The sequence below is a fragment of the Silurus meridionalis genome, chromosome 14 (assembly GCF_014805685.1).
Source record: "Silurus meridionalis isolate SWU-2019-XX chromosome 14, ASM1480568v1, whole genome shotgun sequence".
NCBI classification, from domain to species: domain Eukaryota; kingdom Metazoa; phylum Chordata; class Actinopteri; order Siluriformes; family Siluridae; genus Silurus; species Silurus meridionalis.
Window position 1 is genome coordinate 15,726,967 of NC_060897.1, and position 68,433 is coordinate 15,795,399.

A 68,433-nucleotide genomic window follows, 5' to 3' on the forward strand; every position below is an offset into this window, starting at 1 on the left:
TAGCCTGAAGCATATGGAACATTAAGATCATAGCATGTTAATTATTAAATAAATATCTACTGAATTTATTATTTTTGCTTTTCCCTTGTATGTATTAACAAAACTGCACTTGAAAACACACAATATACATATTTTTTTTTTTACATGCCTAATCAGATTTTCTAAATGTATGTAGAAATGTATGGAAATGTAATGTAGAAATGTAGAAATCTCAAAGAAGTATGTAGCAGTTTGCAGTGTGCATTTAAAGGGTGTAAACAAACTTGCTAGTCTTTAGACCTTAGTTGTAATATGAAAATAAAAGTACAGAAACAATCTCTTGCGGCATCTTTGTCATACTTTTGCAGTGAGCTAAGGCTCAACAGCTTGAAAGCACTGGATCCTATCCCACCTGAAAAATGAAAGAAGAACCCAGTGCCCTGTTCCCTTAGGTCTGAACAGCTGTGATACTGATCAACACATTTCCACCGGATTCCATTTATCAGATGTTTGTGGTGCCTCTTGCTTCCTATGAGTAAGATAAATGACTATGAATGCATGCTTCTTATTCCCAATCTTTCCTCATCAGAATGCTCCACGTCCAAACATTTGGTCATGAGTGATGTAATCGTGGGGTACAAATTGAGGCAGTAAACAACAGCATTACAGAGCATGATTATAAAGATTTGAGATAGATCACAATGAGAGAATGTTTTTTATTGGTGCTAAGCTGTCACTGAATTATATAATATTTAAAGGTAATGAGACACCAGAGAGAGCCAAATATATTCAGAACTACAACAAGAACCAAAGTAAATAATATAGTCTTCATCACCTGGCATTGATAAAACATATGAAGCAATCACACAAGATAAACTGGTCATTGAAAATGAGTTCATTCTTCTTGTTGCTTGTAATTGGTTAAGATCTGGAGGTGTGGATTTGAAAGTATGGAAACAAGTATGGCATGGCCAGAGAAGGTGGCAAATAAGGGGAGCTGTCAGAATGACTAATAGCTCAGGGCAACAGGTCTCGCTGTGGGGTGTTAACAATCGGCCTGGTGGAAAGGCAGCTATTTGACAGCAGGTTTAGAGGTTGTCACCTGCAACCACCACAGACTTGAACAGAAGCACTTTGTTGCTGGCAAAGGGTTATTTGTCAAGTAGGAATAGACCCTAATAATGATAATACTGAGGCTAACTACTGAATTTGGATTCCCGTTACATTGAAACGGCATAGATTTATATTTATTTAAAAGTTGAAATGCATTCAAATTCAAAGCCAATGCTTTGCTGTGTTTGTCAGTTTGCATTAGTTCTAAAAGTTTAATACACTGTCTTGCATTAGTACCAGCTTTATTTATTTATTTATTTCTTTTTTATTCATTCATTTTCATATTTGATTAGGGACTGGCTTTCACTGAAAAACTGACGTGGTGTGTAAAAATGTGCACTGTGTGTACTGTTGACGCAGAAATACCATTTCCCAAAAGCTTTAATGCAGGGTCTTGCAAAATATCACTGGACTCGCTGCCAACTTCCTGAAAAAAAATACTGAAATGTTTCTGTCATTGAGCTGCATTCTGTTTCCGGAAAACATGACTTGTCAACAACTATGGTGATGGAAAAGTACCTGTATACCTCTATTTCGCAGCACACACTCACACCACAATTTAAAGGTAGAAAAACACAAATATAAAGAGCTCTGTAAAACTATATATATATATAAAACACCACGTATTAGTAACCATTAAATAAGTGTCAAGTTGAAGAACAATGTGATGTTTTGTTGGAAAAATGGTAATAATCATTGCAAAGAATCTCTCATCTGCAATGGGCAGGCGGTTAAGATGTCACTGACAGAAAAGAAAAAGTTTTGTAAATGTGGAAATTTCCATTTCTATCAGTACATATCAGAAAGGTTGGTTGTCAAGCACACCCATACTCATACACGGGTTTATGCACATACCTATATGACCATTTGGTTGTAAAGGAAAACCGTTGACCATTAGTTAATTACAAGGACTATAGGTGATAAGTGTACAACATAACTATTTATATGCCATGTCCACTCAGTCAACACTGCTATAGAAGATAATGATCTATAGGTACAAGGCACTACTGACATCCAATAAAATATAAAAATTGCTTTATTCTGCTTTAAATGATTGGCAGAAATTAGAAAGCACACACACACACACACACACACACACACACACACACACACACACACACACACAGACACACACACGTATACACATTTGAAAAACATGAAAGCTAGGAAGTTAAATAACCTTGCTTAACTAAACTCTAACCTTAAGCCTTCATTAGTAAATATAGTATTGTCCATTATGCATAACTGATGATATTTCAAGAAATGATAGTATGTACATTATTTATCTAATGTAATGATATAGTATTTAATGATACAGTTCATTTGCTTTTACATTCTTGTGTTTATAATTTCTAACTTTTATTTTTCTGAACCAGAAAATGGTCATTGCATTTTGTCTAGACACTTCTTTGGTGTAAATATCCTAATAGTAAAAATGCTTTGTGTGTGGGTGTCTACCAATAAGGAAGTATGTGTGCTTGAAAGAATGTACACTGAGCTCTACTGTGTTAGTCATTTTCACACACCGATGCGAGTTTACACAGGACTGACAGTGTGACAAATGACATTGGTGATACTGTAGTTTCCATTGCTTTAGCCCATTTTACATCCGGATACTAATAGCAGTGACAGGACTAGTGGCGTTGCAAAAGAAAAAGCAAAAAGTGCAGGCAACTATTAGGGTTACTATGCTCAAGCAAGCTTAACACGTTTTGTTTAATTTTTCACAAATGCTAATTGCTAATATGCTAAAAATCATATTTATAGCACTTTTCTAAAAGCAGCATTCATGGCTTCAAAACAGCCAAGATGCAAGATATATAGGTGAATGCCCACTGGCTGCTCCAGTCTAAACTGGCTAGCTAAAATTTCTATTTTAAATGGGTTTACCTGTATGAAAATGCAATTCATCCAGATTTAATGACAGTAATGATGCTTTAATGAAGTTTAATTGCTGCTGTTAAAAGCGGGAAGCTTGGCTAGTTGTGTGTGTTTTTTTTAATTGCAGGAAAGAACAGTTTGAACAGCATATATATATATAGTACTGTGGAAAAGTCATAGGAGTATGCTAAAATCTAATAAAATTGTTTCTTTATTTTAAAAAATTATTTTAAAAAGTCTATTTTTTTGATAAACCTTTTGATTAACAGTCTCTATCAGATTTTAAATATATTAATAAGGATATTTTATGGTCAGAATAATTTCAAACATATTGTAAATGATTTTACTATAGTAACCTATTAATAAATGTAAAAATCAAATCAAATCAAATTTTATTCGTCACATACACATACATACAGATCCTATCGTAATATAGTAATATTTTAATAATATTTTAATAGTTTTCTAGCATAAGAGATGCACCAAATTCACCGTCTCTCATTGTAAATAGATAATTTTTTCATTTTGTTCATGTAAAATAATTTCTAAAGATGTATGTTTAAGTACAAGTACTGAGTACAGTTTATTTAGTGGTTATTTCATTTATTAAGTCTAAAACTACTACAAAAATCTGATTTTCATTTAGAATTTTTAATGCAATTCAAATTTTAAGCAATTAAAGTAAAGGTTTTAGCATTTAATATTCAAGACTCTGCACTATTTTGAGGTCTTTATTTAAATGTGAGCAAATGTGTGATATTAAGCAAGCTTTATGACTAATCTCTTCATTCCAAGAATATGTTCAGGCGGCACTCTCATTGGATTGATCTAAAATGAAATTCACGTCAGTATTTTAAATATTTTGGAGGATTTGGCTTTTCACTAAAATCTGTAAAGAGTATAATAATATTTTTCATTGGTGCTATCAGACTTCCAGTCCCAGCTGCTGTATATATGCAGTATTTTACATTTAATAACTATATTTATCTAGTACTAATGCTTTTTAAAAAAGTAGGTGCCTGGAGTGAAAAGTCATTTCTAACAATTTAAAAATCATTCAAATAATAATGATAATTGAAGGGTCAATGAAACAACATTCAAACAGGACAATCAAGTTTGTTCAGACTGGAATGTGTGTATACATACAAGGATTTACTGTAAGCACCAGGTCCTTAGGGAAGTGGTGTCACTCTTTTATACTGTAACTCACTGTATACTCTAAACATACAAGATAATGTGATTACCATATAGCCTACATACACACTATCAACAATTAAAGGCCTATAGAAAATAATAGACTGTTCCCAAAGTCTTCAGATTCTTCTACTGAGAATTTAAATTTAAGAAAATATATGATTCTCTTTTCCCAAAATAAAATAACCAGTGGCTAATTTGTTTGTTAAAACAGTACTGTGTAGTGTGTATTTTGCTGGTGTAATGCAGAGGCCATATGGTAAGCCTTCAGTCTCATTTAGTGAAATGATTAGCATGTTTTCTCTCTGTCACACCAGTCAGCCTTCACAGTCATTTGTGAAATCCAAAGTACAATAACACTGGGGATGTTTAACTGTTAAGAGATTCATAAATAACTGGAAGAAGCATTCTGACTGCAAAACCGATATCTATATTATCTTGTATCCAAAACATTGGAACTTGGTTTCTACTGTTGATTTGCCTCATGACATTTGGATTTGGTCCAAATATCATGTTGGTTAAAGCAGACAGGTCTGAATGTCTGAGCTGTCTAAGGTAGCTCTGGTATGTGTGCTGATGTCTGAGTGATTGCAGCAATATACTGTGTGTCTGTCACCCAACACCAACAATATTTTACCCCATGTGCTCTCTCCTTATATAAAAGTTTCCAGAATTTCACTTAGCTGGAGTAAACACACATGGACCTTGAGGAAAATTATATCAAGGCATGTTTATAAATCTTTTTTTTTTGTTTTGTTTTAGATTCAGCTCTTGCTATTCATTTCACTGACAATCTTTTTTTACATCATTATTTATGATTATTTATGTTTGTGTGTGTGTGTGTGTGTGTGTGTGTGTGTGCGTGTGCGTGTTTATTTCAAACATTGTGTGTGTATGTGTGTTTTTGAATACACACACACACACACACACACACACACACACACACACACACACACACGCGCAGACAAACACAAACTCTTTCCTTTATCTACAGCAGCTGTGACTTATTCTAGTTATAACGATAGTTTGAAATCGGATAAAAAGCTTTAAAAAATGTATACATTTTTAAGATGACATGGTTTGCTTGAAGCTTGATTGTGACTTTCAGCTACAGATTCTGCCTGCTAAGGTTTGCAAACTAAACTTAGCAACAGCCAGCAGCATTTTGCTGTTGTGATTGAAATGATGACAACATAGATCTCAGATTCAGATTCTAAAATGTCTTTTTATACAGTAAGATTCTGTTCAGTAAGTCAAATTAAATGCTACATCCTCCAAAAAAAAAACTAGATTTCAACAAATACATTTCTCTAATAAATGTGCTTTCTTGGCTTTTTGTGATTGTGTAGTAGGTCACAGCATGACCACAGAAGTTGGGTGTGTTTTTGAACACTATGAGGTCATGGGACTGTTTCCAATTTGCATGTTCTGTGGACATGCATGGTTTGCATCCTTTATTAGGCCAATGATGGAATAAAAATAGTTCTTGGTAGTGAACTTAATAACAAATTGAAACAACTGAAACAAACGTTGTCTTGTTTGTTTAAATAACGGAACTGGCCCAGATAAGTTACCTCACTCACAGGGTTTGTCTACACTAAGGGATCTGTGAAGTCCAGGCTTGCAATAAACTGACTTGACTGGATGCCCAGCAACTGTCACACTCTTTCACCACTGCTGCTGAGGATGGACAGATAAGTGGCGCCTGCATGGCACAGCCTGTTTTTCTTCCTGCGGCTTTCTCTCCACCCTGCAGGTTCTTGTGCATACCTGCAGCGCTGAAAGATTCCCACATTCTCCTCTTCACCCTTGTTGCTGCTCCTAATGAGCTCATGCATTTAAATACCCCCCGTAGCAAAATATCCTGTTTTTCACCTCTCTTTTATACTGTATATCAATACTGTGGTCAGTCTTCTGTTAAAATTGTTATGAAATTTTAAGGCTGTTTTCATTATTTTGCAAAGCCTGTGAGGGTAATATGCATTCTCTGCATTAAAACTATTTGGTCATTTGTTTTAGTCCATTAAATAAGTACATCATAACTCATAAAGACCTGGATTATCTGTGCCAGGTGTGTTACATTAGGTTTAATGTGATTAAGTATTGTCAGATTTAGTTAGTTTTAGATTAATTTAATAGAGTATATATGTGGCATATATCTGGGAAAAAACAGTCACATCTCATCATGTTTAAATTCTGTAAGAAATTTACTTTGAAATCTTGACCTAGCTTTTAAACATGCACATGTGCTAGCTAAAAATAAAAAATAAAAAAACGTAGCAAACTTTTTGATCAAGTTGAGGCATTTAAGCTTAAGTTTAATTTAGTTTGTAATCAGATACCAGCTGTCCAAATGTTTGTGGCATTTCTGCACCATCGCTTCTTCATTACAGAGAAAATTTCTTACACACAAGTTTGAAAAGCTCTTTTCAGAAAGGATGCCAGAACAAACCAACATGGCTTGTGTTCAAATGATGTGACTATGTGATAATCAAAATGATATCTCATTTAACAGTGCAAGCTTATTTCTTGTAAAATATATATGCATTTTTCATTGGAACTTCAATGAAATCTTTGTTTTCACTTTTGGGGATAAACAGACTTTTTAATGCTGTCTCAAACTCAACTGGTGATCAAGATTCAATTGAAATGCAAACGAATAAAATATACTGTATTTAAATTCAATGACATTATTTTTTAAAGACTATATATAATATAAAGAACGTCAAACTTTGACCACATGAAGGGTTTTTCCAGCCCAGCCCAACTACATATATTTAAGTCATTAGTCAACTAACATTTCATTTAACTGAAAAAAGGTAGATACAACATAAAGCCAATTTTTTAGACAATGTATAGTGTAGGTTGGTGACTCATAGTTATGGAAGCCCAGTAGCAGGAACTATAAGCTGTAAGGGTGTGTGAATGGCCAGACAGACTCAAAAAGATGTTCTATTTTTAGAGCCATTAAAGTCATGACATCATTCCCAGTACTTTCCCAAACACAGCACCTCACAGGAGTGTGTGAGGGCAGGGTTCAGGTACATCAGAGGTCTGAGAGTAAATATGCCGACGTCACATCAGCCGTTGCTGGTTATATACTAATAGATAAAATATTACATGGGTGAGGAGGAAAGCTGATACTAGACAGACATAGTTATTAAGACAAGCTTGACGTACATGGGTTAAGACTGCAAGACTTAGCACAGAGGTGTAAAATTACCAGCTCAGGAAGTACCACACCCTGTTTAATATTGGACTAATCATTGGCTCATGTAGAAGAAAAAAACCCCACAGCAAACGAATAAACAACAACAAAGTAAAACGTTTTGACATTATAAAAATAATGAAATAATTCGGTTTTGCTCCATTTTGATAATATTTAACTACACTTATTTCTACACTTTTAAGACACACAGACACCAAATAATTTCATTTTGTTGATTCGCTTCCGTAGGACCACAAAAATGACTCGTTCTTTTAGGCCCCGTGATAAAGCTGTCATCATTAATCTTCCTGGAGCTGACACGAATAATATTGTGCCTCTAAAACACCCTTGTTTTAAAGGCAACGCATGTAGGAGTGAGGCAGCAGGTAGCTCCTTCACACACTGGCTCACTTGAACTCCCTGGCGCCTAAGCTGATGACATTGGGCTGCGTCCTTAATCCTGGTGTGGTGGCCGTGGTTTTCTCCTACACCGTGGCCCCATTCATTCATCGGAGGGCCCGAATAACCAACGTTTATTTTCAGAGGCATTAGAACCAGCGGCTGCGGTCGGCTTATCAGATTCCAGAACAGGGGTGCTACGTTGTTATTTCACAAAGAAGCTCTCTCTCTGAGCACAACCTATATTTTCTTGAATTGTTTTTTCTTTCCTCGACATCGCATGAATTAACAGGCAGCAGCACTTTAGAGCTGACATGGTCAGAGTATCCTAAATATGATGACAGTGATAAAATATAATCCTGACTGTTATCAGAACATGTTTGTTTTTCAGCTAAGTTGTTTACACATGGCATTTAATATAACTTGTGTTTAAAGAAAATGTGAAGAAATCGATGAAACTAACGACAAGCAATGTACAGCAATTCCACTCATTCTGTCATATAATAAAAACCACACATGTCGCACATTTCACTGGTGTGTGTGTGTAAGTGTAAAATTTGCCCCAAGGCATCCGCTCTATGCCTGCTTTATGTTAAAGAATTCTTTATGATCTTGTCTACACTACTTGAGTCAGAAATAAGACAGTATAGGCTTATATCTTTGTGTCAAAACTAGTAAATGAGCAGAGCCTGGAAGAAGCAAGTCATTGTTCCCTTTTTATTTTCCTGATTGGTTCATCATAAGTGAATGCACAAATCCTCAAAGACAACATGTTTTTGCATGTTCTCTTTCCTACTGTGCTGCAAAATGGACAGTTTTTTTTTCTCGTCAGGCACACAGCACAAACAAGATGGCAGTATTGCGCTGCTCCAGACTCAATGGACTCAAAAGTAAAGGCTACAGCTGAGTATAAAAAAGTACATACTTACTATTTGCATTGCTTTTACTGGCATGAGAACTGGCATGATTTCTTTGGCCTGCCTATATAAATGATTGTTATGAGTTAGGAATTAGCATGAATTCATCAACAGGAAGCATTTATTTATGGGCCCCGATCTTGACAACAGCATCCCCGTGTGCCTGAGAGGCATTTTGAAGCGAATCCACTCTATCTGCATTTTAAAAATAAATAACATCAAACCCGCGGTGTGCTGCCAGTGGGATCTCTGGATGGATGGGGCAATGCCTGGCTGTCCTGCCAAGAACTCCAGAAAGCAAACATGCATTAAATCCTCTCTGATTAGGCTTCATCACATTCACGTCATGAGCTGTGCACAGCAGTCGAACGATGTAACTCACTCTGTCTGTGGATGCAAGCTGGAGGTGAAGACAGCAGACATGTGGGAAGAGAAAGACACACAGAGAGAGGGGTACAGTTTTAAAATAAGCTTTAAAAGCCTTTCAGTAAGTATAGCTTTAAATACAAAGGACATTTTGTGGGTTTTAGGTGTTAAAAACCAAAAAAAAAAGAAAAAAAAAGCCTTAAAAAAGCTGTCATTTAACAGCCTGTGTTTCCACTGTGCTGATGCCAGACTGAGTCTGCCTAACAGGTCTCCCAGGGCCTGTAACATTGTCTGAGATTGGATTTCATCTAAAATTAGCACGGGACTCGATTTATTGCCCCAATCGTGGACTCTGAAAATGCCCCCAATAACCAAAAAAAAAAAAAAAAGAAAACGGTAACACAGTTTTGCAATATAACACGTTGCTTTAATTCAGCCTTCATCATTTCAGGGCTAAATGTGCAAAATGGTCTGCTCTAATGGAGGTTTATGTTTCTCTCCAGCTTTGACACAATTTAAAGGCACTGGAAAAAGAATGACATCCCATAATTTATTTTTAATTGAAATGTCAAAGTAGAACGTTTGTCCGTCTGTGACTTTACTTTTCTAAACTTATTGAAATGACAGGCCAGATTTATGTTGTCTACCTGAGCTCCTTGGCACTAGCTCTACATTGTTAATGAAACCCTACAATAAACACCCTTTAACAACTGATTCGTTCATCGTTTTTGTGTTTTCAGTACGCTTCTGCAGCTCTCAGGGAAAAGAACATACAGCAACACGGCGTCACGCATTAACATGAATGAGCAGTGTACTGATATTTGTGATTACTGCTTATTCAATATCTGTATGCTTTGACAACTCAGGAGATATAAATGTTGGATTAATGTTATATTAATATCATAAATTATATCAGAATATTATTTACACTGTTTATATATGGTTTATTTAATCTCAGTTCCACTATAAAATATTATTATTTTTATATTTCGAAATATTAATTTTGGGTGAATGAAGCCAAAAATGAGGATTTTGCTAAAAGAGTCCTTTCTAGACCAGCCGCAGGCTGCAGACACAAATGACCTTTTGATTAGAAAGCAAAGAAATCTCTCAGTGGAAACCATGTTCTCGGCCCTATTTTCAAACATAGGTGTTGACTTAAAGAAAATGACTCGTTCCTCCCTCCTTCCCTCTCTCCCTCCCTCCCTCTCTCCATCCCTCCCTCTTTTTCCAACCGAATATGAAAACATCTCAACTGGCTCCATTGCACACCCGCACTTAGTAAAATCCAGTGGCCCTCCAGTAATTATCAGTGATTATTTGACTAGTTCGCTAGCCCTTTTCCTCTTTGGGCCTAGGTGTGAGCTTCTGGTTCTATTCCTGAACAACAGTGTCTGGTTGAAAAATAATAAAACTCCCACATCCCAGTTTTTAGTCAAAACATGCTAGGTGCCTCCCAAGTCTGGGAGAAACCTCATACCCATCAAATCTGGCAGCTTTCTCCCTCTGCATTAGACCATTGCCTCCTTTATAAGGGGCACAAAGAGCATACACAATACACACATTCAGTACAATATTAAATGAAACATCTAAAATAATGTTAAGCCTATTTACGCACCTTGTTCCTGATGCATGCTAAAAGTATTACATTTTTCTTGTGCAAACCCCTAATGTTTATCTTTAAATGATTCATATAAAATATTTAAACCTTATATCCTCTATATGATAAGTGTTTAGAAATAGCTAGGTAGTCTTGCTTAGGTCCAAAAGCTAGGATAAATTCACCCAGAATAATTTTTTGTTTAAACTATTTTGCATTAACAACATTTAAAGCCACTATTAAATTTTTAGTTGCATGTTATTGAACTGTTCTTTTATTTCAAATCCCAAAAAAAAACCCCACAGTTGTGTCAATTGACCAAATTTAACAGGCTTAAGCTCATTTAATAATGATAAAATGCTCAGACAAATATAAATGGATAGACAGATGGATGGAGGCATGTCATTTCTCATCATGGACTTTCCAATCTCATTGGGTTGAACCAACTGATTATGGATGGCATAACTGGCTTCCTTTGCAGACACATGGACGACACTGTCCAGCATCTCTGCTTCGAACTGCAACCCTCTGAGGAGGAAATTAGACTCGACGCTCCATTAATGGTATGGGAGAGGGCACAGTGATGATGGTGGACGTATTAAGCCACTTGATTGCATCCCAAAACCCTTCAAGCTTATGTAAGCACCATTCATCTGTGCTGCAATTTGGCTGGAAAGCTCCTGATGAGAGACAAATGCTCAAAGCGAGGCAAGGGCAAACCAGGGATGAAGTTAAAGGGGAAAAAAAACACTCTTTGCAACAAATCCTTTCCTTTTATGACAAAATGTCAGTGTGTAATATAGAGAAATGTTGTATACTAGAAGACCTTCAGCCCTCTGGACTATGCATTACATAGTCAATATAAAAATGTATTAAGTTGTTAGCGAACCTGTTGACAGATGCAGCATACATTTGGAAGGATAGAGAGAGGCAGCATCATGATTAAGTTGGCTTTCCAGCTCAAAGTAGAAATATGCAGTTGTGTGTATGTTTAAAAACCTGGCTGTACAGTAGTTAAAGTAGGCTATATGTCACAGAAAGTACCTGAAAAGGCCATTGAGGCATTTTGTTTAAATTTTCCTTAGTTTTTAAATGGTGCTTAATCTCTCAGGTAGTTAGTTTGCAGCCAGATGGCTTGTGGGGCTCTGAAATAATATTTAAATGTTGGAAAACATATGCTTCTTGCCTATAGTCATATCTGTGAACAGGATACTTCATTAATTACATTTGTCCCCTTTAACATAGTAGTACAGTATATTTTACCAGAATAAATAGTATTTACTACTTACTGAACTACTGCCATGACTGCCTATTTATGTAGTATTGTGTTCTTAATACTGAATTAGAACAAAGTGTTATATAATTAGATAAGATAAAAACATTTTTTATTAAATAAATTAATGGATTCATAAATGTTATTATGTGTACTCACTTATATATATTATATATACATATTATGTATTGTGACAGATCTACATTATCTATCAAGTTCTATATACAATTGCTATATACAATACAATTATATAGAATTACGTAATATTGTGTAGCTTTTTAGATATGTTATGCTTCACTCATTTTAGAAATGTAGCGGACATACAGTGCATGCTTTTGTTTTAGTTTTGCATGTTATTTTTTTTAGGTTCAAATCAGGTGGTCAGATTTGGCATCAACCTTAACACTGGGGACCTGCAGGGCTGTATTCTTAGCCCTCTCCTGTATTTATTATATACCTACAAGTGTGTAGCGTACCACAGGAGTTCAGGAGACAGGACAGGGAGCAGAGCATATCCTTATCACAATTGTCACAATGCCAGATACTGGTGGATTGGATCAAAAGCTTCAGGTTTCTTAAAGACCTCACATGGATCACTTAGACTTAGGTGGGAGATGAACAGTGCTCAAAAGCAACTTTACATCCTGAGTCGGCTGAGGAAATTTAATATGAGCCCCAACATCCTCAAACCGTATCCTGTTTGGCTGCATCCCCACCTAAATTGGAACAGCAATGATCTCAACTGAAATGTTCTGCAGAAAGTGATGTAGACAGCACAGTACACTGTTGGAAGTAAGTTTCCTTTTGTACAGGACATCTAGGAAAGCAGAAAGGATCATCAGAGACACTAATTATCCAGGCAATGGATGGATCTAGTGGCGGCAGCAGGCTAGATAGCCTTCTTCTTGCAGGCTATCTTACTGTTGAACTGTAATTAATAACACAAATACTTTTATGTCTACACTGATAGATAGACTGATACCAGACTCTGACTCTGACATCCATTCCTGCAACCTTGATTACATGATCATTATTATCCTATACTATTTGGCTTTCTATTTGCATTAATGCATACTGCACTGCTCACCTATAAACTGTGTACAACTACCATGTGTACAACTACCATATTTTTATTGTGTGTCTTGTTGGTACTCTGTTTTTATTCTGCTTTTACTTTAATTAAAACTCATTGTTTTTTGCATGAATGGTCTGTATATTGCAAGTTGATATTGTACATCTTATGTGTTCATTTGCTATATAGTGTACTTCTGTATACTTGTAATTTATTCTGCACAGATGCAGAGAACACACTTAACGTTTTCACTGAAACATGGTTATGGTGAAGTAATAAAGATATTTGATTTTCATGCTGTAAATTTTCACATGTAAAGCACATGGTTTTACTTTCATTTATTCAATATAAACACTGATCAAATCATCTTGCGTTTTTTTTTTTTCCACTTCATTTCAGGGCATAACCTAGTCATTACTCATATAATCCCCAAAACATATGTGATTAATTTGAAAGGTATAAAAACCCTGTGAAAGTTTAAGGCCTTAATTAGGCCTGAAAGCAGCTGCCGTTTATCACTGGAAGTGGTGTAAAATTTTCAGCAAAAAGAAAAAACATCTTAATCTGTTTCAGAGTGTAAGCTGTCAGTGTGATAATCCTCATCAACCCTTTAAAAACTCTTCATGATGGAGCACGGTTAAGAACACTTAAAAATTTCTCAGTCACTTAGAGAAGGTGTGATAGGTGAGTGTGGGCGTGGTAAGAGAGAACAAGCTCTTTTGCACTTGATTCTGGCATGACAGGGGATTGTAGGTTCTGTTTGAAAGACAGCAAGTGTCCTACACAACTGACAAAGCCCAAAAAACCCGTCCCACCACCTGGCACGACTGGTCTAAATTAGAACGTGTGTCTGCATCGCCTTCACTGGCAAGCTGTCGAGTGGGTGTCCACATCAAACACCCAGGAACAACTGCACAGTGTAAATACTGTATAAGATGTTAGAAGTGAAGATGAAAGTGACTTAGGGGATTTAAATCTTCAGAGATTTTTCCCACTGTGGTTTCATGCATGAAGATTAATGACGGATTTAAGGAGCAGCAACTGCTTCAGTGTAGGTGGGCACTCTCTAAATATTTCTAAGCACAAACATATATACAATTTATTCTTTATAATTTATAATTAAAACCATTTGATTTATTTAATGTTTTATTTAATTATTTTTTTTATATAATTGTAATAATTTTTAACTAATCTTTGATCAGTTTAGTGATAATCTTAGCCAGTAAATGATTATGGGTACTCTGTGGTACTGGTTTATCTAGGTATGGAGTTTGACCCCTAATGTACAATTCCTCAGTGCACAAGTAGGAATGCAGCTGCATGTAAAGTGTCTTTTATTTAAACTGTGTATTGCCCTTATCTTTGCTTTATAGCACTTGATTTCGGCACCTTCTCTTGATGCACTGATTTAGAGCCCACTTTATATTATAAATTAATATATTTCGAAATATACAGTTTAACAAGATTTTGGAAGGTGAGCAGATGCCTGAGGAATGGAGAAGGAGTGTGCTGGTACCGGTTTTTAAGAATAAGTGAGATGTGCAGACCTGCAGTAACTACAGGGGAATAACGTTGATCAGTCACACCATGAAGTTATGGGAAAGAGTATTGGAAGCCAGGCTGAGAGAAGAGGTGACCATCTGTGAGCAACAGTATGGTTTTATGCCAAGGAAGAACACCACAGAAGCAGTATTTGCTTTGAGAATGTTGATAGAGAAGTATAGAGAATGTCAGAAGGAGTTGCATTGAGTGTTTGTTTTTAAAGAAAGCATCGGCAGGGAGCCGAGAGAGGAGTTGTGGTATTGTATGAGGAAGTCAGGTGTGTCAGAGAAGTATGTGAGGGTGGTGCAGGACATGTATGAGGACAGTGTGACAGCAGTGAAGTGTGCAGTAGGAACGACAGACTGGTTTAAGGTGGAAGGTCGACTACATCAAGGATCGGCTCTGAGCCCTTTCCTGTTTGCAGTGGTGATGGACAGGTTAAAGGATGAGGTCAGACAGCAGTCTCCGTGGACTATGATGTTTGCGTGAAAGTAGGGAGCAGGTTTAGAAGAGCCTGGAGAGGTGGATGTATGTGCAGGACAGAAGGGGAACTATAGTCAGAAGAAGTAAGACAGAGAATGTGTGTGAATGAGAGGGAGGGCAATGGAGTGGTGTGGTTGCAGGGAGTAGAGGTGCCAAAGGTGGAGGAGATTAGGTACCTGGGCTCAACAGTGCAAAGTAATAAAGAGTGGGTTAGAGACGTGAAGAAAAGAGTGCAGGCAGGGTGGAGTGGGTGGAGAAGAGTGACAGGAGTGATTTGTGATAGAAGAGTATCTGCAAGAGTAAAAGGGAAAGTTTATAGGACTGTGGTGAGACCTGCATTGTTGTATGGTTTAGAGACAGTGGCATTGAATAAAAGACAGGAGGTGGAGCTGGAGGTAGCAGAGCTGAAGATGTTGAGATTTTCTTTAGAAGTGACGAGGATGGACATGATTAGAAATGAGTTTATTAGAGGGACCGCACATGTGGGATGTTTTGGAGACAAGGTGAGAGAGGCACGATTGAGATGGTTTGGATATGTGCAGAGGAGGGACATGGGTTATATCGGTAGAAGAATGCTAAAGATGGAGCCACCAGGAAGAAGGAGAAAAGGAATGCCAAGGAGGAGGTTTAGGGATGTGGTGAGGGAAGACATGCAGGTAGTTGCTTTGAAAGAGGCAGATTTAGAGGACAGGGGGTATGGAGATGAATGATCTGCTGTGGCCACCTCTAATCGGAGAAGCTGAAAGAAGATTTTAAAACACACAGAGCCTAAAATACAGTATGTTTGGAAACCCCAAGTTTATTTATCATTAATAACAGCTTTCCACTATCCTGACCAATATTCAGCTGAAATACTTTGCCATGGCAATTGTAAAACTTGGCAAATCTGTTCTTTGCTATTTCTATCTGACCTTTCAATCCAGTTTATCCCAGAGCAGTTCAATAGGATTTAGGTGTGATGACTGGGCAGGCCATTCCATTATAGATAACAATTCAGCTGACTGTTTGCTCTCTAAAATACACTTACAGAACATGGTATATGCTGCAGGGCATTCTCTTGCTGTATAGTGAAGTTCTTTCCAATTAGCAGCAGACCAGCAGAGTCATTCCCTGCTCCAAAACAACTCCAAATCATTGCCATTGTTTCCATTTCCTAATGAAAACTGCTAAAATACTGGTTAAATTATACTATTAAAACAGTATAATTTAACCAGTATTTTAGCAGTTTTCATTAGTATAACCCAATAAACCTTTGTAAAAATGTATAGTGTAATATATATTTAAAATGAAAATTGTGGAAACCGCTGGCAGAAATAAAAAAACAAAACAAACAAACAAACAAAAAACAAAAAAATCACAGTAAAAATACTTAAGCATTACATTTAAATAAAAGACAATGTCACAAATGTCACAAAATTGGAAATACTACAATATTCATATTTATTTACATTTAAAATTAAAATCAGGCTCCTTGCATTGCAAGCATCATGATCATCATCATAATCCATAATAGCTTTATAGTGATCAGAGATAGCTGTTTCCATCCCAGGAACTATGTGGAACACTTTCTACATTTCCACATACACACACACACACACACACACACACACACACACACACACACACACACACACACACACACACACACACACATATATACGTATACACACCTGTGTTTATACCTAGGAATAGTTTAAAGTAGCCAAACTACATTATTCTTTAAGCGCACAGAAAGAAAAAATGGCAACTCAGGATCAAGCTGTAAAATCTGGAGATGTGAGATGCAGTCAAATACATTTTATTTTGAAAACAGATGAAATACAAGCATCATGAACTCAGATATTTGAAATGTCACATACTGTATATAGGGATAAGTTTAATGTCAAGTGTTACATAAAAGAAAGTGTTTCTATAAATGACACAAGCGTGTGTGGCTATAGTTTACGCAAGTCCATTCTAAATTTGCATGCGTCACACGTTATTCAAATAAAATGCACTAAACCTCGGAGATATAAACACAGAGTTTGCATTATATGTCTAAGAGCTAACAGTGTACATAAAAAATAAGCAAATAACGTTATCTTTATGATGGGACATAGATAAGAATGCGTGAAATAATGTCTAATGTTAAAGAATGTTTTTGCAAAGCTGTTTAAGCCCTTCTACGCACACACACACACACACACACACACACACACACTTAGTATTTATATCATTTATACATATAACATCCGTAAATAATAAATCACATTGCTAATAAATTGTGACTCAGAAGAAAAAGTATATCTTGAAAACAAACAAAAAAAACACAGACAGATATGTGAGAAACAGCATAGTGGTCTGCATGCCAGCAATGACTGCACTGACTTTTGTCTCTTTATTTCTGGCATTGATGGGGTTTTCAAGGCAGAGTATAAAGAGCCTTCTGTAAAGGCGCATCCAGACACACACACACTCCTCCTGTCTACACTGATATCACAATCAGAGGGTCACAGCTGCAAGCCTTTCCTTCGTACTCTGCGAGCAACGCAGACACGCACGGGTGCATACACACATACAGCTGCACGTGTTGTTTTTGAACTGTGGTGAGTCTGGTCTGGAGTGTGTGGGGGGTTTGTTTCCTCCAACAGCTCCAAATGATGCCCCATCCAGGCTGCTGAAAAGACAAGGTTGTTGTTGAAAATCTTACCCACAAGAAATACAGCTACTTTATTTAAATGGATCTGAAAGCAGAGCACAGAAACACACTGTTTATTCTTGCAATGTTTGCTGGATGTCAGTCGATAAAAACGAAACAAAACTCAGATTATGTGATTTTCTCATAAAGAAATCTTGGGATACCCAAAACAAATTGGACAGATAAGCATTTGAGGTTTAAGGGCCTAACTCAAGGGCCATAAAGTGGCAGCTTGTTAGTGTTGGGATTTTATCTCACAAACTTTTGATCAGAAATCCAACGTTTTAACCACTGAGCTACTGCTCAGGCAAGCTGCATTCATTAAAATTGGTAAGAAAAACTTTGGACATAAGAGCCTATTGGTACATACAGTATATCAGGGGAAACAAAGCAAAATGCACTCATAATGTGTTAACATTAACGTGCTGTCGAGCACATAAACAATTCTCAAATTTTCACTTGAAATACTATCAATTGTTTTCAAAAACCTTACACAGTATAGACAGACAGACAGACAGACAGACAGACAGACAGACAGACAGACAGACAGACAGACAGACAGACAGATAGATAGATAGATAGATAGATAGATAGATAGATAGATAGATAGATAGATAGATAGATAGGCAAAATATAACTAATATTTCAGTTCATTTATAACTATTTAAATATTTCTTCCCCCAAATAATAGTTTTACCAGTTTCCTCAAATAATCCTATGTTTTATTGCGCATTTTGTTATGAATAAAGAATATCTATTAGAATGAATAAAAGCGTGCCTAAACTGACACCTGGAAACACTGACCATACGGCAACATGTGTTTCTAATTTTCACCTGATTTTTGGGAGGCAGACAAAATCATGTGCAAACCTGGCCACCTCTAATTGCCTAAAGTTTAGTACATTGAATGAAATATGCAATTAGCCCCACTTCCAAAATATACACACTTTTTTTTGCACTTCACACTTTTTGCGCATATAAGGCCCACTATAGGTAATGGTAATGTAATGGGTTTTATGATTCACTATATATAATGAATGGTTTTTCTATTAAGTGCAAAAAGTAATCACACATATACTTTGCAACTGTGACCCTGTTCTGCATTTACATTTTGAGTGACCTGAAGAAGTTTTTCTTTCTTTAGATATATTGCACCAAAGCACAAGCGCATGGTCACTGCATATATGCTTTCAAACACAATTTCCAATCCTTTTTACTAATGTCTTTTGTATAAAGTCAAATGCAAATGGAACTGTTTAGTCACTGTTCCTGTTGAAACACCACCGGCTGAGCAGTCTTTGTGTCTATAGCCCTGCCATCTGTGCCAGTCCCAAGTAATAAACCCTCTTTCAGAATTCCTCAGAAATGTTCCTTTTTTATTCTTGATTCAAAATTGTATTTAGCTGGGTACAATAAACATAGTACAGTACAGTTGGGTGTTAATTGTTTAACTGTTTTATGTAGTACACCTGTCTGCGACCATCTGCACTCATTATCCATTAATACTGTAATCAACCTGTCTAATATAAAGATTTGTTCCTTGAATGTACTGTATATGTGGCAGTGGAAGCTTAGCCAGGCATTAGCTGTGAGTAGACAGAAAGCAGGCAATCCAGCAGGTAAAGCATTATGAATTAAACCTGTGGCTTGTTACAGCCAGTTTTCTTTTTTGTGCTTTCAGGGTTTTTTGTTTGACAGTAACCAGAGAGATAGAAAGCAGAAGAGCTTAGCAGAGAACAATCACTGAAAAGTGTGTTTAGAGTTCACGAACGAAGCAAGCACTTGCTCATGTACAGTAGAGTTTTACCTGTCTCTATGATTCTTCCTCCACACCCTCACATGCCAGGGTTTTACAGTATTGTTGATAGGAATTTGTGCAAAGGTGGCAACCTGTAATAAGGAGTGATTAAGGGAACAAAAAAAATGTTGTCCTTTTTGCATGACAGCCTGTCATTTTAGTGATTGTATTAATGCATTTAAACTGCAAAAAAGTACATAAACTAATGCAAAAAACAAAATAGGCACTTTCAAATGACAAATTATCCTTCATTTTATTGAAATACACTGATTCCTTCTCTAGCTAAGTTTAAACTGAAATGTTGAAATACAATTTTTCAATTCTTTTCAGTTTTATTTTTAGATATTAAAAAGTAATGGTTGACCAGAAAATGAATAAACGTGTGGTATATCACAATAAGTGTGTCATGTGATAAAGCAAAAGCAGATGTAAGTGCATAAATCTTTTGATTGTAATTTTGCCAAATAAAATCTAAGGATGACAAAACATCAATTAATCAATCAATTGTCCAGTATTCTATATTTAGATACATAGAGAAGTCAACAAAGTTTCCATTGGCTGGGAATATACTACATTCTATCAAATAAAGTGTTAAATCTTAAACAATTAAATTTTATGACAAATAGTATTTACAGTTTTTAATGCATCACATCGTAAAAATTGCAAATCTTTATTTAGTGTTACCCTATAGTAACACCCAACAAAGATTATTTTTTTATCTTCTGCTTGATCTAAATATGAAAATGTGTTCAGGTGCTTTCATACTTTTAAACTAAAACTAGGATAACTATGACTTAAGCATCATTATTATGAGCTGACCCCGATGAACTGTAAAATCTTATATATTAATAAATGACAGGACAGTGTGGTTTACGAGCTGGGTAACATAGCAACTTGCATATATACAAACACCTGCTTTATTGTGATAAAGCAACTCCTGCTTTAATGTTGCCTGCACATTTGTGAAAAGATCGGGGCAATTAGCCTTATCAATGTAACAGAGTCTATAAACACATCTTTAGGTTATGTGGTTATCATATTACTTTGTAGAACTACTATGACTCAATATAACAAAATAAAAATAAATTATTAAAAAAGTTTTTTTAATTTAAAAATTTAAAAAACGCATTTAAAACAGACATCTACTTCCACAATCTGTGCCTCCATGTTACTCCAGCTGTCTGTCTTCTACTAGTAGGATTAATATTGGGACTGATGGAGCCTAGTGACATCAGGATGAGAAGATTGTGTCAGTGTTTCAGGATGGCTGGAATGCATGACTTTGATCAGCAGATTATGATTTCAGCATTCAAGCTAAACCTGGCACATGCATTCTCTTTTGATCCCACTTCATGTCACACACACACACACACACACACACACACACACACACACACACACACACTGGACAGCAAGACCCTACTATCCTCTTGCTGAGATTTTGGCTCAGATTTAAACAAGCCAAGCCATGTAATTCTAAACTTGCTCTGACAGAGCTAAATTATCATGCTTCCTGGGAGGCAGGAACATGGAAATCTTTCTAAATTAAAGGGAGATTGCAGCATGTAAAGATTTTTTTTTTCTTGAAGGTGCCACAATATGTTTGAATCAATAGGCAGGTATGAGCAGATAAAAAAAGAAAGTGAAATTAAAGAGGAAGAGAAGCCTTATAGAAACAGTATCCTGACCTGATATTTTGGCTTTGATTTGAGTATTCAAATTCAGCTAACAAAGAAGAACCAAAGATATAGTCGTGTTATTAAACTAAAGAAGGAAATGATCAACCAAGTTCATAGAGTTGTAAAAAGTCTGTGTGTGACTGTGTGGGGGTGTTTGTGTGTGTGTGTGTGTGTGTGTGTGTGTGCAGCAAACACTGTTATCCAACAGTACATTTTACCCAGTGTATGACATTTCATCTGTACTCTTGGCACAGTCTGCTTGAAGTGACCTCAAAAAGAGTTTAAGTTTAAGTTTAATGGTCCTGCTGGTTCTTTCTGATTGGCTCACTGCAAAGAGTTGCAATCCATTCACTTATTAACATACACACCTCCAATCTCATAGGCTGCTAAGGATGATCTTATGATTACAAGTCACACTGATAGTAAAAATGTTCCATGGGTGTAGTATACTGCAGAAATTTGATCCAATGTAGTAAACACCTGGGCCAGACTGATAACCAATAATAACCAGACAGGTAATGACCTGCTAATTACTTCAATAACAAACTGATAATTACAAAGATTACATTAGTATGCCATTTTTTTTCCTTATTCTTATGAAAACTGTCAATGGTCATAATGTGCTATCAGTTTTCTGTGAACTTTCATCCCCTAAAAAGCAGAGTAAGCATATAAACTTAATAATTAGACTGCATTGAGTTGCATCAAACAATTTAATAACAATTTGATATTAGGTTTAGGCCTATAATTTTAACACATAAATAAATATATTAACTTTTTAAACTAAGTTTATTAAGTACTTATCAAGCGAGAGAGAGAGAGAGAGAGAGAGAGAGAGAGAGAGAGAGAGAGACATTAACTTCTAACAAGCAAACTCATGTTAAACCACAAGTGCACTTATTTTGAGAAAACTCAGTGGCCATATCTATAAGCCTTTTTTCTTTTCTAAACCTGATGAAACTTCTCTTCTAATAGCTGCATACCAGACATACCGCAGCAGGGAGCGTCCCATACAAACACCTTTATCACACACTGTACATCATAAGCGGCTCATGATCATAGAAGTTGTTGAACCAGAATGACATTAACATCGAATCTTCAAACAAAATGAAGCTTTGATATCACATTTGACTTACACCACAGCCTATTATCTGGTTCTGCGGACAATATAGTTTTAGATATACCTTTATTTATCTGCTTTCAAGTCACACACAGAAGAGCAAATATAATTAACTGGGGTTGCCAGTTTTCAGCAAACTTTATCTAAAAAGTTATATAAGGTGGCAAACAAGGTCACCATGCTGATTGCCAGCTGCAGAGTCATTTTTAAGCTAGTTTAGTTTTGCATAAAAATGTGACCCTGGCAACCCTGTCATTGTCTATCCAGCACTTTGCTCATCTTGTACTGAAATTGCCTATAGCATTATTGTTTGGTCAATTAAGACAAATGGGACAGTGATCACACTTTAACATTTGCAAAACAGTAGAACGTATATACCTGTCATAAAGTGACGTGCCCCTGTAGATGATCCTCCAATGATATAATCTATTATACAGAAAAAAAAAAAAGATTGTGTTTAAGGTGAGAATTTTTTATTTAAAGGTAGGGAAAATAAAGTATTTAATCTGAGCACAGATTTTAGTGATATACTTGGAATAATATTTGGTTATATACATCATAAATTGTATTAGGTGTGGCTATGTGAGGAAGATTTTAAGTAAGGTTTCCATCTCTTTGTAGACTCATGGTAAAGTGCAGGCAATAAAAAATGTATGATATATATATATATATATATATATATATATATATATATATATATATATATATATATATATAAAGAAAAGGAACAAATCTAGGACTTAACTCTTCCTCCTGACCACAAGAAAACTTTCCTAAAATAAATGTTATTTAATCATATTTGGCATTCTTAGTCAACAGCTGCATTTGAAAAGAAGAACTTTCAAATGCTGGGTCATGGAGTGCAGGAAATAACTGAGTACTGATGTAAAGGTCATTATACAAATGATGTTTGGCAGCGGATCTGTTATGTTGAAGTGATAATGGACAATATTATATTTGCATACAGTTGGATAGTATAACTAAAATAAATGAAATTAATGCATGAATGAATGAATTAGTAAATAAATAAATAAACTGCCAGCATAAAATAAATGCTATATTATGTTTATACTACATGGTTATACTGCATATATAAGGAACATTTTTACAAATTTAACTCGTAGTATTAATGTGATCAGGCTAAATTCCTCTTCAATAACCTCTTTATACAGGTCAGAGTTGCAGTGGATTGTGAGATGGGGAAATACCATAAAATGCATTTAAGAATGTCCAGCATTACTTGAATGTAGTACAAACAGACACAAACACACACACACACACACACACACACACACACACACACACACACACACACACACACACACACACATCCATGCACTTACATTTACTTCAACCCATACAACTCTTTCCACCCACCCACACACAGCTACGAACACACAATACTAATTAGCATTTTCCCCTGCATTTAGTAATACTTCTCCGCTCTTTCTGCTGTCCAGCAAACACCAGCAGAGGATTTCTTCAATTTCCAGCCAGTAAGGCCTGTGTTTTCCTGTTTGCATATTTACTTGTCAGCAAAATGGCCATCCAATTAATCATAGACCTTAAGCAAACCACTCTGAGAAAGAATTTCCAAATCACTGTTTACACACTAATTTGTTCTTGTAATATTAATATCATGGGTTTAAAAAGTCAGCAGTTTTTGGAATGCTGACTTTCATGCACAAAATTCTGAGCGGGTGTAGAACATGAAGCTAGCCAGCCATGGTGGGTATAATGGGGGCAGTGTGTGAAATTGGATGGTGGATCACAGGTATGAAGCTTGCTCTGGGCACAAATGTAACATAGTATTTGAAATAGCAATAATAAGCAGAATGTTGGATTCTCCCTTTTTGTAAATATAGATTTTAGCATTAATAATTTTAATGTGTGGTTATTTACGCTTCAAGCTGTCTTTCACTGAGATTGATTTCAGGAATTAATTGTGCTGATTCTACATCAGTGCTCTTACCACAAGTACCAGTGAGTTCTACCTGTTTATTATATTTAACCAAAATTTAAGGAAGAAATGTGTGCATACTACAATTCAGAACAACAGGTTATGACCTACCACTACACTTTCAGGTACCACTGATTGCCTGAAATCCATAGGAAGACAATGGCTCAATGCATGGTCCCCGAAACATATATTAAAAGCCCTTCAAAAACCAAATAAATCAACATCACGTCGAATTTGAAGCAAAGTCTATGGAACAATCTTCCGTCTGCTCCTCAGACGAGTAATTGCTCACTTTTCACATCTCATGTGTTTTACATTTCCTTTTCGGATTGGAGTGCAATGGAGCATTCTTCCACAGCTCCCTCAAAGTTTACCCAAGTGCGGTTTCTGGAGCTGGAGGCCCCTGACTATTAACTGAACCTGGGCCACGCTGTCGATTAGACAGTGGAAACATTCCCCCATCAAGCTGAAGGAGCTTTTCACATCCTCTACAAGATCAGTACATGCTCCAGCGCAGACAAGCAGGCCATAAAGTGTTTGGCGCTTGTGACAAGTCCATTTAAGACCAATTGAGCAGGCTGGTGATAGTAAGAAAGCAAACAGAAACCTCCTAGTGATCAAATATTGACTCATATTCATGGATAGAGATGCTGACTTTGACCAGGAACCTTCCAAGTTGATGGGCAGTGTGAATTTTGCCAGATTTAAAAAGAAGATCAGTAGGGAAAGTGTGAACAATTAACCAACAAAGCTGAGACAGTATTTTCCAAGTTGTTTAATTTTTTTTATTTATCATCTTCTGGTAGGTCTTTTAAAGCAAAGTGCGGCTACATTTCCCAAATTTTGCACTTTAAGCTTACTGTTTAATAATAACAATTAAAAAAAGCCCATTCCGGTCTGTGGATGTCCTATCATCTTGTGCAATAATTCCACATTTGTAGATTGATATGTTTCCCTGACATCTTGAGAAGATTCCTAAAAGAATGACATCGTTATTGTTACACCTTATAATAACAATTAGTTGTCTCTAATAGCATGAGGTACAATGTTTACAAAATTTAAGCATGAAATGAACAACTTCCTATTATTAAGTTGACAGATGAGTCAGTGAAGATAAAACTATTTATCTCCTCTGTAATTAGAGGCACTAACTTTCACAGTTCACCAAGCAGTGTTACAGTCTTCCTTTGTGATAAGGAGATAATTAAAGGCTATACCTGTCAGCAGCTAAACAGCACACAGTCTAATCCATCTCTCCTCGCTTTACCCTATATTTGTGATTTGTTTAGAATGGGTTTTTTAAATGATTTTCATAGCTACCAAAGCAGAATAAAAAGATGCATGGTTGTTAAGCACATTAATGACAAATTTCATTGATTTTGCTAGTACATCATACCATGCTTCCATTGAACTGCACATTCCTTAAGGGAACTGTATGATTATGTAAGAAACACTAAAATGTTACCACTTTCTCACTTGTTCCCCTGTAAAAAAATAAATCTAAACACATCCATCCAAGCAAACACATTAAAAACATTTAAACTTATCTTATATACTGTATATATATATATATATATATATATATATATATATATATATATATATATATATATATATATATATATATATATATGTAAGACATGATGTATAAATGTGATGTACAGGAGTGTGAGGGCTTGTGATGACTCAGAGTGCGTCAGTTGGAACAGGACATGTAGCAGAGGACCTGCAGTGACTCATGCTTGAATTAAACGAAGATTGCCAGGCATGGAGAGGATTACTCACTGCTTCACTCTGTGAAAAGTCAGAGCAGCTAATCAAACTCTAGTGAGAGTTTCAATACGTGATCCACTCAAGTGTTAAATGGAACTAACTTAAATGAGAAAAGGGCAACAGTTTTCAGATGTAAGCAAACTCAATTTGAGTGAAAAAAAATTATAGCTGAGGTTAGATATAGGTTATAGATTATTCATTCGATTAAAAAAACATCCTTCAAAAATGTAACATTACATTTAACACATTTTCTATTTCTGCGTTCAAGTAATATGTGATTGTGTGTGAAAACATACACGTTTTAACATTATGAACAGAAATTGCAAATGTGACCTCATCTAACATGCAATCAAAAATGAAAAATAGAACCACATGCACCAAATGTGGAAACATGAATAATTTAAGAGAAATAAAAATACAAAAAAAAGCCAAGTGAATCATTACATATTACATATCGTATTCATGTGTGTCATTTATGCAGATTTTTATTTAGGTTAACATTAAATTAAAGGGTACAGCAATATAATTATTTTGGATTCATACAAATAAATTTTTGAATATTATTATTTATATATTAGTTATTTCATATATATATATATATATATTTACATTGAAATTTTTTAATGAAATCTAATGGGTAAAAAAATTTTTCATTATTTTGTGATGATATATGGTTAATATGGACCCTATCCCAACTAAAAAGCTTTGGTATTAATTAAAATGCTGAGTACACCCCAGGCCTCTTCACCCTACATCAGTCCCTGTCTTTTCTAATGCCATTGTTGCCGAATTAGCAAAAATATCCACAACTTCATTCCAAAATCTAATCCAACATCTTCCCAGAGGAGTGGAGGTTTTTAGAACAGCACATGGGGTCTTAATGTAGAATGGGATGCTCAAAATGCACCTATAAATTTTAGGTCAGGTGTCCACAAACCTTTGTTCATAGCGTGTGTGTGTGAGAATTGTCACGTTATTAACCTTCAGCAGTTCATTTTAGCATGCTGCGTGTATAAAATTTCCTGAATCAAATTCACATTTATCCCAAATTCTGCAGATTCCTGACATCCTCTACTTTGCTCATGTGCTTATGAGGGTGACCTCATTTAGCCCGAACACATCCACTTCCAACTCACCCTTGACTTCTCCCACATTCCCTACTCTATGCTCACTCCATTTGACCTGTGGCAGTGGAGGCCCCTATCCAGCACCTCCCTCCGATCTAAACTTCACTTCTGGAAGCTTCATATAGCCATCAATGAATGGCGTATTGTCCCCCTTCAAGATAAATGACTCTGCCAACAATATGGGAGAACTGTCACTTTGCCCCTCTATTCATAGAGTAAAACACTTATCTTGAGCTGTCCTAGAACCTTTGACTTCCTAACAGTAGAAAGGAAATGGAGGGTCAGCTCCTTTTCTTATGCAAAACAGCACAGCTGAGCTCCCTGATTTATCTGTAGGAAATTAAAAGCTTTTAGGCCTGATAATATCCACAAACTATTACAAGACAAAGTGGCCTTGTTTGGACTTAGCAAAATAAAAATGTTCAGGTTTGACGTAATAGAGCTTACACAATGTTGATTTATGTCGGTAGCTTACTCTTTTGAATGATCCATTCTCTGTAGTGGAGTGGGTTAAAAACGGGATTACAGTTACTGTATAATTTAATTATACTGTAACATAATAGTGTTATAGTATTTAAAATGAATGCCTGGACTCCTGTGATAAGCCGTGACTGACTAGGCCATGAAAAACAGCTATAGGTGCTTTTCACCATGTCAGCCCAAATTAGACACAGAGTCTGATTTATGGCAAATGTAAACATTGGCCATCTGAGTTTAATTACAATGCACCAATAAAATAAACGGCCCCTAAATGAACAGTAGTAAACGCACGCTTCATTAGAGTGTGCTGTTGTGACAAGTACATCATGAAATACTCACTATGGCTAATTACTGTACAAGGCCTCTTTGGTTTTTCAGGATTGCAAATTTACAAATAAAAATAAATGTGTACATTCGACTTGCAGTGTATTAAAGCTGTATGATTAGATTGCCGTACCAGACATGTAGCAGACAATCTCTGCATGTAACATTTGACACGCTGGAAGTTAATAAACATTAGCAGAAAGTCAGATTTGATGATTTCTTGAATGTTTAACAACATATTGCATTCAGTGTTTCTTTTTTAATGTACAAATATGTGTGTGTAACACTGTTCGCAAATTTGTGAATGCTGTACAGAAAAAGGTCAGTGGTGTAAAAGGCAGTAATGTAATTCATAAGGCCATATAGTAAGTAAGGGTTTTTAGAATAGAATAGCCACATATATATGAAAGTGAAATTCTTTCTTCGCATATCCCAGCTTGTTCAGAAGCTGGGGTCAGAGTGCAGGGTCAGCCATGATAGGGCAACCCTGGAGAACAAAGGGTTAAGGTTAAGGGCTCAAGGGCCCAAGAGTGTTAGCTTGGCGATACCGGGGCTTGAACCACCAACCTTCCGTTCAGTAACCAAGCAGCTTAACGACTGAGCTACTGTACCACTCTCCACATTTTATGTGCCACATGTACTTTACAGCACAGTGAAATTCATCCTTTAATTATCCCAGTGATGTTAGGAAGCTGGGGTCAGCCCTGATACAGCGCCCCTGGAATATAGAGAATTAAGGGTCATGCTCAAGGCGCTGTTTCAGGGGCTCAAGAAGGACAGTTTGGCGATACTGGGGCTTGAACCTCCAACCTACTGAGAGTAGTAACCCAGAGCCTACCACGAAGCCACAAAATTCATAATATTTTTTGAAAGTATGATTTATTAATGATCATATGTATTAATAATCATACTTATTTATTAATTTATTTGCTTATGACAGCAAGCATTAATTTATTTGTCTGACAATTAATCTATTTTAAGTCAATTAATATTCAACTTAGCCATATTATTATTATGATTATGATTATGATGATTATTATTATTGTTATTATTAATAACAATAATAATTATTATTGTTATAATAATAACAATAATAATATAGTGGTAATAGCAGAAATCAAAGTAGTAGTAATATTAGTATTATTATATTGTTTTAATTTATTTAAGCAAGTTTGTGAATCTGCTACAGTTAAACTGGACATTTTTACAGATGCTTTTGCTCCTGTACTTGCAGGTAATCTTTGATAACCAGCATATATTATTGTGTTAAACAAGGTGCTCTATTGTGTATGTTATTTTCTTTACCATCCTTTTTTACAACATACAATACAACATCTAATCTTTCATGGAAAGCAAGTAAATATTTGAAAATCTAAAATGTTTATTCACAAAACCAAAAAAATTAAGAAGGTGTAAAATAAATATCAACGTCATAATGTATATTAGAAAATAAGACTTTTGTGCTATGTTCATTGTAAAACATTTTAGAGAAACAAAGATTTAATTCAGTTTTCCCTACGTGTAGGAAATATAAATGGCAGGGAGTTTCCGATGCAAAACAAAATTTATATTGTGAATATTCAACATGAAACAAATACTTTTATCTCTATGCTGACCTTGTACATTGTTATCATTGTTAAAATGTAATTCTTCCAACCCTATTTTCCCTTAGCTTTCCCCCACACTGAAAAGTCTGGCTGAGCTAACAAAAAAAGAATGTTGTCTATCTCACTTTATTTGAATGTGATGACAGAATTTTTTAAAAATAATTTGTATATACTAAATTTTGTAGTCTCTCTAGTATATAAACAGATCTGTATGAATAAAGTTAAAATAACTGAATAAAATCATCTTCTTTCAAAACTTTCTGTAACTATAACATCTTTTAAAAAACAATTACATTATTTGCAGTTACAATACAATAGTTTTTATGTTTTATTACACTGAGCTAAACTAAACAATCCCTCCATATTTATAATCTTTTGTAATAGTGTTTTTTTTACACTCACATATCTGTGCTAATAAATGCCATTCATTTGTAAAGTACAGTACAGTGTGTACATTGTAAAGCTGCTTGGGAAATATATATGTTGGAATGCTGTGTAAAATGTAAATAAAAACAGAAAGCAATGATTTGCAAATCTCATAAGCACATATTACATATAGACCATAGAAAAGAGGTTCTAAAAAAGCTGGGACAGAACCATGTTTTTTACTTTGTAGCATCCTCTCTTTTTTAAACAACAGTCTGTATGCATCTTGGACCTGTGGAGGCCAGCTGCTGAGTTTTGGGAGCATTGTCTTGCAAGAAATTCCCTAAAAAGTCATTTGGGTGGATGCATATGTTGCCATAAAACATGTCTATACCTTTCAGCATTCATGATGCCTTCCCAGATGTGAAAGCTGCTCATTCAGTGGGCACTAATGCACCTCCATGCCATCATTGCCTATTGAACTGAGTGCTAATAACAAACCAGCTGGTTCCTGTACTCTGTCCAGTAGGGACAGGGTTCAAAAAGAACTTTGAATCTTGACTGGTCTGGCAATTTTCCTTATTCCATTTTAAATGAGCTTTAGTCATGGGAAGATGGCAACTTTTCTGGATCATGTTTGCATATGGCTTCTTTTTTACATCGTAGGACTTTAACATGCAATGATAAAATTGAATGCAATTTAATGAAATTCTTGCTCTGTGAATCCTATCAGCAGCCTATGCCATACATTCAAAAGGACATAAGAAAAAAGACATAAATTACATAAGACATATTTATAAGACAAATTACAATTTGCAATAATCAAATGAAATTAAAAATGTTATTGATCAAATACACAGTATGACCTGTAGTTGCATAGAATACAAAGAAAAGGTCAAATCTGTTAGAATAAAAATTTTAATTGCAAGACTAAAAATTTAAAAGAATAACAACGTAACAAACATAATAAAAAAAAAAAATAAATAAAAATAAAAACAGATTTGTGTTAAAATGCTACGTTAGAATGGCATAGCTTTTGTCATTGACGATAATACATAATTTAATCAGTAACGCACATTTAACACTACACGTTACATGTGTTTATAACATTAATGATTAAGATAATTTTAGTTTTTAAATGCTAGCTTGAAATGCTAGCTTTTCGGAGTCTTGGAACCTGCCTGGATGGTCACTTATATCAGGTAACATGGAGAGGCTTGAAATCTGCTTCATACAGACTCCTAACTGGTGTCCCACAAGGCTCAGTGTCTGGTCCTTTTCTTCCTCTATGCTCACTTTCTTGGCAAAGTCATATTCTCACAATAGTTTTCTTATCAATGCTTTGCTCAACTTATCTTTACCTTCCCTCCCTCAGATCCCACAGCTTCTGCTTGGACTAAGCATGTCTGGCAGACATATTATCATAGATGAGTGCTCATCAGCTGAAACTCAATCCAAGCAAAACTGAACTGCGAGTCATCCCAGGTAATTTATCTCCAGGTCAGGATCTTACGATATCCCTACTCAAAGCTCTTATCACTCTTCACACTGCACCATGCTCCCTCAAATCTTCTAGCATTGCTTGACTTGTACCACCATCTCTCAGGGTAAGAGGTAAGTATATATCAAAACTCTTTTCTGTTCCGGCACCAAGGAAGTGGAATGAACTTCCCCAAGATGTCCTAACACCTGATTCACTGCCTACCTTCAAACGACGGTGAAGACCTACCTCTTCCTGAAACAATTGAACCCGCATTTATTTTCCTTCTTTTAAGTCTTTAATTCTTGCCAACAGAGTTTTAGGCTAATGGTTAGTCTGCAACAAGTGTTGATTTATTCATTAATATAGACTTCAGAGCATTAGGGTATGCTTTGAATAAGGGTGTCTGCTAATTGCTGTAAATATACAGTACATCTAAACCTATTAGCAAGGGTTTAGTAGCTTTTGCCATTGATGCTAAATATCTGTTTCTCCTTTCAACATTTCTCTATATTTATAAACAAAAAATGTGAGTATAATCTTTTAAAAATATTAAATCTTTGAATAGGATTTTACTGGACTGTAAACCACGAGCACACCACCCAGATGTTCGGACTCTAAGTAATGTGCAACAAATTGATTGACACACACACACACTAAGACAAAGGTCTCCAGCTGCTCCATACTTTCATGGCACGTCTCTTGCCAAGGTTGACTGATAAGATTAAGTTCTTTGGATGGTTTATATTAGAGCTTTTGAGTTTGATAGTTATCAGCTGAATTTAGCCAAAAAGAAACATTTTAGTCACTGCAAAAAATTAGTGGGTTACAAAGTATTGACTCCAATTTATAACACCGTACACCAAAATGAAAATAAACCAAGTCGGTGAATTGATTTCAAGGAAGCATTTTGCACATCAGCTTTGGGTGACCCCTCCCTATCCAAACCCATGAAACATCCCATCAGGACTTATTGCAGCTGTGAGGTTCTTCATTTTGCACTGACACACAGACATCTGCTACACTGCATGTGTTGTGGAAGTGTTTGTCTGGAAAACCTAAGCCAAAAAAAAAAATGTATGCCAGTCTTTACAATGCCACTGCATGAAAGAAGCAGTACTGACTCACAAAGTGATTAGGTGATATCAGTCATGCTGCAACATGTATCAAGCTACAATGATTAGAATTGGAAAATGATTTTAAGTTGCTGCTATGGTGCATGACATAGATTACTGACACGATTGTTGTCTTTATTTCACCATGACCAAATCAGTGCTGTTCAGTTGCAAGATAGATTTGATTATAAAAACTTGATATTATTTCATTTTACTTTAAAGTCCATGGAAAACTACAATCTTCTTCTTCTCCTTCTTTCAGCTTCTCTCATAAGGGGCCACCACAGTGGATCATCCGTCTCCATGTCCTCTACAACTGCTTCTTTTACACCAACTACCTGCATGTCTTCCCTCAATGCATCCATAAACCTCCTCCTTGGTCTTCCTCTTTTCCTCCTTCCTGGTGGCTCCATCCTCAGCATTCTCCTACTGATATACCCCATGTCCCTCCTCTGCACATATCCAAACCATCCTAATTGCGCCTCCCTCACCCAGGTCTCCAAAACGTCCTACATGCGCTGTCCTCTAATAAACTTATTTCTAATCCTGTCTATCCTCGTCACTCCCAATGTAAACTTTAACATCTCCAGCTTTGCTACCTCCAGCTCCACCTCCTGTCTTTTACTCAATGCAACTGTTTCTAAACTCCACCCTGCCTGCACTCTTTTCTTCACTTTTTTAACACACTCTCCATTACTTTGCACTGTTGACACCAGGTACCCGAACTCCTCTACCTTCTCCACCTCTTCTCCCTGCAACCGACCACTCCACTGCCCTCCCTCTCATTTACACACATGTACTCCTACTGAATTTCATTCCTCTTCTCTCCAGCATGTACCTCCACCTCTCCAGGCTTTTCTCAACCTGCTCCCTACTCTCACCACAACTGCAATAAAAATACAAAACCTAAAATTCACTGGTCTGCAGCATTTTAAAAAAGACATAACTTTAAAAAGACATTATATCATTTTATAAATATTGAATAATTACATTATATAATAATAAAAGAATATGTAAGATTAAAAGCTGAACAAAATGTAGTTGTTAATGCAAAATATGAGTTTGATGTATGTATAAATTACAAAATATTAATGCTAAGTATCCTAAGAGTGTTGCTGAAGTGAATAACAAAGAAGATGCCTTAAGCACCAAAGAGGAATTTAATATTGTTAACATAATTAAGTCTACAGTATGATTGATTAGTCTAAAAAATAATCGGTAAATCTTAGTAAACCTGATTATTTAGTCTCATAATTTTTTTTCAAGCACAAAACAATGCAAAGTATTGCAACACTACAGTGAATGCAGTTAAAATAATGCTCAACATGTGTAAATAATACAGTGGTACATTTTAGTCTCTAGTTACACTATATGGACAAAGGTATTGGGACACTTGATAGCCATATATGATTATTCTCAAATCTGGAAGATCTTGAGTGTCCTGCTACAGAGCTCTGACCCTACTGCACACCCCTGGGATGAATTAGAAAGCATTCAGCACCCCAGGCCTCCTCACCCTACATGATTTCCTTACTTTACTACCATCCAAATCTCCAAAACCACACTCCAACATCTAGCGGAGGATCTTCCCAGAAGAGTGTAGGTTGTTACAACAGCAAATTAGCACTAAATGTGGAATGGGATATTCAAAAAGCACATATGAATCTGATGGTCAGATGTATACAAACTTTTGTCCATTTAATGTATTTTGTTTGGATGTTTTGCTAATGCAAAACATACAAACACCCACCCAAAACAACTCTCCCCAAGAAAAAGCATATGGCATTCAGGGGTAAAGTTTACATGTGTGGTTTCACTGTAATAACAAATCACACCTGGAAAACAGGAGATATTTTTACAGGAAAAGTAAATGTTCTATGGACAAGCTATTTTTGGCTTTTATTTTTAAGCATAAATGTGTGTTAATCCCATCCTCTCCTTTTAGTCAAATACATGCCATTACTACAGGCAAACAGGGCCACAGATAGACAGGTTACATTTTCAAGAGTTGCTCTTTGGTGTACAAGATAAATGCATGGTGACATAAGGACCAGCTCTGTTATTTACTTTTTCATTATTTGTATTTATCCTGTGTAAACTCCAGGCCCGTGAACAGGGCTCTGTAGCCATATCAGCTTACAGAGTGCCTGCAATTTCACCAGGCTGCTTTGTATGCTTCGATTCAGCTGCTCTAAACAAACCATTTCTAGCCTTCATAAAATCATGCAGGCTACTCTGCTGAGCAGCCAATTAGAAGGATTTTCACTAGAACAGGACTTTAAACGCATTTTAAATGGCCTACTCTCTGATGTTTTTTTCCATATTTATGCAAATTATTCAGGGCTGGATGTGCTTTTCTAAGGTATTAACTAAAATGCAATTTATATGTTTCATGCTTTTTCCCCTGCAATATAAGATTATTCGTCAAAAGAGATGTAATCCCATGTAGTACTAGTCCTCTATTTCAAGTGAAGCTTAAAAAGACATTAACAGTGAACACATCCCAAGATGACACTAGTAACTCAGCCACCATATATCTTTTGGAAGATGCTTAATACTATATGTCAAAAGGTCTGAAACAAGCAGGAGTAACTTAATGTATGAGGCACCAGCCTGGCTACTGTTTCATTACTAAAGCTTCCTTCGTTTCAGGTGCCAGTGCAAATAGGAGTCATTCTGAAACCCTCTGTTAGTAAAAAATAGAGCTCAGCCTATAGGTTAAGGCACGGGTTCCAAAAAAAAAAGTCTCGCAAAGGCCCTGCGATGTTTATCTTTTGCAATTTTGCCCAATTTGTCTTAATTCCTCAAGTCAAGCCCCTGTAACTGTATATGAGCTGTCAAAAAGCAGTGAATTATGACTGATCACCTGCGCGGGATCCATTCTGAATTTGGCATGTTTGAAAATTGTGTAGGCTAGCTTCAGAGCCAAGTGCCTCAACTTTTTGTTAATTTCTGTTTATTTACACTTCATGTCTGTGCTTGCCCTGTAAGTGAGGAACGCTGACATCTGTACATGTCCAGATTTAATGAACTTTAAAGACCAATAAAAAGCAGAGCTATTTGCCAGAGTTTCATTTGTGCAGAATTCATCTCCATAGTACGATAAACAAAGGGAACCATGCGATCAGCATTCGAGGCCTTCAGGGCAATGTTTTTTTTTCCCTAAGAGCAATTATATCTACCCCCCCAACGCACACACACACACACACACACACACACACACACACACACACACACACACATTTCCTTATTTTCAAGAAACTGTGGATTCAATGATGCACATTTAACAGCAGTTACACTCAGGCTTCGTTATATCTGTTTGCATAGAAAACAAAAAACAAACAAAAAAAAACCTCTGTCTTTTTTTTCCAAAATAGAAGTACTGCAGGTATTTCTATGGCTCCAGTTGTTTAGCGAAATGTACAGCATGACTGGACGGTATAAACTGAACCGGGTGCTATTTATCTTATACTTTAAAATTAATTAGCACTATTGCAAGGTGACAAAGTTGTTGCCAGCTCACAGTGTAATCTGTTTGGGCTTATTCAGTGGCTGAGGTGTTTACTGGCTATTCCTGACACTATGCAGACAGACGTCATTGACACAATCCACTTATACAAACTCCACCATCCAGATCACCAGTTATTGTAGGCTTGAAATAGCACTGTGGCAGCTCATTTTTTAAGAGCACATTTTCTCCACTCTGTCACGCACATAATCCCGACCTTCAAAATAAGCCATTAAGTGTCTATGCAATATATCTTAAAATGATTCTGAAGATAGTTATATCCATCCTTATTTTATTAATGAAGGCTGCATTGAAAAAAATAAACAGTACAGCCTCAGCTAAAGTCTCTTCTACATCACTGCCTGTACAGAAGATGAGCTTAGTACATTAAAAAACCCAACAAGTGTAGCAAGGGCAAACCAAACGTGCCAATAAACATGTGGATCAAATCAGTCATTATACTGTATATCAAGTGGACATGTTGCATTCTGATAAACAACATGCAGTACAAAAAAACAATAAGCAGTGAATCCAACAGATGGGTTTTATTTGTAAAGCCAAGGCATTGGAGTTCAGACTTAGCCGTGATGTCATTTATGCTCTATTTCCACAGGTCTTGGGGGTGTTCATACATGTGTGTTTGTGTGTGAGAGAGCACTTAGGCTAGCACATTGCAGCCAAAGAGTGGGAGTTAATAGGTCGAGTCATTGCAAGTTAAACTTTGCAAATCTAAAGTTCAACCTCACAATACGTGACAAAGCAAAATTAAACTCTAGCTCGAGCGCCCCTTCAAAACAACGATCGGCACTCTCGATTCATCAGTCCATCATGGAGTCTAATTATTACCATCCGTTCTGATGTGCTAGCTTTGAGCTCAAACCCAAACTACCCCATCCCCCCCATCAAGTTCTGAACTTTAAAACCATCTGACAAACGTCTGAGCTTTCTCAATCAGGTGACCTCATCAGGAATGACATCAGTTAAGGGCTATAAGGTAAGAGTCAGTAGGATGGCATCCTCAATCTAGATTTATTCACACTCAACAAAGAAAATTTCCCTGACTTTTGTCAGGAAAACAAAACAAAACAAGATAATACAAAAAAATGACGTACTATATTATGACCTAGACTGTATAAACAACTGGACTCCTAGTGTTATTTCTTCAGTTTCAAAGCTGCTCTTGGAAATAATAACAGCTTATTTGGAATTTAATTTAAAAAAATTACATTTTAAATCAGGCCACCCCTTAAATTTCAGGGTAAAACATCATCATTTCTATTATAGCAGGCACTTCAGATCAGATGCAGATCAGGAATATGGTCCAGTTTTGGACGATCTTATTGTATGGTGTAATCTGATGAAATTGGATTTGAATGGATCAAAGACGAAAGGGATGATTATCAATTTTAGTAAGAAAACACTTGCACCTCAAAGAGTAATTATTAATAACACTCAGGTCGATGTAGTGGAGGAATACAAGAATTTAGGAACAATTATTGATAACAGGTTGAAGTTTAAACAAAATACAGATGCAATTAGTAAAAAGTCACATCAAAGATTATTTGTGCTGAGAAGTTAAATTATTTTAATGTACAGAGACGTATGACCTTTTATAACTCTTTTGTGGAAAGTATCTTGTCCTTTTCTTTTATCTGTTGGTTTTCTTTATTGTCTATAAAGAATAGGAATCGCTTGCAAGGTATAGTGAATCTGTGCTCAAAAATTTTAGGTGTTCCTTTGCGAAGTCTCACATTTTCTAATGAACAGCAAATAATGAGGATGGCACACACAATTATCGGTGACTGTACACACCCTTTGAATGACTATTTTGAGTGGATGCCCCTTGGGCGACGTTTAAGATCAATTAGATGTTCCACAAACCGGTTCAAATGTACTTTTGTGCCCGAAGCAATACGGCTATGTAACAAATCCAGTTGAATTAGATGAATTATTTTTATGGATTTTTATTTTTTATTTTTTTCCCCTTCTATTTTAAGGTATTAACAGTTGTATGTGTGTGTTCTGATTGTGTGAAGCACCACGATAGCTTGAATTAATTGCCCCAAGGGGATAAATAAAGCTCTAAACTAAACTAAACTTTACAGGAAACTGTGTGCCAGATGCTATATGTTTTGTTATTTATGTAACTGGGGTAAGAGTGCAGGTGTGTGCTTTATTTTGTGACTGTGATCATGTGACAATGGACTTGAAACACACAATATATAAACAAACATTTGTGGACCACCTGACCATCTGATTCTTATGTGCTTTCTGAACATTCCAGTCCACATTTAGTCCTCATTTTCTGTTATAATAACCTCCACTCTTATGGGAAGATGTTCCACTAGATTATGAAGTGTGGTTGTGGAGATTTGTGTTCGTTCAGCCTTGAGGGTGTTAGTTAAGTCAGGTTCTGATGTAGGGTGAGAAGGCCTGGGGTGCTGTCAGTGTTCCATGTGACCATAAAGAGTTTCATTAGGGTTGAGGTCAGAGCTCTCTACCCCCTCAAGATCTTCCACTCCAACCCATGTAAACCATATTGTATATTAATTGAGCTTTTTTGTGCACAGTGGTATTAGGTTTGGATCAGGTTTGAGTCTCCTAGTTTAAGTTAAGGAAAGTTTAATGATGCCACATCAAAGAACATCTTATACAATTGTGTTGCTCCAGCTTTGTGGTAACAGTTTTCAGAGGAACCGCATATGGCTGAAAAAGTCAGGTGTCTGTATAGTATATTGAAATATGACACATACATGCTGTGTTCTCAGATTGCAAATGTAAGAGATATTTAAGAGTTAGCACGTTTGACAATATTTATATTGTTTACAGACAATGATACTGTCAAATTACACTTTTCTGCTGTTTTTAATCAATCCTCACACTGGATCTGTACACTTTCCTCTTTTATCACAGTCCTAGAGAGGCATTCAAAAGGAAGTCCACCTGTGTCTTTATTGTACTGTATACAATAATTACATATTTGTAACAGGATTGCCATTTTTAGATAAAAAGCTTATAAACATTAAGTAGACAGTAAAGTTGATGTTTCATCAGCAAATAAAGTGTATTCTTACAAAAGAAAAGAGAAAGAGAGAGAGAGAGAGAGAGAAGAGAGAGAGAGAGAGAGAGAGAGAGAGAGTATCCAATTAAATTAACTGTTACATATATGAGTCTCTCAGAAGAGAAACAATTCATGATAATATTAGGTATATACCTAAGTGTGATTGAGCATATTTTGTGCATTTGTCTGTGAGATTGTGTGTGTCTGTGTGAGTGTGTTTCTCAGACATGTGGACTTCCACCATGCCGCCATGCTCTAGCCTTTACCATTGGCCAACTTTTACCAAGTCTCTATAAAAACTGTAAAACCATGTTATGAATGGTCATTTTAACAGACCTCACAGCTTATGTATTTCTTTGGGTGGGCCTTTGTTGCTCCCAAGTTGCCTGCAGTCATGGTCATGGTGGTTAATGCTGGAAAGGCTTCAGCTGACCCCCTGCTGTGGCCCATGACGCAAAAACTGCTCTCTGGACAGCCATCAGCACTATGTGCCAGGCAGAACGGGAGCTCAGTCTGAATAAAGATGAATGCTTTAGGGCCTGCTGATAGCGCAGACTAGCCATTTCCAGCATTAGAGAGGTATTTTATTTGTGCTTTGTGGATTAATGCAATGTCAAACTACTGTATACCATGTAAATTCCATAGAGATTGATGTGGTCCTACAGAATAGCTTTATGTATAAATACTGGTCAGTTTTAGATCATTTTTTTTATTCAAATTTCAATTATTTTTGTTATTCTACTAATTACATTGTTAAATTCATTCTGGTATAATTTGTAAAAAAAAAAATTCCTCAAACAATAAAGTTCTTACACATCTAGCCAGGTAAAGAATATACGGCATTTTGAAAGTTTTTTAATTTTTTATATACTATAAATATTATTGTTTAAATTTACAAAACATCAGTGAAAACTCATAATTCGTGTCTAAGAAGGTTTTCCTGAATACTGAACTGGTAAATATGTAAGCATATTTTCTTTGACATTTATTTTTATGATCGAGGGTTTATGTGGACAGCAAAGAAGATAAGATGACTCTGAAATACCTGTCCATTTCCATACAAGTTATCGAAAAACCAAACAGTGTTGACATGATTCCCTATTCAGCATGCCCCTGAGTGTTGTCCACAGCCCGAGTACTTAAGAGTCCTCGGGTTTAAGTGCTCGCCCTGTAAACAAATCAGCTTTTATCAAATACACACTTGTCACTCCTCACCAGCGGGCTGCAGGGAAATTTATTTTGACAACCCATACCCAACCAGACTTAGGTATCCCTGGCCGACGCCATCAGATAAATATCACCAAATTGGAAAATGGATTGGATTTGGTCTGAGTACACTTTTAGGTATCTTTTAATGCCTGTAACCTATCTAAGGTCAACAAATACTAACGGTGACTGACAAGTTGAACGACTTAATCTAATTTTGCCTTTAAGAGAAGATTAAATTCATCATAAAGTGAATGCTTGGATTCAATGCAGCATATTATCTATCCACAGCTATAGAAAATCACATTTTTTTAGCCTGCAGATATTTAGTGGGTGGTGTGAGGTTCTGTTTTGAACGACTTGAGAAAACTTACAGAGGATTATATAAGAGTTTTTTTATGTGTAGTACTAGCAGACTCCTCCCTCTACCAGTTGATTTTTTTTAGCACATGGACATCACACACTATAGAGGTTTAACACACAACCACACTAAAATAAAAATAGGATATCTTAATAACCACATGCAGCCACTAACAAAAACTATTCAAAATTATTATAACAATTGGCTGAGAAATAACTAACAAGAAAACCCAAACATAAAGCCTATTTGGTGATAAATTAATGATTATAATTTATTATTTAAAAAACTTTATTAAATAAAAATATAGTTTTATTTATATATCCCTTTTAACAATTAAAATTTTCCCAAAGCAGCTTTAAGAGATAAAGAGGTTGTGAAGTTGTAATGTATAAGTTTGGTGACTATAAGTTTGTTCCTTTTGCGATTATGGCGAAGAAAAACTCTATGGGATAGTATGAGGAACAAACCTTAAGAGGAACCAGACTCAAAAGGGAACCCAACCTCATTTGGGTGGCATTAAACGTCTATTCATTACAGTTCCATCATTGTTAAGATGTACTGTTCAATGATGGATGCTTAAATGCAGAACTGTTCATGAAAAATTAACTTGGAAATTACTTAAAAATCCTAAGTCATTGTAATAGATTATTAATATTAATCACCCCGTAGAAGCATGTTTAACCTTGACAGAAAGAGAGATGAGAGGAGAGTGAAGTGGCAAAGAGAGAGAGAGAAATAAGGATTAATACGTATACTAGTTGTATAAACATGATTAGGGTAGAAGCACAGACTTCGGCAAAACAAACATACAAATATACTATAAGACCATAAGATTATATGTGCTTCTTAAATAACTAATTAGACATTTAATCCCAATTTGCAATTATATGAACCTTTATTGTTCCGGGGAAATGTTCCACTCAATTTCATTATTGGTACTGCGTATTTATTATTGTTCATACATAGTACTGGTACTTTGTCAAGGTAGAAAAAACTATATTAATGCAATAAGGAGTCTAGAGAAATATAAACATGATGGCAGTGGATGGATAGAGGAAAATATTTTTCATTTAAATTCTAATTTTTTTATTATAATTTTAATGCTAATACATGCTTATATTAATCTGAATGTAAACATATATATTTGCATTTTATATTAACCAACATATGCTAGGAAAGCACTATGTCAATATTCCACATGCTGCACTGAATTAAACAGTCAATAAATGTACATTTACATATGTTGTATTATAGGTATAAAACGTGTTGCTGGTCTTAGTGAGGGCATATTAATTTAATGCTTTTACCAAAAATAAATTGTATATATTTCCAAACGTTTTATAAATTATTTTACGGTTGTATAATGTAGTTTTATTTTGTTTCCTTAAGTATGTATTATTTTTGAGAGTATGCATGTGTGAATGCGTGTGGTTTTATGTTTTGTGTGTTGGGGGTGCATGTGTGTATCCGTCCATGTGTTAAAGACCACGGTGCATGTTTGCATTAATGTGCAAGAGTTCAGAAACACATTTGAATAATCCAGGCGCATGGTTGAGTTGTGTCCAATCATCACTGAGGCCTTTAGTTGGCTTTTAGGGCAGCTGCTATTGCCAATCACATGGGTGTTTTGAGAAACACAACGTGGTGCTTGTAAGCGTAAAGATGAATTTCATTTGGTTTGATGGCAAAGTAAAATGAGACGAAGAAGGTGACAGCTCGCATACACTATAAACTTTGTGGTGGATCATCTCTTGAAAGCTGTGTGAAAGAAGTTTGTGTGTGTGTTTGTGTGTTTGTGTGTATGTGTGTGTGTGTGTGTGTGTGTGTGGTGTGTGTGTTCAAAATTCTAAATCCAGCCCAGCTAAACACATATATCACTGCAATTAATGATCTTGTTTTCTTTCTTCACGTGCACGCACAACCTCCCACACCCACACACAGCACCAATACACATTCACATACCCAATATCTGTCCACCTGCTGCAGTGCATGTTTATCGACCAGCGGCTGTCAGGCGTTCGCTACGCATTCCAAAGGAACTGCAAGCTCCATGCCACCATGGAACAGCACTCAGACAGCCGTGCAAATAAAATAAACGTGTGTGTGTGTGTGTGTGTGTGTGGTGTGTGTGTGTGTGTGTGTGTGTGTGTGTGTGTGAATTCTGGGACAGCAAGTGTGGGCTTTGGCAGCTGATGCAGCCAAGGAAAGATAGAGAAAACACAGGAGCGTAATAAACTTTCACCTAATATGATGCTTGTGCAGATACAAAGTGGAGACTTTTTCTGAGCTAATATAAAAGCAGGTATTAGTAATCAATATGCTTTATGTGAATCTCACTCAAGAGCTAATTGGATTGTACATGCTTAATAAAGAATAACATGTTTTAATACTGACTCCTAAATAGGCCCATATGTGTATCTGCTGGATCAGTTCTCAAATATTTTGCAGTTAGGCCACCCTTTAGACTTAAAAAAAAAAAAGTTTCAGACAGAATTCTGACAGCCCAGAATTGTTTTATTAACTATTCAAATATTAGGTTTATTATTTAGCATTATTAGAGTTTTATATTTCTGAAATTCCCACTGACAAAGCCTGTTAAGTTTCCGTTGAGATTGTTTATAGGCCACATGTGCTTCATTTGCTGAGGTTTGGACTAAACCCATTCAATGCCATGTACTGGAAATGGTCTGTTACAATATACAATTAAATTCTTACTCTGTGAATCCTCTAAGCAATTTCTGACATAAAGGGGATAAGGAAAACTTAAGGCATAACATAATGAGTTACAAAAATATTTATAGTAGTACAAAAACGCAAGTAGTGGGAAAAAATTATATGCGTATATAAAGTGTTCAGTAGGTAGGCTTATGTAGTATGTGTGTGTGTGTGTGTGTGTGTGTGTGTGTGTGTGTGTGTGTATATATGTGTGGACAAGTTAGTCTATGATATTTGTATTTGTGAAAGTGTGTGTAGAAAGGTGGAATAAGTTTGACTCCTTTCAGGACCATATGGCAATCTGTGTATGTGATGGTGGACAGGCAGTGGGTAGGTGTCATTAACAAGCCTGTGGGTAAAAATAGTTTTTCAGCACTTTCAGCAAAATAAATAATTGCAAAGTTACAATAACCTAGTTGAATAAGTGTGCAACCTATTTTTATAACAGTGGATGTGGTTATTTTCAGAATGAACTAATCAGATTCTAAAAATGTGTGAGGTTACCCAAAGCAGGCTGTGCACAGGAAATTTTCTTACAATTTGACGGAAATCTAGCATGCTTTGTCACAAAAAAGAGTGGGAAAATATTTTTAAGTCAATATGTACCATGCTGAAATGATCTAAAAAAAACAAAAGTGTGACAAAGGATGCTTCAGTAAAGTATTAGTTTATGGGAATGTGCAATTATGCATCTTAACTATTGTAAGTTTCTAGGTGAGTAATTTATTTATTAAAATTTATTACAAATTTTAAATGTGGTTTTATATTAATGTTTTCCCTGGTTATGTTTTTTTATATTGAAGAAAAAAAAAAACATGCAATTTTAACTGGGAAGTTTGACTTTTTATATCCATTGTATAACCCTAAAAGAAGCATGCAGTTTATTTTTGACTGTTGCTTTCACACTTTCAATCACTGTGTGTTTATATGATGCTAATACTGTGTGATACTGTGTGTTGATACTGCAGATGAAACCATAGAAATAAAAGCCAGTAAATGGTTATGTTGATTCAACTTAGCCAGGAGAAAAGCCAAGTGAGCTGAAAACATGGGAAGGCATGAAAATGGACTGCAGAATATATGAACTCAGCAGCAGAACCAATAAAGTGCAAGTTCTTGCTTTAGAAACATGAACACACAGACATACATGAGAGCTTCCAGACTCCTAATGTTCAAATCAACACCCAGGAGATCTTTGGGGTTGGCGCTGGCAAACCAAAAAAAAAAAAGAAGCATAATAATAATACAACACAAAGATGGATTTTCACGCATTGCCTGCATTTCACTCAACGTGCAATCTACAATTTTTCTTTTCTCTCACACTCTATTTTTTTGTTTTCAGAGACATTGAGCTTTAAAGCTCGATTCTGGGCTTCATCATAGTGCAGAAAAGGTAGAACAGAAAAACTGAACCAAATCTTTGTTTGGGTTCCTCTTACTCGTTCTCCTGTAACTGCTGCCATATGTTTAATGTCACAAGTAATCTTTTCCAAAGGTCTCTAGCAAGCAAATCTATAGGTGGGAAACCCCTTGAACAACTAATGAATTTTTTGTTGTAAATTTACTAAATGCAACTATTGGAAAGATGCTCTATATATGGTTTCCGATGTAGCACATGTTATTGTGTTGTAACTATTATAGTCTTCTTGTGTGCACAATCATTTAGTTTAGGTTTCTCTCGTACAGACTTGTATAAGCTACTAATAAGAACTTTTAAAAATTAGTTTATCGAGGCATGATGGCAGTCAGGTGCCTCTTTTAGCTGCCCTTATGCTCTTAGATATTGTGGCTGCCATCAACTTGTTCTCAGTTTTTTTTTTTTTTTCAACAGTTGAGATAGAGTCATTTGCATGACAAGAGCACAGGGGACCCAGTGACCCTGGAGTCATGTGATGTGTGTGTTTTAGAGAGAGAGAGAGAGAGAGAGAGAGAGAGAGAGAGAGAGAGAGAGAGAGAGAAAGAGAGAGAGAGCGACAGAGACAGAGACAGAAACAGAGAGAGCAAGGCACAGACAGAGATACAGAGAAAATGTATGGGTTAATGTCTGCAGCTGGGTTGACATTTTGTTCTGCAGCTGGTCCAGTTATAATACTCAGATTCCACCATGCCCCCATTAACACAAATCATGCCTTGTAGTTGTCGCGACAATACCACTGGCACAGATCATCCCAACACACACACACACACACACACACACACACGCACACACTTCTCCTTATTATTACATTTAGACAAATCTTTAGCATTAGCCTTGCTTCACTAAAATACTGGCAAATGACAAATCCATGTATATACATACAACTATGCTCTTCTTTGAGCGACAGCGACAGTTGTTGTTATTGTTGTTGTGCCTTTGTGTTCTCTGTCTTTTGCATGGTGCATATTTTAAAGATCTATCATGAACCACAAAGACTGGCCTTAAAGGAGAGCCCAGACTGTGACTTGCTAATTTGTCTATTCAGACCAATTTTCTTTGTCCATACTGCATAGCCAGACATGTTGAAGTCAGAGCCTAGTGGAGTGAACAACCAAGCAAGAGAAGTCCAAAAAGCCTCCAAAATGGTAATTAATTACACCACAAAACACAATCCCTTGATTTGCATTAGGTTTTGTCTTTGTAAAGCGAAGGAAATGTATAAGAATGTGTTTTTACAATAGTTACAGGGCTGGAATAAGGTGACCTCACATTGTCCCTAAATGACAAATTAATTATCTGTCAAATGCTCTTGATTTAGATAAGATGACACAATGATGACTTGTCTGTCATGATGGTTACATTTATCCAGCTTTCTTTGTATGTCCATAGCCAGATTGCCTCTACACACCCATACATTCAAGCTGAAACTTGAATTTAATTTTTTTTTCTCAAACATTTGTCCGCCACTTTCTGCCCATCATTAATAACGAGATAAAGAGCTCTTTTATGGCAGGCGGCAGTGTCACTTTTTAGAGTACTAAAGCACTGAGTCCAGGGGAGGGGAGAACTGAATGGAGCACAGCTGGGGCTGAGGCAGGGAAATGGTGACAGCGGGTACCAGGGCAAGCAGCCATGGCAGAAAGGCCATCTTTGTTCAACACAGGTGCTCACTGGAGCCACTAGCTCTCACATCCTGTATGCGATTGTGCGGCCTAATACATTATGCATGCAGTGGGGCGTTAAAAATCATGAGCTTCCTGTCAAAAGCCAAGGATAGAGAGAGAGAGAGAGAGAGAGAGAGAGAGAGAGACAGCGAGACAGCGAGACAGCGAGACAGAGAGAGAGACATGTCTATTACATCAGAAGCATTTAAAAAGTTCTTCAAAGGACTTGTGGAGTTCTTGCCTTTTGTAATTTGGGCCAAGCATTTAAACATCACAATACTCACAGAACATTTATGCCCCATATTTCGAACTCATGGCAAAGCTGTGTGTGTTGCACATTTTTCAGTTCCCTTGCAGATGACATTAGCAGTGACCTGCCTGTGAATAAGCCTTTCTTTGAACACTGTAGATGTCTGTCACTACTATAAAGGCCAATAAAAGCCTAATGAATGTGGTTTTGTGGTGCTATTGTGCCTCTTCTTGCTAAAGGAATTGATACTTCCTTAATAAGTGTGTGAATTGAACACCAGGGGTAGACCCCTTCCTAAAGAGCATCTCTGCCATGAGAAGATGGTGCAACTTCAGTAATTACTGAGGGATTACAATAATCTATATATGGGAGTCCTTTCCAAGCCATTGTGCTCCAACATGGGATGAACTCGGTACAATTAAGCCATTTTGTTTCAGTGTGTGGGCCCTCATTAGCATTATCTTCACCAGTGGAGAATCTGTCTGTCTCTGTCTTACTCTGTCTTCCCTACCCTGATCAACGTTCCCAGCACTGGTCTTGTTACCAGGGTTTCTAATCTGTCTCCATGGGGCAGTCACTGGAGGGTTTCTTTGTTAACTCAACTGCCTAAAACTCAAGAAACTGTTCCCTGCGAGAAAAAGTTAAAACTGCCATTGTATTTACTTCGACAGCATCATTAAAACTATTATAGGCTCACTAAATGCATTTGTAAAAGAGATAAGTGAGAAAATTCTAAACATTTTAAAGACACCAAATGACCAGATGCTTGGAGATGTCAGACAAACTAATCACACAGGGCCCTGGTAAAAATTTCATTACTGGTCATTCATCATAGTTTGGATCTTCAGTCTTTCTGTGGCTCCATGGAGGTCAATAATTCTCCACTTTGCAGAAGATTTTAGTCTATAAGAACTGCTTGAAGACTGAACCCTCAGGCTGATTCTCTGTCGAGGACCGTGAGACTGGCTGCCCAACACAGTGGGAGGGTGGTAAAGACATTAACCATTAAACAGACACCACAGCGAAATGTCTAGGGAAATGAGGATCAGAGAAACTCGCAGCTTTAAATGATCGTCACTTTAATCTTTGCCCAGCTGGAGTCTTGACGGAATCCACAGTGGAAAGCTCTTTATAGAGAACAGTATTATCTGCTTAAGAGAATACTTGAGTGAAAAAAAAAGTTATTTACCTTTACATTTACGGCATTTAGCAGACACCCCCATCCTGAGTGATGTACAAAGGTTATTATTATAATGTTACCAATATATTTCCTTTGCATTTCTTCCTTGTTAGGCCAGGTCACTGTCATTTTCATTGAAAATTACCTTTATAACTATACTATATGATGCATACATTGTCACATAACAGCTATACAAAAAACAGCCCAAACAGCAAATGTGCCAAAGAAATATTCCCTTGAGAAGCATAAGAAAGAAACCTTGAGAGAAACCACATTCAAATAGTTAATCTATTCTCCTCTGGGGAAAGATGCATAGTGTGACTTTGATTATGAGTAGTGTGCAAGATCACTTGGGTCATGCCATGCACCAGTTTCAGTTTAAGCAGGTTCAGCAGTCAAAGGAATCACAGCAGGATGAAATGCATTGTGATCTTGTAGCATCAGGATCTTGTACTAGCACACACTAGACACTAGGGGCAGATGTTCGACAGCTCAACAGAAAGAAACGTTAATATTAGCATACAAGACATGAGGTAGTGCAGGACACTAGTAGGTCTGGTAGGTGTTGTTCATTAATGTTTGATGATATGACTGCATGCAAAGCATGTGTGTTAGGGGGTCAGTCACATGTACAGAAAACAAGAAATAAAGAAATGCGTTGCTTTTTTTGTAACCAAGAGAATAGATAGAAGAAGCAGAGTATGAGTCATTGGATGGTTACATTGTACAATACAAAATATATGTAGTAAAACTCCGTCACTAGACCATCTTAAATGCCAACAGGGTCTGTCAAAAAATTGATGGTCATTTGAAAAACAATTTACAGCTCATTGCCATCAAACGGTAATGAAACACAATTACATCATAAAAGAGAAGTAATGTGAGCTAAGCAGAAACCAGCAGATAGATGCTGATTACTCTGTCTGATTTCCAGTATGGCTCTTACAGGTAGACGCTACTTATTAACCCCCTACAGCCAGTGGTCTTTATTCTAGTCAAGGCCCTGTGTAATGGGATCACTGGATTATATGAGTTTGGATGTGTGTGACCAGGCTTAGAAGAGTAAGATCTATGGGCATCTATAAGTTTAAAGGGTTATATCCCTTCTCCCCCACTGTCTAAGGCTCAGCTTAAAGGCCTGCTCATTAGATATATCTCCTCGGGGCTCTTGTGCTCTGTAGTCTTCACTCGGGGCCCCTGAGGGCATGTCAGAGGGGGGGTGACCCTGGAAAGGGCCACAGGCATGTACACTCCAGGCCCAGGAAGGGCATGACCTCTGGCTGTGCGCCATGCTGTTTAAGGCTGCTGATATGAGGCATCATCAAATATCCCTATGTGGGACTGAGGACCGGCTGCTGTCACACATGACGATGTGGTTTAATTACCCAGCTGGGGAGAAGAGCTGGGGGTACCATAGGATTCTGATGGGCAGGCAAAGGGGACAATAGAAGCCACATCCAACCAGCTGACTGCATTCCTTTTCCTCTTCTCTCTTAACAGACAGGAAATGGCAAGCAGCGTTTAGAAGATCAATTGCTTGTGATAACATCATTTATCTGATTAAATGTGGAAGTGCCTAGAGGTTGTCACCAAAATAGGAGGAATAATTTCATCATTCTGTAACCTAGGAAACAATGACAACCACATTACATGACCTGTTGGCAGTGTTGAAGATCAGATCTGGTACACCCATAGGAAGAATGCCAATATTAAGAATTTCTTAAATGATTTTAACTACACACAATAACGGTGTGCAGCATTGATGGAAATTTTAGGTGTCCGCTAACAGAGAATTGTCTTGACATGATGTCTGACCATTTGTTTTATTTAAAAGCACATATTTAGGCCTCACATTTTTAAAGCCTTAATAATATGGAGATGTTTCACTAAAGAGGGTAAAAACATGTTTAAGAAATCCTATAATTTAAATTAAAATTTACAAACCAACAAAATAAAATCCTTTCTGAAACCATAAAGAAACCACTTTATATAGCACATATAGAACATTAGACAGTCAAATCAGTATTTATCATTAGAAAACATTAGATAATCATAAATGGACTAAATATACTATATTATGGATGATTTAGTAACATTCGCTTATAGTCTTTCTTTTATATGCATATTTTCCGCTATATGTTTTACTTTATAGAATGTTAAATTCTATATACCAGAAGCACTTGTAAGCTTAAACAAAGTCATATCTATTTGAAATAGATTTTTTTAATTTATTTTTTTTTATTACATTTTTCTAGGCCAGGTTACACAAGATTCTTGTGACAGTTTCTGAACATTATGTAGTGTTAGTAGCTGTCTGATCCGAGTGCTGATATAATTGTCTGTTCTGCAAAGATAACCAGAGGCACAGCGCAAAGAAGTAAATAATTTTATACTGTGCATTGCCAACAATACTTGTAACTTGTTAAGTAAGACATGACAAAATAAATTGTATTTGCCTCGCAGAATTGTTGAAAATGCTGATTATTAAATGACTAGAAAAGTCAGGCAAAAATAAAAAAATTAATACAAATTAAATATTATTATAAAAATATATATATATATATATATATATATATATATATATATATATATATATATATATATATATATATATATATAAGACTAACAAGTTTACTTTGAGTTTAAACTCTTCTCTTCTCTGTTCTGGCACCGAGGTGGTGGAATAAACTTCCCCCTAGATGTCCGAACAGCGGAGTCCCTGGCTATCTTCAGGTGAAGGTTGAAAACCTGCCTTTACCTGAAACACTTAAATTAGCACTTTTAAAACTTCATGTTTGTGTTGTAAAAATCAAGAGTTGTATTGTGATTTATTTATTGCTAGAGACTCAAAGCACTTTTGTACATCACTCTGGACAAGGGCGTCTGCTAATTGCCGCAAATGTAAATGTAATGTAAATGTCTCCACAATAATCTAAAAAAAATATATATTTTAGTTTAGCTGAATCTACAGTATATTAACTGACAAATGTAATTGTATATGCTAAGTGTAGATGTGAAGTTAAGCTTCATGTTTTCAACTGGATATTAAAGCAAAATAACTGAAGACCTAAAACTGAACCGAATGGAACCACAATTTGTTAATTTTCTTCAAGCCTAATACAGCCACCATTGTAAGTGGTGGGTAGAGTAAAACAATTAGCCATCTTTGTTCATTTATTGTTCTTATAATACTACAATAATATTGTTTAAAAATCCTTGGGAAAACTAACAACTTCCCTTATGCAATCATTATAAAATCACTTAGGTCTATTCTCAAACCTGATAGCATACTATTTTTTTATGGGTGTATTTCCTAAAATTCTGATTTTAGACTTTTTTTTTCATTAAAATTAAATTTCATGTTGAATGAATATTAATTATTAGATTTACAATATAGAGCTGATCATATATGATTATTAGGATGCAAAAAGATTATATAATTTAACAAATGTCCTGTCTAGCTAAGGGGTTGTCTTCTAAAATAATCACTACACTGCCAGCCCAAACTCAATAGAACACACTCCCTAAGTTTATGAAAGACATGCAATGAGTTCATGTTAAAATAATAATAATAATAATAATAATAATAATAATAATAATAATAATAATAATAATAATAAAATTGGGTTCTTTTGGACTGCTAGTGTGAGCTCTACTCCTCACCCTACTCTAAGGCCATGGGCACAGTGTGTGTGTGTGTGTGTGTGTGTGTTCAAGAAAGGCTGTGAAATAAACCTGGCAAGTGGCCCATTTTGGACATTTGACCTAGTGGAGATATTTTTTTCACAGTGTGGTTTTTCAGAGCGCACGCTTTTCCTTAAGCTGAGGCTAAACTTTGAGAAAGAGTGGAAAACAAAATATTTTCTTAAGGCTCCTGGACGCCAGGTTGCATAAAAGGTTCCACAGCTTCATGTGTCCAACTTTGGCCAGCAGGACCACAGGTTCTGTTTTTGCTGCCATAAAACTGCCCAGAATAAAAAAAGAGAGTACATATATGTATATATATATTTCATTTGCATGATTCTTATAAATTCAAATGAACTGAAAAATCGTGGAAAACTCCCCAAAGGAAAATATGCTAAATATATCTGAGGTCTGTTTGTGTTTGTATGAATCAGAATGGATGCATATCACAAATTATAAAATTAGATTTATGTCAGAAACAATTTTTATTCCCTGTTTGAGCTCCCAGACTCACCATTAATTAATCACCATTAGCCTTGCTTCTACAAACTTTTATTTTGGCTCTATTTGGGCATTTTAGGCTCTTAAGTGGAAACCAAGGGTCAAAAGGTTTGTGTTTAGGGTCAGTGTCACAGGTGGTTTGGGAGTGGATCGAGTCTGTTGTCAGCGCAACAATAGCCCAAGCACATGTAAGTCTTTGGACTGCATTTAAAACTTTGGAGAGGTTGAAAGAGCTCAATAGGACTTCTTTGTTTACTGTTGCAGACCTCCGCTTTGGTGTATGAGGGTGAGGTGCTCAGGGTTGGGGGTAGATTAACTACACAACCACTGCATGAGCAACACAGGTGATTATAGGGTACCTCTTCTGTTAACAGCTAATGAGCTAATGTTAATTATAGCTCTCTTCTCAGTCACTCTCTATGCTTTGAAAGAGAGGGGTGGGACATAGAAGTCTAGAAGTGAGCCATGGATCTTGGTTGTGCATCAGAGGGTAGCCCATAGCCCCAACTACTCTAAGCCAATGAAATTAACATTAATAAATAAACAAAATGTTAAGAAATGAAAAAAATGATGTGTGTGTTCCTACAGGAAAATGTCCCCATTCGCATCATCCAGCCAAATAGCAATGATGTTTTATTGTTTAAAAAATTGCTTGTTTTGCATGCTTTTAACCATTGTAGCTAGATATAACGTGATTATTTTTTATGTCAATAAACCAAAATAATAATTAAGAAAGAAACACAGCTTATGTTTGTGCAATTATGAACAATGACCTTGATATTAAATGCATGTAGTGATGACTAAAATGTTTTACCAACTCAAATAATCCACTCTGTTTGCGTTAAATCAAGAATGCAGTTAACCGAGAGGGACTTTAACGATCAATGCCTGCATATCAGTATCAGTTCCCGTGAACAAACATGTTTTGCTAGCAGACTGATAGGAAAGGAATGTCAAACACTATGCTGCCCATATATTTCCTTTAAAAAACAAAGATGGAGGGTGCTTACTGAAGTCATTCTCAGCTACCTCTGAGCTGCTGTCATTTTCTATTTTTTCTTTATCACTTTAAGGTAGATACATGATAAGGAAAGCCAGGTAGCTCTTTTTGAGGACCTCATTGAAGACTAGGCTTTTATTATGCACAAAAGGTTGGCCCGCTTTTCACAACCAGTGTCTGATAGCATCTCACCTCTTTGCACACAAAGCTGCTTGGCAGAGGTTTCTCACAGATAATGTTGCAAATGAGAGTTTGTGTTTGCTGAACGTTGGAGGCAGGACATAGGGGGAACCCCGACAAATGGTAGGGCCCATTTACTCCACCATTAATTGATTGATACCCGATATTGGATGGGGATTCAGGGCCAACTCTCAGGGGCTGGCGCCACAGCTCAGTGACATGCGTGGGAACGGACTCTTGAGATGGATGGGGGGGGGCATTGCACCTGCAAAATGAAACTTCATGACTATTTCCACCACATGCTGCCATTGTTCTACACGTATTGGCATTTTGAATGTGTGTGCTTGATTGTGTGTGTATGTGTGCGTGTGTGTGTGTGTGTGTGTGTGTGTGTGTGTGTGTGCCTATTATTGTGTTCAAAATACTCCTAGACCTATAAGCAAAATACGAGAAAAATTGGCAATATGAAGTGATGCAGGAGGGAATGTAAAATAAGTGGAAGGTCAGAGATACACAAACAAACAAATAAATAAAAACATACATTAAGGTATTTAAGGTAGCAGTACAATATATATATATATATGTGTGTGTGTGTGTGTGTGTGTGTGTGTGTGTGTGTGTGTGTGTGTGTGTGTGTGTGTGTGTTCTTATTAAAACCCATTAAAAATAGTAATGGTTGAATAAAAGAATTAAATCTTTTTTTTTTTTTCCTCACAATGGATATAAGCTCTTTGACACAGAAGAAACAAATGAAGTTTTCACTGAATCAAAAGTTTCATCACCACCTCCTTAAAACGTCTTTCACAATTGCAAGGCAGTGCTGCAAAGCCACAATTAGCACTGACTAATAGCATGCTGTCAACTGGGCACTGTGACGACCTCTGACCCTTAGCTCCAAATAAAGCTGTATTGATTGATATTTGTCCATCATTGAGGACTGTGGTATTATTACTCCCAGGGGGCTGTGAGTGAAACCGGCTCCATCAGGTGACCAAGCTCTCCTACTAAGAATTTTCACCTACACAGAAGCTGCAGGTGTAAGATGGAAAAAAGCACCAAGAAACAGAATAATGTGATTTATATTTAAATATAGTTTTGTATAAGTTGAATAGAGAAAATGTAAGATTATATGCATAAAAAATATTATATTTTAATTAAATTAATTAATTCCTGTTCTGTTTTCTTTGCAAAAGCCTTCCTAATCCCTCCACACACTTGTCATCACTGTGTCATAGTTACACGTCATCTCTGTAAGCCAGGCTGTTATGGATCTGGCAGGCATAATCTTAGAGTAAGGGGAAAAAAAGCAAGCTTGCATGGGCCATCTGGCTAATGTTCAAGCAATAGTGCGGAAGCTAATAAAATAAAGCAGTGACTGAAATCCGCAACTCCAACCACGCTACACATAGCCATGTAACACACAGAAGAGGTGAGTTGAAAAAAGCTTCCAATGTGCCTTGTACATTAAAGAAAAAACATTTATCTTGGTTAGTTTGAATTAGATAAAGCCATAACTACACAGGAAAAGGTCAGGGATTTTCTTTGAGACAGTTCTCTTAATATCAATTCTGATTTGAATCACTTATTTATTTATTTATTAGAAAAAAAAGTAAAGCAAAGCCAAACTGTGGATGTGGCATCTTTGCATACAGAAACAATTCAATCCCTTATTACAGTTTTACTTCTTAATTTCAATATAATGCATAAAAAATAAAAACACAAGAACCATACCTGGCTCATAAGAGCTTGAGTGGGTAAGGAAATTGATGAAGCACTGTGAATTGGGGTGAAGTATCAATGATTCAATGACAGAGAGCAAAGAATGTAAAAAAAGAATGAAAGAAGCCAATCTTCTTTGGTTACTGATGACTAGGAAACAGATCAGATCAGATCAGGCAATGCTCCGAAAATTCAGGACAAAACAAAATGTCAGGATCATGATTGATCAGGTTGTGTTCTAGTGAAAAACTTGTTGCCTATACCCCCCAACCCAAACCCCGACCCTTAGGCACTTCCTATAATCAACGCCCATGCCCACCCATAGCTAATTAGACATTAAGGAAATGTCAGGCCTCCGTGATGTAAAGCAGCTTGCTAGGGATTGAGGAGGGGGGCGGGGACAACAGAGTGCAGCATAAAAAAGCAACTGTGGTCCAGATCAATATGGAGATGACAAGACAGAGTAAATCATGGGAAAGAAGAAGTGATCAGGGGAGAGAACAAAAAAGATCATCATTCACAGAATACATCCTGTGAAAGAGCTACCTGGAGCAACAAGGGGTGGCTAGTAAATGTTGTGTATACACAATTATACACAGATACAAGTGTTTGCCTGAGAAATAGAGACATGATTATTCTCATAATAATATAATAATATATGTTGATAATATACATAGTCAGAACCTATAACCCGGTAGCTGTCACGCTTTGATTAATGTCCTGATCCCATGTCTGTCTCCTCTCCCCTCTTTCTCTGACCCATTTCAATCCCAGCTGAGGTTGAAGCACTGATGCAAGTCATGAGCCAGACACAGAAATTACGAGAAAGGAATTAGAAATATGAGTTTAAAAACTTTTTTCATGCTAAATTGAACAGGTTAAGTTTAGGGGTGTTGTATGCTTTAACTACCACATTGTATGTGTTATTATCACATTCTTTGTTGATCACAAAGGGGGCTTCTGTTTCTCCAGTAAAAGTCTGTATGGCATGAAGGAATCCCCTGCTTGCTGGGAGCTTGACAGAATCATCTCTCCTCTTCTCCTCACATTACAGCTAGGTTAGGAATTAAAGAGGATTAAAGATGCATGTTCTGAAAAGTGATGATTCCAAGGATAAATTTGAGCACTGTCTGATTTGCTTGTAAAATTCATATAATCCAGTTTCAATGCTTAAATAATATTCCAACTTCTTTTAATTCAGTATTTAATATTGAGTCTATTTACATTCTAAAATCACAGAAGTAGAAACTTTGAATATACACATTCATGCAGCTCTACAGATAAATAAAAAAGCTTTGTAGATTTGTTAAAAAAATTGAGAGCAATCATCTTTGAAATTATTCAGATTCACTGTGAGGCACATGTATGCCCCCTCCCCCCCTTTTTTTTCCACCCGCTGTACCCGTTTATTAAAATAAACCTTTCAGGGAACTGATATTCATCCGTGGTAACCTTTGGCAATTGGCGTGCTGCTGGTAAGCCTTCGTTTGGTTGTCATTAAACAGCTGGAAATGACTAGGGTCTTTCAGGCTGCCTAACCGTGATTGGGAGCAACCCCCAGTAACCCACCATAGTGGCCAATTAAAGATAATTTAAGACTTAAGCAATTTGGACAGATTTCTGGAAATTACTGCAGAGGTCATGTTGCCATTGCCTTGTATGTCTGAGGGGGTGGAGGAAGTGAGAAAAGGATATTTTGACAGGTTTCAGCAGTAAAACATCAGATCAGGGACATGCATGTATTGTCATTCTACCCAATCATCTCCCTTGGTTTTAACAGTCTAGCTGCTCTAATTCAGTGCAAAAGAAGAGCTGAGTAGTAGCTATCCTTGCCACATGTCCCATCTTTCCACACCATTCTATACTGTACTGGCCAATTCATACTAGAAATGATTCATATATATATATATATATATATATATATATATATATATATATATATATATATATATATATATATATATCATGCCAATTATACTTCTATTTTAACACATGGGTCGATCCACCGCAGCTGCACTAGAGGCATATTAGAGGGGTGTAAGTCTTAGATCCATCTTCATGTTATCCTGGTTTTAGACTTTTTAAAATTTGTATGCCTAAGTGAAGCAAAATATTTTATTATAAAATTAGATAATATATAATAATATAATATAATATATATGGACTATATTTTTACAGAAATGAAAAATATGTGTACAGTATTTTACTTACTTACTCTCTAACTGTTTTATGTCATATTTTTTAAATGAAGTAATTTCACCTGGTCCACTCTTTCATTTGACTTTAACTGTGATACATTTAGATGCAGATCCCTTTCTCTTTATAAAAATGACATAAGCCGTTGTACCAGCATAATGTTTGTACCATAGTGATGAATGAAAATTCAATTCAATACATTTTTATTTGTATCGCACTTTTAATAATGACCATTGTCTCAAAGCAGCTTTACACAGATGATGTGGTGATAAAATAAACTAGCTTGCTCATCAGGGACAAACTTGCACTTATAAAGAACATCTTATTCATATAAGATGTTCTTTATAAGTGCAAGTTTGTCCCTGATAAGGGGTTGCGGGGTACAGTGTTGGTGATCAAAAGCAAACTGTAGTCCTTACTACAGTCCAAATCTATCCTCAAATCTCCCGTTCTTACGCCGGAATTTCATGGAACTCCAGGGCGTTGATTTCGATATACTGAAACCTGCAAAATATCCAGTGTGAATTCTGGGTAAAGGTTGCATACATCATGTTGAATGCCCATGCACATGCACATGCAAATGAACATATATTTTTTTAGGTGGTCAGAAGAGGTCTTAATAATTATCCAAAAGGACAGAATTCTAGCAGCTGGAGTACCAGTCTTGCATTGCTTCCACTCCCTTGTTTCCTTTGTGTCTCCATTGCAGGTGCAAAGCTTGGTGTTTGCTGTCTGTAGATGCTTGTTTGCTCAGGGTTGATCTCAGGTCTAGGTGGAAAGGGAGCAGGCTCAGCTTTTGCTACTTGAAGTGCTGCCAGTCCCGCCGCCCCTATGATTTTCAAAATGTGAGGAATCGGAGTGTCTTTACATGTCTTGTATAAACTAACAAAGAACATGCCATTTGGAAGATTTTCCCTACTGAGCAGGAGAACAGAGGAATAATCCATGATATTAAGATACCTAGAAATAAATGCAATTTGTTTCTGAAACCCACTCTGTATGAAATACAAAGCCATTTTTAAACACACAACACACACACACTAATGCCCTCATTTACACTTTAAAGTAATTTAGAGGAGAATACTATGTTCGGGGAGTGGAAAGAAAACTGTAAATCCTAAACTTATACAAACAATTTAAAAAGCAAATTCAATTAAATATCACGCCTAAGAATAATTTACAAACTACATACAACACATTTTTAAATAATCACCATTCCCATAACGATGAAAAACACATTGATTACGATGAATACTATCATAAGTCTGTCTGGGCCCACCTTAATTCTGTTTAAAATCAATAATTAACAGTTTGATATGAATTAAGCTATTGTGTATTATATAGCTATTTAATGTTACATAAAATGGGTAGAGGTTATATAAAACTAACCCATATATTTGAAAATAATAAATACATTTAAATCAAGCAAGGAATATCAATAAACAATGCACATTTTTTTGTATAAAACTATACATCAAAAATCGTTGTGTGTCTATTTAGATTATGGTTTATTTCAATATTTATTGTGATTCATTTCTGATGGATTGATGGATTTTGCTCACTGAAGCTGCACCAACTCTGTATATGGCTCTTAAACCAATGTTTAAATGCATGTAACTTAATCCAAATAAATAAATAAATAATTAAAACATTTTTATGTATTTAGAAGCTTTTTCAGAACATGTTAAACATCTATATTATATCTCTATTTTAACAAATAGGTCGATCCATAGCAGCTGCACTAGAGGCATATTAGAGGGGTGTAAATCTTAGATCCATGATTCATCTTATCCTTTTTTTAGACTTTTTATCATTTGTATGCCTAAGTGAAGCAAAATATTTTAATATAATATAAGATTTTACCCTTTAAAATATATTGAAATCAAACTTTTTATATGATGTGATATGATTTTTTTTATCTACAAAGATCCCATGATATATTTGTACAGTATTGAAAAAAATATGTGTATAGTACTTTGTTTACTTACTCTCTAACTGTTTCATGCCACATTTTTTAATGATGTCATTTCACCTGGTCCACTATCTTTTGTTTGACTTTCGCTGTGATAAATTTAGATGCAGATATCCCTTTCTCTTTATAAAAATGACACAAGCTGTTTTGCCAGCATAGTGTGTGTATATTTAAAACAATATATTTTTTTTAAATCAAACAAGAAATGTCAATAAACAATGTGAACTTTATATATAAAATTATACATCTTAAATTGTTTAATATCAAGCCTAAGAATGAATTACATACTTCATACAACACATTTTTAAATAATCACCATTCCCATAACGATGAATAACACATTGATTATGAAATCATAAGTCTGTCTGGGCCTACCTTAATTCTGTTTAAAATCAATAATTAACAGTTTGATATGAATTAAGCTATTGGGTATTATGTAGCTATTTAATGCTATATAAAACTGGGTAGACATTATATAATACTAACACATATATTTGAAATAAATAAATAAATAAATAAATAAATATATATATATATATATATATATATATATATATATATATATATATATTTTTTTTTTTTTTTTTTTTCAAATATATGTGTTAGTATTATATAATGTTATATAACTTTTTTAATCAAGCAAATAATATCAATAAACAATGTGAACTTTTTATATAAAATTAAACATCTCAAATTGTTGTGTGTCTATTTGGATTATGTTTTATTTAAATATTTATTGTGATAAATTTTGTGCTTAAGGTTTAATTGATTTTGCTTACTGAAGCTACACCAACTCTGTATATGGCTCTTAAACCAATGTTTAATTGCCTGTTACTTAGTTTAAATAAATACATAAATAAGAAAAAATATATTAAACAAACAAACAAACAAATAAATAAATAATTAATTAATTAAAAAAAAACAAAAAACGTTTTTATGTATTAAGGAATAATAGAGAATAAACACAGCTCTGGCAAGGCAGAAGCCTTGCATTAATGCTTATCACAATTTTTTGCAAAAAAAAAAAAAAATTAATAAATATATATATATATATATATATATATATATATATATATATATATATATATATATATATATATATATATATATATATGTATGGACTGTCAGAAAGAAATTGTTAAGAATTTGGACCTTCCATACATAATGTAGCCCTTGCATACTGTCTCCATGCCAGTTGTGCCATTGTGTTGTCTATTTTCTGTCTGCCAAAATAATGATTCAGGCCTTAATTAAGCATAAGATCAATTAAAATCCAGTCTTAAATCCATCCTACTACACCAAAAGGTCAACAGTGAATGATAGTTAATTAGGACCAGTTAGTATGATGTATGTCCCCTAATGCTAAATGACACTGACTAGCTTTCAGTCATTATTAGTGATGTTAGCATGCTTAGTGAATTATTTCTTTAAAAAGCAACAGCTGCCTAATGATGCGTGAGGCACTTCCAGCATTCTGCAAAGCGTCAAAGAGTCATTCACCAATAATCACGTCCAATACCCTGTGCAACGTGCGAACGAGCCTGTGTGGTCCTTCATGTCACGCTTTTACATTGTCCTGTCTCTATGGGCAACAGAACCCCCACATGTGGTTCGGACTAGGGGTGAACAGCACAGGAGAAGGAGGAAATGCAGTGCTGAAGTTGGAGCTGTCTACCAACGAGGGCTGTATAGCAAAACGCAGAGCACCCAGACTGCCAATGCAATTCAAGAGAGCAATCAATCTCTACACAGCATGCAGGATACACACACACACACACACACACACACACATTACCAAAATACATTTACACTCGCGCGCGCACACACACACACACACACACACACACACACACACACACACACACACACAAAGATCATGTGAAGACACTAAACTTCGTAAGACACTGCACTTCGTTAACTCCCCTGAAATGGCTATTTGCACATTGCTTGGGGCTAAGCACAGCAGGCCTGATTCGTAGCTGCTTGAAATTAGGATAGTGGGAGACACGGCAGTAGCCAGAGAAGCTCACTGACCTCTGACCTTTCCTATGAGAGTCTTCTGGACCACAGCTGGGAGCTTCCCCTCTCCTCCGTTCTCAGGTCAGGGGGATGGGGATCTCCCGGCCATCATGCTCTACTCATTAGAAGTCACACAAGGACCCTGTTTACATGAGACAGTAGAGTGTTAAAGGCATACCTACTACTTCCTTTTGTATCAGAAAAGGTGTTTGCTGAGAACAAATAAAAAAAAGGATAACAGTGACTCTATTAACAGGAGTCACTTTCATTTCTATTCCATTTCTATTCTATGCGCAATTATCTGAAATTCAGTTCATATTCATGCTGCCAAATGTTTTGTACATTTTTATGTAATTTATTAATTTACTGAATAATAAACTACTCATTATGTTCTTCAAGAAATTGTTTTATTGCTTAAAAAGACAATGTCCCACAAGCTAGGGGAAGTTCTGCACGAAAACAGCACCTTTTCTCGAAAATGTAAAGCTTTCCTTTTCTATCTGCAGTGTCTAATTGGCTGTCAACACTTAGCATCCAGATGCTACATGCTTGCATGCTTCTTATGGGAAGTCAGCAAGGTGTTTATTTGACTTTTCTCCAATTACTTCACCACTTCTACGCAACTCACATCCACACTTTACTTCAATCAACACATTGTGGCATGGTCCTTATATACAGCCAAATCCGTAAAATAATGGGGGGTGGCATTTTACTTGTCAACTGTACATTACAGCATAGTGAAATTCTTTCTTTGTATAGTTCAGCAGTGTTAGGAAACTGGGGTCAGAGTGGGAGGGTCAGCCTTTATACAGTGCACCTGGAGCACAGAGGGTTGATTACCTTGCTCAAGGACCCAGAAGCGGCATCTTGGCGATACTGGGGCTTGAACCCTTGACCTACTGATCAGTAACCCAAAACCTTAACCACTTCTGTAAAAAGGTTTACAAAAACCATCTTGCCTGAATATGTCTCTCTCCCTATTCTCACCATCTTTATCTAATTGCTTTGTTTTCATAATGATATATGAATACTTTGCTTAAATATCATCCGTATAACAACTCTAGTATTTGGCATGACCAATGGAAAAATTCATAATGTTAAAATTACATCCCGCCAACCTTCGGATTAGGTAATAGCAAACCTGAAATCTCTTTATCTGTATTGTTGTTTTCTTATATTTATGATATCTGTCTCTTTGAGACTAGTGTGCAGACTCAAAGAACCTAAAGAAGAATACAATGTGGTCTTTATAGATAGTTGGACAACTTCTTCAGGCACGTCTGTTTTTTTAGGGCGGGGCCGGTTATCCATCTCACTGGGGAAAGTGCTGCTCTCATTTCTTGTAACATAGCTTATAGTCTTATGACAGGCCTAGTTAATCGGTAACAATCCAGAGCCAGGACCAGACATTAGAAAAAACAACCCTCTGTTAGCTGCCTGGAGGCATCACCCTGGTTCCACCACACTGAGACTGTATCTGTTCCACAAGCTGAACGTAAGAAGGAAATGCAGAAAAGGGTTGAACATAAAATTAGATCATACGATTGCTAATTATCGGATCTCTGTAACTGTAACTAATCCATGATTTAATTATTTTGTTTTATCAGAGCAAGAAACTAAGATTAAACTAAATGATTATGAAGCTTTAAATAAATCAAACCATAACTGTACACAGCTGCTGTATATACACCACTATTGAGTAATTTGCTAAGTAAAAGACATTGCAATTATATACTTCCAGAAAAATAATTGTGAAAATGAATGTATTCTCGCAGATAGATTTCTCTATTAGTCCACAATTTACCCCAAAATTTTGTTTCATGAGATTTCAAGCGATAACCTGAGCTACTTTCTGGCTTTCATCTCTTACTCTTGCACATTTACTTGTTGAATGTGGGGTAGCAAGAAGCTTTATGTCCCAGTGTTATCTTATGTCTCTTCAATTTTTGTAAACCTGTTATAAACAAAAAAATAAATAAAAGTAAAGCTCATACCTAAAATTCAATTTAATTCAATTCATTTTTATTTGTATAGCGCTTTTAACAATGAACATTGTCTCAAAGCAGCTTTACACAGATAATGTGGTGATTAAACGTAAATATGTTCTTTGTAAGTATGTTTGTCCCTGATGAGCAACTGTGGCAAAGAAAAACTCCCCGAGATGGCATAAGGAAGAAACCTTGAGAGGAACCAGACTCAACAGGGTACCCCATCCTCATCTGGGTTGCACCAAATGTCCATTTGAAGCAGATATACAATGTTGCGGGGTACAGTGATGATGATCAGAAGCAAACTGTATTCCTGAGTCAGTGTAGCAGACTCAGGAATTAAACACTCTAAAAATGTGTTCTCTTTTTATTATGCTGCTGTTGCGTGGTTTTTGACACACCTTTAGTGCTATGTGTCTCTCACCCTCCAGTTCTGCCCAATTCATTCTTATGATGGAGATTTTCGGCTCACCCTAAATATCTCAAGACTCACTCTTGTGTATGGAAAATCTTACTTCATTCCTGTAGGTTTCTTTTAAGCACTCTTGTAATCATAAAGACTTGCCTGCACTCATCCCAGGATTTCTATTCACAATATGAATAATTATTATGGATCTACATCTGGTATCTATTGTCAATAGTGCAATACAAATAAAAGTGAACCAACTTGAAGCCCCAAGGAAGTAATAAGGAAGATATTACTAAACTGCAATTTGTTCTTAGGTTTGAGGAGAACATCACATTTACTTAAGCTGTTCCTTTGTCCAACTTTTCCAAAGAATGGGAAATAATAACCAGTAAGTTCAGGACTTTACGGATCCTTGTCATTTTTAAATATCACATAACTGGTTTCTAACATTTATTGAATCATCCTTAATATTTGAAAACCAGTAAGTACATTTCTTAAAACAATTTGTGCAAACAGCACAACACATTGGATTCTTAGTCTAACACATTCTTAGTTCATCTCTCAAAAGTATTTGTGTCAATGAACAAATCATTGCCATCAGAATGACAAGTTCTTTTGTTTTTTTTACAAACAAAATAGTCAAAATGTTTAGTCATGTTGTCAGCATGATGGACAACTTGATGTAAACTATGGTTTGGATAACAATGAGTGAAAATGCACAAGGCTCAATTTCTTCTGTATGACATCTATGAATTTCCTTTGAATACATATTTGATTTATATTGATTGCAAGAGACTAGATCAGTACTTTACTTCACTATTTATTATTCAAACTTTTTACTTTTAAATATCAGTACTTTCTACTTCTTACATTTTAAAAACAGGCTAGTTACTTTAGTTTGAATCTATTACTTTGGTAAAATTTCAATCTTTTTTTTCTCATTGCATGCCAATTTCAGCCCATCAACACATTTCCTGTCATAGCATGGCTTTTCAATCTACCGCTGGTGTATCATTTCCTGGCTCTCGCACACTACAGATGTAGGCTAGTTTACGAAGCTAACATTGAGCAAGACAGAAGGCAACAAGAAGTATGAGGCTAATGTGGATGAAATAGAAAGAGTCAGCGATGTAAACATGACTGAGAACGTCTCTAGGTTATGTATGTAACCCTGGTTCCCTGAGGGAACGAGGAGCTGCCTCAACAACGCTTTGGAAATGCTTCTGCAATGTCCATGCTTTGAACTATGTGTGTAATCAGTCCAATGGAAAGCACGGCGTCACCGGCGAGGTGATGTCATGACCAGCAACCTATAAAATGCGCATGGAGTAAAACCGGCGCTAGCTTTAGAAAAGGGAAGGAAACGCTGAAGGGATGCAGGCAGTGTGGCATAGAGATGCAGCATCTTGTTACTTCAGAGAACCAGGGTTACATACATAACCTGGAGATGTTCCCTTTTGGATCTTGAGCTGTGTAAACAATACTGTGGGAATGAGAGTCCAATCATGCCAGACTGACCAGTCCCTACCTAGTGTGGATGGGCACAGCTAGGTCAAGGGACTGAGGGGCCAGAAATTAATTCCAGCACTGCACCAACCGCACAGTTAACTGGATCAAATTGGTGCAGATCTCACCATGCCATGAATAAGCGCCATTTTGCGGGATAAAACCTCCTCGTGGAGGAAGCTCTGGATTGGAGAATAGTCTCTACCACCTCAGTGGAGAGACCAGGGGCCACAGCCACAGATTCCACAGCTTTGGGTGGGGGTGACATACTGTGCCTCCTGACTGAGAGAGAAGATCCCTCCTGAGAGGAATCTCCCAGAAAGCGTGTTCAAGAAGGGCTACCAGGTCCGTAAACCATGGCCTGCACGGTCCCTGCACAATCACCGTGGGGCCACCGGAAGGAGATGTACTCCGTCCCGGTGAACTCTCTCCAGAACTCCTGGGAGCAAGAGGATATTTATATAGCAGGACAGGAGGATTATTGAAATTCAAGATTCAAGAAATTCAAGAAATTCAAGATTCATCTGCACATTCATCAATTTGATAAACATTTATCAAAAACAGTTTAATAAAAATTTAAGCTTGACAAAATATGACAACTGTTTTAACTATTTTGCATTCAATGACTTATACAATGAACTGATGCCGAGGTGTTTTGACTATTTAGGTAAAACTAGAATAATATATTTTGATCAACAACTGATAATGTTGGACACAGTAAACAATTGTACACAATAAATTATTTGAACTTACCAAAGTATTTGCAATTTCATCAAAGCAACAAGAAATGCTTTTATGATGTGCACAATTGATTTAATGATGTGAAGGTTGAACAAGTAGAGAATTTGATTTCTGATCTGAGAAATACTCCAAAGCAACTAAGAAAAACTGTAAATGGGTAAAAAGGCAAAAGCCCATACCACTATTTATAATCATTTCTCTTATGGGAGCTCCTGTCTATGTCATTTAAAAAAAAAGTCTAGTATGCTTCCAGGAGAAACTATTAACAATGACAAATTGAAGAAATGACATATGCATAGGGAAATATATTCTGTACAAATCTGTTGTACATGTCTCAGGAATACTGTAATTTGATAAAATGTAACAAAATTCAGTAATATTCATTAAATAATGCGCTGCCAATTGGGATTGGAACAACCAAAAATTTCTTTCAAATTGTGTGTGAGACATTAACTTGATGTATTATGAAAATTAGATGTATATTATAAGACAATAAAAAAATATTGGTTAAGGATAACCCATTCTTAAACCATTATTTTACTTGCTTAGATATCTTCTTTCAAATATGCTTTGGTTAGCTATTGAGCACAGTTTTGTGTATTGGAAGAAACAGACAGATTGGCAGGCAGGCAGGCAGGCAGGCAGGCAGGCAGGCAGGCTGGCAGGTAGGTAGGTAGGTAGGCAGGTAGGTAGGTAGGCAGGCAGGTAGGCAGGTAGGTAGGTAGGTAGGTAGGCAGGTAGGTAGGTAGGTAGGTAGGTAGGTAGGTAGGTAGGTAGGTAGGTAGGTAGGTAGGTAGGTAGGTAGGTAGGTAGATAGATAGATAGATAGATAGATGAGAAAGACAAGGAGAAGGAGACCCTCACAATTAATTTTTATTTCTATAATTCTGTTGCCATATTGTTGCTATATAAAGGGCAAGGAGGCATATAATTGTGGGAAGCTGAGTGCATATGACACATGAAAATTGGGCTTTTGTGAAAAGGCAAGTGAAGGCGATGATGATTGATGGGGTGCTTGGATGCCCTACAGAGACTATTTCACTAACAATGAGAGACAGAAAGGCTAAGAATAAAGAGAGAGAGAGAGAGAGAGAGAGAGAGAGAGAGAGAGAGAGAGAGAGTTGCGGAACAGGCAATAAGAGACCATGGTAAATGAAAAACTGCCTGTGCTGTGAATATCCCAACAACTAATGGCCCCCATGAGGCAGTGGTTAAAATCCTATAAAATAAAGTTAACTAATGCATAAAGCACTAATAAGTATTCCTTTTACCATTACACAGGACTTGGAAACTTTATAAGAGGTAGACATAACCAGGCAAAGCTATTTTACATGAAGATGCTCAGGGCATTTCACATCTATTGCACACCAACAATATATATCCAGAAGAACTTTCCAGTTGAGTTCAACTCCAGTAGTCTTCCTGATTTTTCCCTTGCCACTAATATGTCTGGTTTGCTCATCTAAATTGAAATCTATAAATCCACTGATTTCTGCCAATATTTATTGTTAAAACATGCAAATTAAATAAAGGTACATTTAATTGAATTACAACCCCAATTACAGTTTTGACACTTGTAAGATGATTATGCAATGATTAGCAAATCTCATAAACCCATATTCTATTCAAAATAGAACATATAAACCATATCAGATGTTTAAAATTAGGACATTTCAAAATGTCTCATTTTGAAGAAAAAAAATTATGTTTGAATTTGATGGCTGCATGAAGACAAAGGCAACAAAAGGCTGGAAAAGTAAATGTTACTAAAATCTTTGCAGACTTTTTGCAAATAATTAGGTTCATTAGCAACAGGGTAGTAACATGATTGGGTATTTTAGATGAGAGACGCAGAATATCCCAGAAGTAAAGATGGGCAAAGTTTCACCATTCTGCAAAAAAACATTTACCAATTAGACAAATCTTTTTTTTTTTTTTTTTTTAACATCATTGGAAAATGGAAAATTGGAATTGGGTTAGTGAATTAAGTGCACCAGAAATAATTTAATTTAAATGCTAAAACATAATACTTAGTTCTGTAAATAGTACCTAAAAATGCTTGTTATATTTTTCTTCCTTAATAAATAAAAAAGAGAGATAAGCAGATTTTCTACTCTGCTATAGTCATTACCTTAGCCAGTACCATTACCACGTGCAAACTGGAGGCAGAGGGTCATTATTACAGGAGGGCAGCTGAGGGGTACTCAACAGTTAATGATGTTAAACCAATGCCTGAAATATGAAACTCATGGTACATTGTACATCGTAAGGTAAAAGAAATCAAGAAGGTTACAAATTCTATGCATGTACAAAGTATACTGTGTGCAGTGTAAATAGGGAAGACATGCATGGAAGACAAATAAACACACAAGCACACACACCTGCTTCTTATAAAACATCAGCAAGGTAACTTGTGGCAGTTTAGTTCAAAGTAACCTAAAACCTACAAATAAGGATAAAGCGATTGTAGCACTGCATAACAAGGTACTGATGAGCTGCTGTCTGCATTGCCCCAGAGGGAATTGGTGTCCTACATCAGTGAAATGTCAGCCAGCAAACCATTCTAATCAGACCCACTCCTTACTTCAACTTTGACCCTGTTTACTCGCATAGCAACATGCAG

General features: G+C 36.1%; 1 long non-coding RNA gene across 1 annotated transcript; it reads right to left on the minus strand.

The window, feature by feature from the left end:
* Window positions 1–16,891: 16,891 nt before the first annotated feature.
* On the minus strand, window positions 16,892–42,716 carry LOC124397081. The gene is made up of 4 exons (XR_006927883.1): window positions 42,632–42,716; window positions 22,680–22,727; window positions 19,512–19,594; window positions 16,892–17,683 (listed from the first exon to the last, which is right to left on the minus strand). It is a non-coding gene; the product is annotated as an uncharacterized LOC124397081 (long non-coding RNA).
* Between the last annotated feature and the right edge of the window lie 25,717 nt (window positions 42,717–68,433).